The 53,430-nt window shown below is 36.9% G+C and overlaps 1 protein-coding gene, 1 long non-coding RNA gene and 1 pseudogene across 2 annotated transcripts; all 3 read right to left on the reverse strand.

Annotated features, from left to right (window-relative positions):
• Positions 1 to 4,230: 4,230 nt before the first annotated feature.
• Positions 4,231 to 39,316, reverse strand: LOC128205427 (uncharacterized; annotated as a pseudogene).
• Positions 34,007 to 38,011, reverse strand: LOC128221436 (uncharacterized). Its single transcript, XR_008258987.1, has 3 exons — positions 37,923 to 38,011; positions 34,561 to 34,671; positions 34,007 to 34,364 (listed from the first exon to the last, which is right to left on the reverse strand). It is a non-coding gene; the product is annotated as an uncharacterized LOC128221436 (long non-coding RNA).
• A 1,168-nt stretch (positions 39,317 to 40,484) lies between the features above and the next one.
• On the reverse strand, positions 40,485 to 40,979 carry LOC128205432 (anaphase-promoting complex subunit cdh1-like). Its single transcript, XM_052907047.1, has one exon. It carries the CDS (start codon positions 40,977 to 40,979, stop codon positions 40,485 to 40,487), a length of 495 nt encoding a protein of 164 aa, XP_052763007.1.
• Between the last annotated feature and the right edge of the window lie 12,451 nt (positions 40,980 to 53,430).

Consider the following 53,430-nt stretch of genomic DNA (forward strand, 5'->3'; position numbering starts at 1 on the left):
CCTCAAGTATGAAGGTTCATAAATGTTCATGAGAGGTCGGATTTTCCACAAAGTATCATACTTCGGATTTTCCACAAAGTATCATACTTCGGACTGCTGTGTTCTGGTCTTTCATCCACATTGTTGGAGTAGAGGAAAAATTATGTGAGGAGTTCATACCTGTTCCTTGACATGATATCTGAGAATAACAGATGTGTTGGTCTATATTCTGACCAGTAGTCCTCAATTTCATTTTTTGACATAATCCCATAAGTATTTGTAGAGCTATGTAAGCCTGGATTTCATCTACATCTGTTTCAACCTAATTATTGAAGTGGGAATGTCCAGACAGTTCTGTAGGGTTATCAAAAAATTAAAAGGAATACTGATTTGTTTTTTTCATAATCAGTTCTATTAATGACGGACGGACAACTTCAAAACAATAGCCCCCAACCCCCACCACCCGAAATCCTTTGGCAAGGGATAAAGTTGTTGCGCATTGTGATCGACTGTCTTTAAACTATTTGAGCGTTGCTATTAAGTTATTATTGTTAATTTCCAAAACAATTTTGTACAAAAAAGTACTTTTTAAATTGTTCGTTAGAAACATGCAAAAATTGCGAAAGTTAAAACATATGATGTTTACAGATTGTTTATCATATATTTAATTCTGCTCATTTGCAACAAATTATATGTAAGCCTTTTTATGACATATAATTGCAGATATGTACAATTTTGATAATCAAAACCCTAAAATGCAATTCACACCCTTCAAGCCAGCAGAAATGCATATTTATTATGCCCCCTTTTGAAAAAAGTGGGGTATATTGTTTTGCACATGTCGGTCGGTCTGTCTGTCTGTCTGTCTGTCTGTCGGTCGGTCGGAATACCAAATGGTTTCCGATCAATAACTTGAGAACGCTTTGACCGAGGGACCTCATACTTGGTATGTGTATTGGTCATCACCAGCAGATGAACCCTATTGATTTTGAGGTCAGTGGGTCAAAGGTCAAGGTCAGTGTGACCTTTACATGAAAAACGGTTTCCGATCAATAACTTGAGAACGCTTTGACCCAGGAACCTCATACTTGGTAGGTGTATTGGTCATGACCAGCAGATGAACCCTATTGATTTTGAGGTCAGTGGGTCAAAGGTCAAGGTCAGTGTGACCTTAACATGAAAAACGGTTTCCGATCAATAACTTGAGAACGCTTTGACCCAGGGACCTCATACTAGGTAGGCTTATTGGTCATGACCAGCAGATGAACCCTATTGATTTTGAGGTCAGTGGGTCAAAGGTCAAGGTCAGTGTGACCTTTACATGAAAAACGGTTTCCGATCAATAACTTGAGAACGCTTTGACCCAGGGACCTCATACTTGGTAGGTGTATTGGTCATGACCAGCAGATGAACCCTATTGATTTTGAGGTCAGTGGGTCAAAGGTCAAGGTCAGTGTGACCTTAACATGAAAAACGGTTTCCGATCAATAACTTGAGAACGCTTTGACCCAGGGACCTCATACTAGGTAGGCTTATTGGTCATGACCAGCAGATGAACCCTATTGATTTTGAGGTCAGTGGGTCAAAGGTCAAGGTCAGTGTGACTGTAAGCTGAAAAAAGGTTTTCTGATTGTCCATATTTTTTTAATGCATGCACAGATGATTGGGATTGATGTATAAATGTTTGTATAGAAATGATTTTCTTTTATGTTACTATTTTAGTTGGGCATTTATTTGCCTTCTTAAGTTATCATAAGTAAAGTGCATCTTATGCAATTTTGGAGAAAATTTGCCTCAAGCTCCTCTATCCACTAAGTGCCATGTTTGTTTCAAACTAAGATAGATGATCATCAAGGATATATTTTCTTCAGTAAAGTTTTAAAGTAAGAGTATTGTTCTGATATTTGTCTTATATAGTAGACAGTAGAAATTTATATGTCACTAAATGCATGAGTTGAAGTATCAGTTTTCAGTGAACATCTAGTTTAATTATGCCCCCCTTCGAAGCAGAGGGGTTATATAATTGCTTTGCACATGTCGGTCGGTCTGTTGGAAGACCAAAGCTTGTCCGAGTGATAACTCAACAATTCCCGGACCTATGGTCATCAAACTTGACATGAAGATTAGGTATGACCAGTAGATGACCTGCCTCATATGCATCCAATGACAAATCAGCTGTCATTTCAGTCCATGCATATTTCATTCAATTGTCCAAATATTTCTGGCAACTTGGCGCTCAGGGGGCATAATGTTTCACAAACATCTCTTGTTGTAAGATGGTTGATGAAAATTACCTTCAGTGTTGATCTGTTTGTGGTGGAAAGGGATGTTTCCCCCTTAAAGTGGTTAGTCACCACATCTGTGATTGTCACATAGTCACCCGGCCTCACATCAGATGTTACGGACTCTCTCCCTTAAGGGTCACCTTGGCCCTTTGAGAATCCGCTTCCAGAGTGATGACCTTTATGGCCACATCTTTATCACGGACTTTAACGGTGCAGACGGCCTCCTCCTGCAATGTTAAGGAAATACGTTTTTTTTTTTTAGATTTTAGTGCAGTAAGATTTTAGTCCAGTAAAACGTTCACTGTAAATGTTTAATGATGTCACATAATCATGGGTATATTCGTCGGAATTATATCACACTAAATACAATGATATGAGTGTTAGATATTTTTAATAGTCCATGGAATTTTTTTTTTTTCAAAATCTGATTCTCATTTAAACAGTTTGCATATTAATTACTGCATGCTATGATAACAATTGGGACTCAGGTTGCAATTTTGGCACCAAATCTGGTGGTTCGGTTTCCGGATCATGACCAGGTTTAATGGACTGGTTAATGGTTCACACTACACACATAACATATATGAATAGTACATGATGCAAATATGGCAGATTTTGAGTAGGTCATGTCAACTCACCCCCTATGCCCTCGCCCGTCCACGGCCCTGACAGGCACTCCCCAAACCTCTTCCCTGACAACAATGCGCGCAGGTGTAGCCAGCGGTAGTGGTAGTAATAGTGGTGATGGTGGAACCAATGGATCCATGATCAATAGAATAAAATACCTGGAATAAATGGAAATCAAAGTAGCAATGAAAAATCTGAGACGAATCGTAACGTAAATATAAAAACTGCGATATATTGAAATAAGGCAGATTTCGAGTATAGGTCATGTCCACTCATCTCCTATGTCCTCGCCTGTCCATGGCTGTGACAGGCACTCCCTGAACCTCTTCTCTAACAAAAGCCAGCGGTGGTGGTAGTAGTAGCAGTGTTGGTGGAACCAATGGATCCATGGTCAATGGAATAGAATACGTGGAAATCAAAGTAGCAATGAAAAATCTGAGACAAACCTAACGGGAATATAAAAACTGCAATATATATATGCAAATATGGCAGATTTCGAGTATAGGTCATGTCCACTCACCTCCTATGTCCTCGCCCGTCCACAGCCGTGACAGCACTCCCCGAACCTCTTCCCTGACAACAATGCACGCAGGTGCAGCCAGTTGGTGGTAGACGTGGTGGTGGTGGAACCAAGGGATCCATGGTCAATGCAAGAGTAGGCATATGTGGAAAGCAGCGATGACAAATGTGAGACGAATCTAACTTAAAATATAAAAACTGCGATATATATAGCCGCATTTGAAGTGGGTGGAGTTAGGGAGAACTAGTCTGTTTTATAGGCGATTATTAAAAATATGAGTATTTGATTACTTGTTGACAGGTAGTAGGCCATTGTATTTAAGGGTGTGCTCTTAACTAAGGTGTATTCCGCTATCAACGGTGACCTATCCGGTAGGGTTCGGGCACAGTCACCAATAAACACTCATTCTAAAGCTTGCCGAAGATGGCCAAGCAGTTCTGGACAACGTGGACTGTTAAGGGAGCTTCGCGCGTATAGCCTTTTGATAAATATTTATACCAGTCTATAGAATGTCTTTATTTAGAAAGGGAAAAACCATTTCCCACTGTATGGTTTGTTTTAATCGTCAGACATGTGAACCTCTGCTATTGTCAGCTAGGTAGATTTGGGTTCAAAACTCAAAGCAGGTGGTCCTAATTTAATTATGGTATACTTACTTGTTTAAGTAAGATATTTTAACAAGTAAAAGTAAAACACCACACTTATTTCATTTCACTTCTTATTGATTGATTATTTACAACACATTAAAAGTGGATTGTCTGTGAATTCCCTATTCGCATGGCCAGTTCCTTTGGCGTATTATTTTTAGTCGGTCTCGCATCACATTTCTGATGACGGTTGTTGTAGCACAGAACCTTTTGCGCACCACACCTGAAAACGTATGAAAATCATTTTTAACTTGATAATTTCTGATAAGTTGGTCAAGCACTATAGTGAGAAGGGTTATGGTTTGATTCTTTGTTTAAATTTCATTTGATTCAAATTATATAAGGCAGATAAATAAAAGGTGATATGAGCTCCTCGGTGTCGAAGAGGATGGCTAGTAGTCTCTTCACGGCTTCTCTGACTGGCCGTGCCCCTTCAACTTCTTTTAACAAGGACCACTTGGTTAAACAGCGTAAAAATATGCTTACATAATTTGATATTTTTGCAACACAATTTGATTTTTTTAAATGCTGCCCACCCTGTTTAAGTATGCACAATATCTTGACCATGTTATAATTAATCTATTCACTTCCCAAAAAATGAGATTTGTTCACTTGTGAGTTATCTTAAATATCTGATTCTGACACCAAAAAATCAAACGAAAATAGGTCAATACCATCAATATGTGAGAGTGCAGCTTTAAGTTGTTAAAAAATAGTTCAAAACACTCATAATTTATAAAAGTACTTTTCAAGATTTGCTGCTCTGAAATGTGATGTATTAAACTTTTTCCAGCTTGCATGTGTGCAATATAGTTTTCATTCCAGTGAATTCTAGTGAACAAAATATTGCTTAAGGTGTCACAAAATTGTCTTTCAGCACAAAACAGCTGACCCTGAATTTGATAATAATATGGATGCTTAGTACTCAGAGAAAGATTTCCATCTGTCTTTTTCAAGTATGGCACAACACCTTCGGGTGATGTCCCTAAAAATGGAAGGCTTTTTGAAACGAATATGCCACATGGTTTAACTTTGACATAACTATTACTTTCATATTGATGAATGGCTTCCTTTTCATACTGGATTCCATGGTGCATAGCTTCTGTTGGTATTAAACCTTCCCCCGAACAAAAGAATTTGCCAAGTCATTTAAGTCGGTTCTTTCTGTCGCGGTACACACACAGTGAAAATGAGATGATTGTATTATTTTTTTCCCTTCTTCAAACCATCGGTCGTTCTTGTTCTGTCCCCTAGTGTACATTTCAATGTCATCCCTGTCCTTTTCACTTAGTTTGGTAAGCTTGCTTAATTTAAGGAAATTGTCTTCATGAGATAATTCAAAATAATCATGGTCATTGGAAATGGCCTGCATATTGGCTTGGCTGAATGTCTGAAAAATCGGTGTCTCGGATATGCCCCTAAATTCATACAGGTATTGTAAAAGTAGTCTTTATAACCAGCAACTTGATGATAATTTTGTGACCAAGGGTCAAAATCTTTAATGTCACAAATATCTGCACCACCCAAGTTTAAATCTCTAGCCTTAAGAGGGGTAACCTGTGTGCTTCTTGGCTTTGTGAAAAGACTGCAATTTTTTCTGTGCAGGTTGTTTCAACTTTAAATACTCCATCTTTAATATAATGGCAAATGGTTCCTTAATTACTTACACATAAATGCATGTTCCATTACCAGCATAATCCAAGCTTGTGGCAGTCAGAGGTTGTGTGGATGAGGCTAGCTGTGCGTTTATCTGGTAGGTTGTCAACTCCATTGGCGGTGGTGTCATATGAGAGCTGGCCAACAAAGCTGGTGGGGGGGGGGGGGGGAGGTCTCATGGATGGCTGGGACTGCTGACAGGGCTGTCATCTGAGGTATGGTAGATGCTGCTGGTGGGAGTGTAGGCATGATTGTTGGAAGGAGTGTAGTATGTCGGAGAGGCATGACTGAAGGTGGGGCGGTCATAACTGCTGGCGGGGCTCTCACCTGAGGGATTGAAGCGAATGTTGGTGGAGATGTTGGCTGTTGGAAGACCATGGCTGTTTGCAGATCTGTCATTGGATGGTTGGTTGAGGCTGCTGGTGGGGCTGTCAACTGTGTGGTTGCCTCAACCACTGGCGGGGGGATTGATGATTTGGGGGTCTTCTCTTCTGAAGAATCTTTAGGGCTTGTTCAACTAAAATTTAATATGTAAGCCATACCAGTACTTGATAATATATGTATGAAAATTTATGACCGTGGTTATTGAGGTTATTAGGAACTATAAAAGTGCACAATATGCTTCTGGTTATGAATCTTTAGACAGAAATTACAGGGTAGTATTCAACATTAGAACTTTACAATGCAGAGGTATATCTTATTATGAGAAACAAGTTTCAGTCTCAGTTATCAATAAGGATAGGAACATCTATTTTGTTCACAAGCAGACAGAAAATGGATACATATTATAAGAAAAAATATAGATACCGAGACAGTCTTTCGACTCTTCAGGAGTTCCTTGATTTTCAGATTCTCTTATTGAGACTGTCACCTCGGCTGACTTTCAACGTTTTCTTTCGTCTTTCTTAGGCAAATCTGAAGGTTCAGTCATAAAAATGCCAAAATAAAAACAGTGTCTTTCTAGACCTTAAACAAAGCCGAATTTCGGTCCCATTAACACAATTACAAAAATAATTTTCTTACACAGAAGTAAAACCAATTTCTACAAATTGGACAAAAAATATAATATATGCCACTTTTATTACTTGTTCAATTTGGGAAATCAAGTTATTTGAATGACTTGCGTCATTGTTCGGGCAGGCCGTTAGAAGGGCAGCATCAAAGTCACCTTATGTATCAAATATTTTTAGTAAGGTTTGACATAAAGAGACCAAACTTGGTAATATTACATTGTTATTGTATTCACTTCTAAGTCAAAGCAGCGTAGTTGAGCGAGCTGTCATAAGACAGCTCTTGTTAACTTGATAATTTCTTTATTAAGGACAGGCACTAGTGGAGAAGGGTTATGGTTTGATTCTTTGTATAAATTCAGGTGTTTCAAATTATATAAAGCAGATAAATAAAAGGTGATATGAGCTCCTCATGTCGAAGAGGATAGCTAGTAGTCTCTTCACGGCTTCTCAGACTGTCAGTCTCCCTTCAACTTCTTTTAACAAGGACCTTTGGTTAAACAGTGCAAAAATATGCTTACATAATTTGATATTTTTGCAACACAATTTAATTTCTTTAAATGCTGCCCACCCTGTTTCAGATTAGTATGCACTTCAATATCTTGACCATGTTATTATTAATCTTTTCACTGCCCAACAAATAGATTTGTTCTCTTGTGAGTTATCTTAAATGACTGATTTTGAGGTAAAAAAAAATGAAATTAGGTCAATACCATCAATATGTGAGAGTGCAGCTTTAAGTTATTAAAAAACAGTTCAAAACACTCAATGTTTATAAAAGTACTTGTCAAGAATTGCTGCTCTGAAATGTGATGTATTAAACTTTTCCAGCTTGCATATCATGTGTGCAATCAAGTTGCATTCAGGTGACTTCTAGTGAACAAAATATCACTTAAGGTGTATATTACCAAGTCAGAAAATTGTCTTTCAGCATGTGTGCAATTAAGTTCTCATTCAGGTGAATTCTAGTGAACAAAATATCACTTAAGGTGTATATTACCAAGTCAGAAAATTGTCTTTCAGCATGTGTGCAATAAAGTTCTCATTCCGGTGAATTCTAGTGATCAAAATACCACTTAAGGTGTATATTATCAAGTCACAATATTGTCTTTAGCACAAAACAGCTGACCCTGAATTTGATAATAATTTGGATGCTTAGTACTCAGAGAAAGATTTCAACTTGTCTGTTTCAAGTGGATGGCACAGTGACTAGTGATATTTTTTTGTTTTGGGCACTGAAGGGGCACTTTAATTCAATCAGTAGTTTTTAGCTCACCTGTCACGTAGTGACAAGGTGAGCTTTTGTGATCACTCTTCGTCCGTCGTCCGTCCGTCCGTCCGTCCGTCCGTCCGTCCGTCCGTTCACAATTGCTTGTGAACACAATAGAGGTCACAATTTTGACCTAATCTTTATGAAACTTGGTCAAACTGATCATCTCTATGAAATCTAGGTCAAGTTCGATATTGGGTCATCTGGGGTCAAAAACTAGGTCACTAGGTCAATTAGTAGAAAAACCTTGTGAACACAATAGAGGTCACAATTTTAGCCTAATCTCAATGCAACTTGGTCAGAATGGTCATCTCTATAAAATCTAGGTCAAGTTCGATATTGGGTCATCCGCGGTCAATAATTAGGTCACTAGGTCAATTAGTAGAAAAACCTTGTGAACACAATAGAGGTCACAATTTTAGCCTAATCTCAATGCAACTTGGTCAGAATGATCATCTCTATAAAATGTAGGTCAAGTTCGATATTGGGTCATCCGCGGTCAACAACTAGGTCACTAGGTCAATTAGTACAAAAACCTTGTGAACACAATAGAGGTCACAATTTTAGCCTAATCTCAATGCAAGTTGGTCAGAATAATCATCTCTATAAAATCTAGGTCAAGTTCGATATTGGGTCATCCGCAGTCAATAACTAGGTCACTAGGTCAATTATTAGAAAAACCTTGTGAACACAACAGAGGTCACAATTTTGACCTAATCTTTATGAAACTTGGTCAGACTGATCATCTCTATGAAATCTAGGTCATGTTCGATATTGGGTCATCCGCGGTCAACAACTAGGTCACTAGGTCAATTAGTACAAAAACCTTGTGAACACAATAGAGGTCACAATTTTAGCCTAATCTCAATGCAAGTTGGTCAGAATAATCATCTCTATAAAATCTAGGTCAAGTTCGATATTGGGTCATCCGCAGTCAATAACTAGGTCACTAGGTCAATTATTAGAAAAACCTTGTGAACACAACAGAGGTCACAATTTTGACCTAATCTTTATGAAACTTGGTCAGACTGATCATCTCTATGAAATCTAGGTCAAGTTCGATATTGGGTCATCTGGGGTCAAAAACTAGGTCAGTAGGTCAATTAGTAGAAATACCTTGTGAACACATTAGAGGTCACAATTTTAGCCTAATCTCAATGCAACTTGGTCAGAATGATCATCTCTATAAAATCTAGGTCAAGTTCGATATTGTGTCATCCGCGGTCAATAACTAGGTCACTAGGTCAATTAGTAGAAAAACCTTGTGAACACAATAGAGGTCACAATTTTAGCCTAATCTCAATGCAAATTGCTCAGAATGATCATCGCTGTAAAATGTAGGTCAAGTTTGATATTGGGTCATTCACGGTCAATAACTAGGTCACTAGGTCAATTAGTACAAAAACCTTGTGAACACAATAGAGGTCACAATTTTAGCCTAATCTCAATGCAACTTGGTCAGAATGATCATCCTTATAAAATCTAGGTCAAGTTCGATATTGGGTCATCCGCGGTCAATAACTAGGTCACTAGGTCAATTAGTACAAAAACCTTGTGAACACAATAGAGGTCACAATTTTAGGCTAATCTTAATGCAACTTGGTCAGAATGATCATCTCTATAAAATCTGGGTCAATTTCGATATTGGGTCATACGCAGTCAATAACTAGGTCACTAGGTCAATTATTAGAAAAACCTTGTGAACAAAATAGAGGTCACAATTTTAGCCTTATCTTAATGAAACTTGGTCAGAATGATCATCTAAACATAAGCTAGGTCAAGTTCCATATTGGGTCAACCCAGGTCAAAAACTAGGTCACTAGGTCAATTAGTAGAAACACCTTGTGAACACAACAGAGGTCACAATTTTGACCTAATCTTTATGAAACTTGGTCAGACTGATCATCTCTATGAAATCTAGGTCAAGTTCGATATTGGGTCATCTGGGGTCAAAAACTAGGTCAGTAGGTCAATTAGTAGAAATACCTTGTGAACACATTAGAGGTCACAATTTTAGCCTAATCTCAATGCAACTTGGTCAGAATGATCATCTCTATAAAATCTAGGTCAAGTTCGATATTGTGTCATCCGCGGTCAATAACTAGGTCACTAGGTCAATTAGTAGAAAAACCTTGTGAACACAATAGAGGTCACAATTTTAGCCTAATCTCAATGCAAATTGCTCAGAATGATCATCGCTGTAAAATGTAGGTCAAGTTTGATATTGGGTCATTCACGGTCAATAACTAGGTCACTAGGTCAATTAGTACAAAAACCTTGTGAACACAATAGAGGTCACAATTTTAGCCTAATCTCAATGCAAGTTGGTCAGAATAATCATCTCTATAAAATCTAGGTCAAGTTCGATATTGGGTCATCCGCAGTCAATAACTAGGTCACTAGGTCAATTATTAGAAAAACCTTGTGAACACAACAGAGGTCACAATTTTGACCTAATCTTTATGAAACTTGGTCAGACTGATCATCTCTATGAAATCTAGGTCAAGTTCGATATTGGGTCATCTGGGGTCAAAAACTAGGTCACTAGGTCAATTAGTAGAAATACATTGTGAACACATTAGAGGTCACAATTTTAGCCTAATCTCAATGCAACTTGGTCAGAATGATCATCTCTATAAAATTTAGGTCAAGTTCGATATTGGGTCATCCGCGGTCAATAACTAGGTCACTAGGTCAATTAGTAGAAAAACCTTGTGAACACAATAGAGGTCACAATTTTAGCCTAATCTCAATGCAACTTGGTCAGAATGATCATCGCTATAAAATGTAGGTCAAGTTTGATATTGGGTCATTCACGGTCAATAACTAGGTCACTAGGTCAATTATTACAAAAACCTTGTGAACACAATAGAGGTCACAATTTTAGCCTAATCTCAATGCAACTTGGTCAGAATGATCATCGCTATAAAATCTAGGTCAAGTTCGATATTGGGTCATTCACGGTCAATAACTAGGTCACTAGGTCAATTATTACAAAAACCTTGTGAACACAATAGAGATCACAATTTTAGCCTAATCTCAATGCAACTTGGTCAGAATGATCATCTCTATAAAATCTAGGTCAAGTTTGATATTGGGTCATTCACGGTCAATAACTAGGTCACTAGGTCAATTAGTACAAAAACCTTGTGAACACAATAGAGGTCACAATTTTAGGCTAATCTTAATGCAACTTGGTCAGAATGATCATCTCTATAAAATCTGGGTCAAGTTCGATATTGGGTCATACGCAGTCAATAACTAGGTCACTAGGTCAATTATTAGAAAAACCTTGTGAACAAAATAGAGGTCACAATTTTAGCCTTATCTTAATGAAACTTGGTCAGAATGATCATCTTAACATAAGCTAGGTCAAGTTCCATATTGGGTCAACCCAGGTCAAAAACTAGGTCACTAGGTCAATTATTTTTATTTACCGGTGATATTTGAACATAAATGTCTATGTTTGAGAACTTTCAGCTGTTTCATATATCTGATAAATATGATTATCATTTTGCAAGTGCAACTACTGACTCTTAAATAATGTCTATTTGGATTTTCTTGTATCATTCTATTTATGGCAGATATTAATTGTTCTTATTAAGACTTACAATCACATTATATAAATATTTTTGGATTTATTATTGATTTACATAACCATACGTAATTCTACTAAATTTTATTTCCAATTTATAATAATATCTTTTTAGATTTTTTTTTATGAAATTGCCTTTTTAGCTCACCTGTCACTTTGTGACATGGTGAGCTTTTGTGATCGCCTTTTGTCCGTCGTGCGGCGTGCGTCGTCCGTCAACAATTTACTTAAAAGACATCTCCTCCTTAACCGCTAGGCCAATATTAATAAAACTTCATAGGTTCCTTGGGTTGTCTTCTATCAAAGTTGTTCAAAGAATTCAATTCCATACAGAACTCTGGTTGCCATGGCAACCAAAAGGAAAAACTTTAAAAATCTTCTTCTCCCAAACCACAAGGCTTAGGCCGTTGATATATGGTAGGTAGGATCACCAAATGGTCCTCTACCAAGATTGTTCAAATTATGGCTCTGGGGTCAAAATTGGCCACGTCCCGGGGGTCATGGGTTTTCTCTATATGTTTATAGTGAAAACTTAAAAAATCTTCTCCTCTGAACTTACTTGGCCTAGAGCTTAGATATTTGGCATGATTCATCGTCTAGTGGACCTCTACAAAGTTTGTTCAAATTATGGCCCTGGGGTCAAAATTGGCCCCGCCCCGGGGGTCATGGGTATACTTGATATGTTTATAGTTAAAACTTCAAAAATCTTCTCCTCTTAACTTACTTGGACTAGAGCTTAGATATTTGGCATGATTCATCGTCTAGTGGACCTCTACAAAGTTTGTTCAAATTATGGCCCTGGGGTCAAAATTGGCGCTGCCCCGAGGGGTCATGGGTTTTCTCTATATGTTTATAGTGAAAACCTTAAAAAATCTTCTCCTCTGCACTTACTTGGCCTAGAGCTTAGATATTTGGCATGATTCATCGTCTAGTGGACCTCTACAAAGTTTGTTCAAATTATGGCCCTTGGGTCAAAATTGGCCCCGCCCCGGGGGTCATGGATTTTCTCTCTATGTTTATAGTGAAAACTTCAAAAATCTTCTCCTCTGAACTTACTTGGCCTAGAGCTTAGATATTTGGCATGATTCATCGTCTAGTGGACCTCTACAAAGTTTGTTCAAATTATGGCCCTTGGGTCAAAATTGGCCCCGCCCCGGGGGTCATGGATTTTCTCTCTATGTTTATAGTGAAAACTTCAAAAATCTTCTCCTCTGAACTTACTTGGCCTAGAGCTTAGATATTTGGCATGATTCATCGTCTAGTGGACCTCTACAAAGTTTGTTCAAATTATGGCCCTGGGGTCAAAATTGGCCCCGCCCCGGGGGGTCATGGGTATTCTCTATATGTTTATAGTTAAAACTTCAAAAATCTTCTCCTCTGAACTTACTTGGACTAGAGCTTAGATATTTGGCATGATTCATCGTCTAGTGGACCTTTACAAAGATTGTTCAAATTATGGCCTTGGATTCAAAATTGGCCCCGCCCCGGGGGTAATGGGTTTTCTCTATATGTTTATAGTGAAAACTTCAAAAATCTTCTCCTTTGAACTTACTTGGACTAGAGCTTAGATATTTGGCATGGTTCATCGTCTAGTTGACCTCTACAAAGATTGTTCAAATTATGGCCTTGGGGTCAAAATTGACCCCGCCCTGGGGGGTCATGGGTATACTTGATATGTTTATAGTTAAAACTTCAAAAATCTTCTCCTCTTAACTTACTTGGACTAGAGCTTAGATATTTGGCATGATTCATCGTCTAGTGGACCTCTACAAAGATTGTTCAAATTATGGCCTTTGGGTCAAAATTGGCCCCGCCCCGGGGGGTCATGGGTTTTCTCTATATGTTTATAGTAAATAAAATAAAAAATCTCTTCTGAACTTACGTTGCTTAGAGCTTAGATATTTAGCATGATTCATCGTCTAGTGGACCTCTACAAAGATTGTTCAAAATTGGCCCCGCCCCGGGGGGTCATGGGTTTTTTCTATATGTTTATAGTTAAAACTTCAAAAATCTTCTCCTCTGAACTTACTTGGACTAGAGCTTAGATATTTGGCATGATTCATCATCTAGTGGACCTCTACAAAGATTGTTCAAATTATGGCCTTGGGGTCAAAATTGGCCCCGCCCCCTTGGGGGGTCATGGGTTTTCTCTATATGTTTATAGTGAAAACTTCAAAAATCATCTCTGAACTTACGTGGCTTAGAGCTTAGATATTTGGCATGATTCATCGTCTAGTGGACCTCTACAAAGTTTGTTCAAATTAACCCCGGGGCTAATGGTTTTTCTCTATATGGGTTATAGTGAAAACTTAAAAAATCTTCTTCGAACTCACAAAGACAAATAACGTCTTAATTTAAACTGGATAACATATTTAGTACACATACCAATTTTCAATATGGGCCACATACAACAATTAATTACAAATATACATATATAGATACACACGTAAAATCAAGTAGTGACAAGAGCTTAGATATTTGGCATGATATACCATCTAGTTGACTTGTACCAATATTGTTCAATCTTTGGCTCTGGGGTCAAAAAATGGCCCCACCCGGGCGGTCATGGGTTTCCTTATATATGTATATGATGAAAACTTAAGTAATCTTCTTCTCCGAAACCAAAAGGCGAAGGCCTTAGATATTTGGTATGAAGCATCGTTTATCGGACCACTATTAAGATTGTTCAAACTTTAGCCCTGGGGTCAAAATTGGCCACACCCCGTGTTCATAGGCTTAGGTTTTCAATATTTGTATATAATGGAAGAATGTGCAATATATGACAGGTGAGCGATTCAGGGCCATTTGGCCCTCTTGTTGTATATTCCCTCAAACTTGACTTGGCCGGTGTGGGTGCAGTATCTACTACTAAACACACCTTTTTGTATTTTCCCTTAAACCTTACTTAGGTGTGGGTGCAGTATCTACTACTAAACACACCTTTTTGTATTTTCCCTTAAACCTTACTTAGGTGTGGGTGCAGTATCTACTACTAAACACACCTTTTTGTATTTTCCCTTAAACCCTATTCAGGATGTTGGGGCAGTATCTTTTATTAAGAACTCCTTTTTGTATTTATTCAAACAAACAGTTGCAACTTAATACACTTTGGCGTTTCAATCAATAAGTACCACAGGTAAAATGACGATGAATGAGTGATTGAAAAAGCGAATATTTTGAAAAGTACTGCCAACCCATTGGTTCAAAAATAATTTTTATCATTATTTAAAATAATATAGGTAAAATTATGTTTGATTTCACTAGCTCATGCTATACAGTAATATAATACTATTTGAGAAGATTTTATTTCGCCTTCTAACATGAATTTATTTTCACCCGATCCCTGGAGGTGTCTTATACAATGCACTCATTCCTTTAAACATTTTAATAAGAATAAAACGAACCTCCTCTCTATGTTCAGTAAGTTTTACCGATACGCCTGTTCGAATAGCTTCAATGGCTTGTATATGTTGCCGGATGTCGGCCTCAATAACTTCGCCATTCCGAATATTCTTCTGAAATAATTTTTTAAAAATGCTTTTAATATATTGAAAGGTTTTATGAGGATCCTTATTATATCGTCCATCAATTTTAGTTAGTGATCCAAATAATAGTTTTGATATTTCATCGAACGAATAAATCTCAAGAACTGTATCAGGCGCTTTCAGTACAGCACCTCAATGTTAGTCGACGACATGCTTTCTCATAATGCTCTCTCTCTCGGGAATATGCTATGAAATGTTTTTGAACTTTGTAAGGAAGCGCTTGCGTTACGAGTATAAATGCAAATAGCTACTCCTATTGCGTATACATTTTATTCAATGCATTCATAAATCACGGAAAGGAACACTTTTGGAATACTATTGCTTATATAGAACTAACACTCATGATTGGTCAAGTGACGTATCATTAAATGTTTGCGTGGCGTCAATACAAAAAATACCGCACTGTGCTGCCGCTGTCCGAACAGCCAAATAACCTTCGTCTCGAATCAATAAGTGATACGTGGCATTTCAGTATCTGTATTGACCCAATCGTGACAATACAAGACTGCGCATCTTCAAAAGATATAGGAGAAATATGATCACATACCTTACACGTCTTGATATATTCACGAAGATCTTGTTGTTCTTCTTCATGGTTCGTTTCAAGAAATGCCCAGGCATTTGCAAGAGGACAGTTCTGAAAAAAAAAATATATAAGTTTCAAAGATGGTACAAATTTGTATCAGTCTATTCAAAATTTTATCGTTCAAAGAGTTGTTTCATACTGTATGTACCATCTATATGAAAAAATGACCAAACTAGTTGGATTACCGATTAAAAATCAATGAAATTAGCTTCATCAGAACAAATTATAACATTTTTCTATACATTATCTTTGCTGGAGTGATACCAAGAGGGATTTAGTATATAAAATATTGTGAAAACTTTAATTTCTGTACCAATTCACAGTGATTCTGCATGTTTTTGTTGTTTCTGAAAATGAAAATAAAACATCATCATCATCATCATCATCATCTCCATCAGGAAATGGCGTTCCTATATCAGAGTTATGATGCAAGACATTAAAGAGGCGACGGACTAGGTTAAGATGTGAAAAAATATTTTAATCATAATTCGAATGTAGTTTAAAAGTTTTAAGAAATTATAGAAATAAGCGACAATTGAGGAGACATGTGGAGAATGTTATATACACATAAGGTTGATATCAGGTCGTTCTCCTCTTATGTCTGATTTTAACAATCTGAGTTAGGCTGAACATTATGTTATGTGGAACATATTCATATTAAACGATCGCCAATCTTACAGGAGCGGCTATGGTAGATGCTTTTTCTCCCACCTCAGTTAAACAATATTAAGTTAACATGTATTTTTTGCTGGAATTCTTGTGTGCTTAGTAAAAGTTATTTCGCATGGATATCCGATTAGTCGTGGTTGTCATGGATGCGCAGTGATTCAGATGATGTAAGTAGTCAAACCGGTCTTTAAATAGTTCTAAGGAGAACGAAGCATTATTTCTTGAAAGGTGCATGAAAACTGTTTAATGGTGACATTTGAAGCGAGAAATAATTAATTAGCGTTCCAAGTATTGCCAAAAGAAAAAAAATGTTTCCATGGTGCTACAGACGCCAGTCTTTAACAAGGGAAATAATTACAATGTGGTGACCATTAAAAAGAAGTTCCATACAGGCATTTTATCTTCGCCCTAGGGCAAGATAAGAATTTCTAGCATGGTTAAATTATTGGATCTACTTATCTGAGATGGGAGAAAGCTTTTATTATCTCGACCATTTGACTAAGCTTTTTAGCATTCAAATCAAATGTGTAAACAAGCTATCCCTTTTGTACAGATTACCTCAATGCTACCAAGTTTCGCACATCGCCTATGACGAAACATGTATTTTGAAAGCTTGTATCCAAAATAATATCTAATAGATTACATATGGCTGCAAAATCAGAACAGCAAATTCCCTCTTTAATGTGTCGTGACTGGAGAGCCCGTAATGGGATCTGACCGATTACGCCAATACAAGTTGTGCATTTCTGTTTGCAAAATGTGGTCTCTTTCAAACTCACTCCAGGTATATACAAACAATTATGAACGAACGACGGACGGACAGGCAATGGATGATCACAATGCAAAAAGGTACCGCCACTACAGTTCAGCTTTACGATGGCTTGTTTCCTTGCCTATTAAAGGGACGAGACACAAAATTATCTCGAAATTTACATGATAAAAAGAAGTTTACCAGTTAAAAATAGCGAAGTATTGTTTTCCAGTTCATTGTGTGTATTTTTAGTATTTGAAAGTCATGTGATTAATACAGAAGCACATACCGACGCTATTTTTTATTTACCGGTAAGTACGTGGTAGACAAACCTAGTATTTTTTTAAAATCTGATCTGTGGAACATCAGTTAGTAAGATGTAATGTGCTGTACACAATAGTATCAATTCCGTTTAAGTTTTTGGAAATTTTCTCTTTATTTTTGCAACAGTACCATCTGGTATCTAGTACCTTTAAATATTGTAGCCAGTTTTCACTTGATAAAGCTAGAAATCGCAAAAGAAATTTTCCAATCTTTTTCGATTAAAAGTAGAAATCGTGTCCCGATATTGATTATATGAACATCTTTTTTTATACCTTTCACGGCGTCAATTATGTGTTTTTGGTGGGTGGTGGGAGTTCGACATGTTTGTGATTCTTTAGTTTATTGGGGCTAAGGAATGAAGGTGGAGTGACCAAACTCATGCAAAGAGACAAAACAAGATCAAATCCTCGATTTATTTGGAAAAAAAAACAACAATCATGTAAAACTGAGCTGTTAACTCCTTCAGACATATCAAAAATTTGAAAAACATTCATGATTATTAACATGTAAATCATAAACTAAACTTTGAAATCATAGTTGTATACGTCCAGTGTGTCTATATGGGAAAGTTAACAGTAACTGCACTTTAAAAGATTGAAATTATAGCCAGTGATTAGCAAAGTCCTCTTCGTCGCATCATGCTTTCTTGTCACGCTAACTGGCGGTGTTTGGTGTCTTGTCACGCTGACTATCCGTGCCGGTATCTGTTACGATGACTGACGGTGTTTCGTGTCTTGTCACGCTGACTGTCCGTGCCGGTATCTTGTCACGCTGACTGACGGTGTTTGGTGTCCTGTCACGCTGACTGTCCGTGTCGGTATCTTGTCACGCTGATTGACAGTGTTTGGTGTCTTGTCACGCTGACTGTCCGTGCCGGTATCTTGTCACGCTGACTGACGGTGTTTGGTGTCTTGTCACGCTGACTGTCCGTGCCGGTATCTTGTCACGCTGACTGACGGTGTTTGGTGTCTTGTCACGCTGACTGTCCGTGCCGGTATCTTGTCACGCTGACTGACGGTGTTTGGTGTCTTGTCACGCTGACCGTCCGTGCCGGTATCTTGTCACGCTGACTGACGGTGTTTGGTGTCTTGTCACGCTGACTGTCCGAGCCGGTATCTTGTCACGCTAACTGACGGTGTTTGGTGTCCTGTCACGCTGACTGTTCAAGCCGGTATCTTGTCACGCTGACTGGCGGTGTTGGGTGTCTTGTCTGTGCAGTTTCTTAGTATAATCACAGAACACTTTTTGTTCACTCCCTTTACCCTAACTCGACTGATGTGGGTTGTTTCTATCACAAACCCCACCTTTTTGTTTACTCCCATTAACATAACTCGACTGGTGTGGGTTGTTTCTATCACAAACCCCACCTTTTTGTTTACTCCCTTTAACCTAACTTGTCCTAAATTAGGTTTTTTTGTGAAAAATGGTGTTCCAACATTTCCAAAGTTTATTTTAGTAGATATACAAAGAAATGTTTATTCTTTAAAGCAATCATTTACATTACATAATAAACATATACACATGAATGAATAATTATAAAAGCATATACTAGTATATAAAAAGTGATATATATATATATATATATATATATTAATTTTCAAGAAATTTATCAAAGAAAATATCAGCTTACATGTAGTATGATACTTGCCACTGATGGATGGTTAGGGTTTATTATGCCCTTATGCACAATCCATAGTTAAGAATCTCTTAGCACACGTAATCCTTGTAACGAATTGGCGGTTTGTTCTCGTGTTGTGGTCGTTGATACTGCTGTTGTTGTAGCTTTTGATTTGTTAGTGTCTGTGTTTGTTCCACTGCTTTTGAAGTATAGGCGATGCAGTTGACGAATACTGCACTTATGGCATACTCTTCGATTGTATCCTGCTTCATAAAACACTTCTAACAAACAAGGTAGGGAACATCAGTTCATGCCAAATACTTAAAAAACATAGACTAAGCAATGCAACACATCGTAATAAACAATGATTAAGCATATCATAGTGTATACTATACTATAGTCTATACCAGCAGCTCCGCCTTCGGACCTTACTAGGCTGGTTTGGGTGTCTACTTCTAAACACATCTTTTTGTATATTCCCTTCAAACATCATAATTCCTTCAACCTTACTCGGCCGGTAAAAATATAAAATATTGTGAAAACTTAAAAATTTCTGTACCAATTCACAGTGATTCTGCATGTTTTTGTTGTTTCTGAAAATGAAAATAAAACATCATCATCATCATCATCATCATCTCCATCAGGAAATGGCGTTCCTATATCAGAGTTATGATGCAAGACATTAAAGAGGCGACGGACTAGGTTAAGATGTGAAAAAATATTTTAATCATAATTCGAATGTAGTTTAAAAGTTTTAAGAAATTATAGAAATAAGCGACAATTGAGGAGACATGTGGAGAATGTTATATACACATAAGGTTGATATCAGGTCGTTCTCCTCTTATGTCTGATTTTAACAATCTGAGTTAGGCTGAACATTATGTTATGTGGAACATATTCATATTAAACGATCGCCAATCTTACAGGAGCGGCTATGGTAGATGCTTTTTCTCCCACCTCAGTTAAACAATATTAAGTTAACATGTATTTTTTGCTGGAATTCTTGTGTGCTTAGTAAAAGTTATTTCGCATGGATATCCGATTAGTCGTGGTTGTCATGGATGCGCAGTGATTCAGATGATGTAAGTAGTCAAACCGGTCTTTAAATAGTTCTAAGGAGAACGAAGCATTATTTCTTGAAAGGTGCATGAAAACTGTTTAATGGTGACATTTGAAGCGAGAAATAATTAATTAGCGTTCCAAGTATTGCCAAAAGAAAAAAAATGTTTCCATGGTGCTACAGACGCCAGTCTTTAACAAGGGAAATAATTACAATGTGGTGACCATTAAAAAGAAGTTCCATACGGGCATTTTATCTTCGCCCTAGGGCAAGATAAGAATTTCTAGCATGGTTAAATTATTGGATCTACTTATCTGAGATGGGAGAAAGCTTTTATTATCTCGACCATTTGACTAAGCTTTTTAGCATTCAAATCAAATGTGTAAACAAGCTATCCCTTTTGTACAGATTACCTCAATGCTACCAAGTTTCGCACATCGCCTATGACGAAACATGTATTTTGAAAGCTTGTATCCAAAATAATATCTAATAGATTACATATGGCTGCAAAATCAGAACAGCAAATTCCCTCTTTAATGTGTCGTGACTGGAGAGCCCGTAATGGGATCTGACCGATTACGCCAATACAAGTTGTGCATTTCTGTTTGCAAAATGTGGTCTCTTTCAAACTCACTCCAGGTATATACAAACAATTATGAACGAACGACGGACGGACAGGCAATGGATGATCACAATGCAAAAAGGTACCGCCACTACAGTTCAGCTTTACGATGGCTTGTTTCCTTGCCTATTAAAGGGACGAGACACAAAATTATCTCGAAATTTACATGATAAAAAGAAGTTTACCAGTTAAAAATAGCGAAGTATTGTTTTCCAGTTCATTGTGTGTATTTTTAGTATTTGAAAGTCATGTGATTAATACAGAAGCACATACCGACGCTATTTTTTATTTACCGGTAAGTACGTGGTAGACAAACCTAGTATTTTTTTAAAATCTGATCTGTGGAACATCAGTTAGTAAGATGTAATGTGCTGTACACAATAGTATCAATTCCGTTTAAGTTTTTGGAAATTTTCTCTTTATTTTTGCAACAGTACCATCTGGTATCTAGTACCTTTAAATATTGTAGCCAGTTTTCACTTGATAAAGCTAGAAATCGCAAAAGAAATTTTCCAATCTTTTTCGATTAAAAGTAGAAATCGTGTCCCGATATTGATTATATGAACATCTTTTTTTATACCTTTCACGGCGTCAATTATGTGTTTTTGGTGGGTGGTGGGAGTTCGACATGTTTGTGATTCTTTAGTTTATTGGGGCTAAGGAATGAAGGTGGAGTGACCAAACTCATGCAAAGAGACAAAACAAGATCAAATCCTCGATTTATTTGGAAAAAAAAAACAACAATCATGTAAAACTGAGCTGTTAACTCCTTCAGACATATCAAAAATTTGAAAAACATTCATGATTATTAACATGTAAATCATAAACTAAACTTTGAAATCATAGTTGTATACGTCCAGTGTGTCTATATGGGAAAGTTAACAGTAACTGCACTTTAAAAGATTGAAATTATAGCCAGTGATTAGCAAAGTCCTCTTCGTCGCATCATGCTTTCTTGTCACGCTAACTGGCGGTGTTTGGTGTCTTGTCACGCTGACTATCCGTGCCGGTATCTGTTACGATGACTGACGGTGTTTCGTGTCTTGTCACGCTGACTGTCCGTGCCGGTATCTTGTCACGCTGACTGACGGTGTTTGGTGTCCTGTCACGCTGACTGTCCGTGTCGGTATCTTGTCACGCTGATTGACAGTGTTTGGTGTCTTGTCACGCTGACTGTCCGTGCCGGTATCTTGTCACGCTGACTGACGGTGTTTGGTGTCTTGTCACGCTGACTGTCCGTGCCGGTATCTTGTCACGCTGACTGACGGTGTTTGGTGTCTTGTCACGCTGACTGTCCGTGCCGGTATCTTGTCACGCTGACTGACGGTGTTTGGTGTCTTGTCACGCTGACCGTCCGTGCCGGTATCTTGTCACGCTGACTGACGGTGTTTGGTGTCTTGTCACGCTGACTGTCCGAGCCGGTATCTTGTCACGCTAACTGACGGTGTTTGGTGTCCTGTCACGCTGACTGTTCAAGCCGGTATCTTGTCACGCTGACTGGCGGTGTTGGGTGTCTTGTCTGTGCAGTTTCTTAGTATAATCACAGAACACTTTTTGTTCACTCCCTTTACCCTAACTCGACTGATGTGGGTTGTTTCTATCACAAACCCCACCTTTTTGTTTACTCCCATTAACATAACTCGACTGGTGTGGGTTGTTTCTATCACAAACCCCACCTTTTTGTTTACTCCCTTTAACCTAACTTGTCCTAAATTAGGTTTTTTTGTGAAAAATGGTGTTCCAACATTTCCAAAGTTTATTTTAGTAGATATACAAAGAAATGTTTATTCTTTAAAGCAATCATTTACATTACATAATAAACATATACACATGAATGAATAATTATAAAAGCATATACTAGTATATAAAAAGTGATATATATATATATATATATATATATTAATTTTCAAGAAATTTATCAAAGAAAATATCAGCTTACATGTAGTATGATACTTGCCACTGATGGATGGTTAGGGTTTATTATGCCCTTATGCACAATCCATAGTTAAGAATCTCTTAGCACACGTAATCCTTGTAACGAATTGGCGGTTTGTTCTCGTGTTGTGGTCGTTGATACTGCTGTTGTTGTAGCTTTTGATTTGTTAGTGTCTGTGTTTGTTCCACTGCTTTTGAAGTATAGGCGATGCAGTTGACGAATACTGCACTTATGGCATACTCTTCGATTGTATCCTGCTTCATAAAACACTTCTAACAAACAAGGTAGGGAACATCAGTTCATGCCAAATACTTAAAAAACATAGACTAAGCAATGCAACACATCGTAATAAACAATGATTAAGCATATCATAGTGTATACTATACTATAGTCTATACCAGCAGCTCCGCCTTCGGACCTTACTAGGCTGGTTTGGGTGTCTACTTCTAAACACATCTTTTTGTATATTCCCTTCAAACATCATAATTCCTTCAACCTTACTCGGCCGGTAAAAATATAAAATATTGTGAAAACTTAAAAATTTCTGTACCAATTCACAGTGATTCTGCATGTTTTTGTTGTTTCTGAAAATGAAAGTAAAACATCATCATCATCATCATCATCATCTCCATCAGGAAATGGCGTTCCTATATCAGAGTTATGATGCAAGACATTAAAGAGGCGACGGACTAGGTTAAGATGTGAAAAAATATTTTAATCATAATTCGAATGTAGTTTAAAAGTTTTAAGAAATTATAGAAATAAGCGACAATTGAGGAGACATGTGGAGAATGTTATATACACATAAGGTTGATATCAGGTCGTTCTCCTCTTATGTCTGATTTTAACAATCTGAGTTAGGCTGAACATTATGTTATGTGGAACATATTCATATTAAACGATCGCCAATCTTACAGGAGCGGCTATGGTAGATGCTTTTTCTCCCACCTCAGTTAAACAATATTAAGTTAACATGTATTTTTTGCTGGAATTCTTGTGTGCTTAGTAAAAGTTATTTCGCATGGATATCCGATTAGTCGTGGTTGTCATGGATGCGCAGTGATTCAGATGATGTAAGTAGTCAAACCGGTCTTTAAATAGTTCTAAGGAGAACGAAGCATTATTTCTTGAAAGGTGCATGAAAACTGTTTAATGGTGACATTTGAAGCGAGAAATAATTAATTAGCGTTCCAAGTATTGCCAAAAGAAAAAAAATGTTTCCATGGTGCTACAGACGCCAGTCTTTAACAAGGGAAATAATTACAATGTGGTGACCATTAAAAAGAAGTTCCATACGGGCATTTTATCTTCGCCCTAGGGCAAGATAAGAATTTCTAGCATGGTTAAATTATTGGATCTACTTATCTGAGATGGGAGAAAGCTTTTATTATCTCGACCATTTGACTAAGCTTTTTAGCATTCAAATCAAATGTGTAAACAAGCTATCCCTTTTGTACAGATTACCTCAATGCTACCAAGTTTCGCACATCGCCTATGACGAAACATGTATTTTGAAAGCTTGTATCCAAAATAATATCTAATAGATTACATATGGCTGCAAAATCAGAACAGCAAATTCCCTCTTTAATGTGTCGTGACTGGAGAGCCCGTAATGGGATCTGACCGATTACGCCAATACAAGTTGTGCATTTCTGTTTGCAAAATGTGGTCTCTTTCAAACTCACTCCAGGTATATACAAACAATTATGAACGAACGACGGACGGACAGGCAATGGATGATCACAATGCAAAAAGGTACCGCCACTACAGTTCAGCTTTACGATGGCTTGTTTCCTTGCCTATTAAAGGGACGAGACACAAAATTATCTCGAAATTTACATGATAAAAAGAAGTTTACCAGTTAAAAATAGCGAAGTATTGTTTTCCAGTTCATTGTGTGTATTTTTAGTATTTGAAAGTCATGTGATTAATACAGAAGCACATACCGACGCTATTTTTTATTTACCGGTAAGTACGTGGTAGACAAACCTAGTATTTTTTTAAAATCTGATCTGTGGAACATCAGTTAGTAAGATGTAATGTGCTGTACACAATAGTATCAATTCCGTTTAAGTTTTTGGAAATTTTCTCTTTATTTTTGCAACAGTACCATCTGGTATCTAGTACCTTTAAATATTGTAGCCAGTTTTCACTTGATAAAGCTAGAAATCGCAAAAGAAATTTTCCAATCTTTTTCGATTAAAAGTAGAAATCGTGTCCCGATATTGATTATATGAACATCTTTTTTTATACCTTTCACGGCGTCAATTATGTGTTTTTGGTGGGTGGTGGGAGTTCGACATGTTTGTGATTCTTTAGTTTATTGGGGCTAAGGAATGAAGGTGGAGTGACCAAACTCATGCAAAGAGACAAAACAAGATCAAATCCTCGATTTATTTGGAAAAAAAAACAACAATCATGTAAAACTGAGCTGTTAACTCCTTCAGACATATCAAAAATTTGAAAAACATTCATGATTATTAACATGTAAATCATAAACTAAACTTTGAAATCATAGTTGTATACGTCCAGTGTGTCTATATGGGAAAGTTAACAGTAACTGCACTTTAAAAGATTGAAATTATAGCCAGTGATTAGCAAAGTCCTCTTCGTCGCATCATGCTTTCTTGTCACGCTAACTGGCGGTGTTTGGTGTCTTGTCACGCTGACTATCCGTGCCGGTATCTGTTACGATGACTGACGGTGTTTCGTGTCTTGTCACGCTGACTGTCCGTGCCGGTATCTTGTCACGCTGACTGACGGTGTTTGGTGTCCTGTCACGCTGACTGTCCGTGTCGGTATCTTGTCACGCTGATTGACAGTGTTTGGTGTCTTGTCACGCTGACTGTCCGTGCCGGTATCTTGTCACGCTGACTGACGGTGTTTGGTGTCTTGTCACGCTGACTGTCCGTGCCGGTATCTTGTCACGCTGACTGACGGTGTTTGGTGTCTTGTCACGCTGACTGTCCGTGCCGGTATCTTGTCACGCTGACTGACGGTGTTTGGTGTCTTGTCACGCTGACCGTCCGTGCCGGTATCTTGTCACGCTGACTGACGGTGTTTGGTGTCTTGTCACGCTGACTGTCCGAGCCGGTATCTTGTCACGCTAACTGACGGTGTTTGGTGTCCTGTCACGCTGACTGTTCAAGCCGGTATCTTGTCACGCTGACTGGCGGTGTTGGGTGTCTTGTCTGTGCAGTTTCTTAGTATAATCACAGAACACTTTTTGTTCACTCCCTTTACCCTAACTCGACTGATGTGGGTTGTTTCTATCACAAACCCCACCTTTTTGTTTACTCCCATTAACATAACTCGACTGGTGTGGGTTGTTTCTATCACAAACCCCACCTTTTTGTTTACTCCCTTTAACCTAACTTGTCCTAAATTAGGTTTTTTTGTGAAAAATGGTGTTCCAACATTTCCAAAGTTTATTTTAGTAGATATACAAAGAAATGTTTATTCTTTAAAGCAATCATTTACATTACATAATAAACATATACACATGAATGAATAATTATAAAAGCATATACTAGTATATAAAAAGTGATATATATATATATATATATATTAATTTTCAAGAAATTTATCAAAGAAAATATCAGCTTACATGTAGTATGATACTTGCCACTGATGGATGGTTAGGGTTTATTATGCCCTTATGCACAATCCATAGTTAAGAATCTCTTAGCACACGTAATCCTTGTAACGAATTGGCGGTTTGTTCTCGTGTTGTGGTCGTTGATACTGCTGTTGTTGTAGCTTTTGATTTGTTAGTGTCTGTGTTTGTTCCACTGCTTTTGAAGTATAGGCGATGCAGTTGACGAATACTGCACTTATGGCATACTCTTCGATTGTATCCTGCTTCATAAAACACTTCTAACAAACAAGGTAGGGAACATCAGTTCATGCCAAATACTTAAAAAACATAGACTAAGCAATGCAACACATCGTAATAAACAATGATTAAGCATATCATAGTGTATACTATACTATAGTCTATACCAGCAGCTCCGCCTTCGGACCTTACTAGGCTGGTTTGGGTGTCTACTTCTAAACACATCTTTTTGTATATTCCCTTCAAACATCATAATTCCTTCAACCTTACTCGGCCGGTGTGGGTGCGACCTTACTAGGTCGATGTGTATGCAGTATCTACTACTTAAACACACCTTTTTGTTTATTCCTGCTCATTTTAACTGTTACTTGATATGTTATGTATGTTTGTTATATGTCAGAAAATAGCTCATTGAACTAATGTTGCTTGTTAACAAATACCCGACTTCTAAAAATTCTTGTATCTTGTGTCTTATATATATATATACAATATACAAAAAGGTGTGTTTAGAAGTAGACACTGCACCCACACCTTTTTGTATATTCCCTTAAACCTTACTCAGGTGCGGATGCAATATCTACTACTAAACACATCTTATGTTTATGTCCTTAAACCTTACTCGGCCGGTGTGGATGCAGTATCTACTTCCAAACACATCTGTTTGTATATTCCCTTAAACCTTACTCGGCCGGTGTGGGTGCAGTATCTATTACAAAGCACGTCTTTTTGTATATTCCCTTCAACCTTACTAGGCCGGTGTGGGTGAAATATCTACTTCCAAACACATCTGTTTGTATATTCCCTTAAACCTTACTCGGCCGGTGTGGGTGCAGTATCTATTACAAAGCACGTCTTTTTGTATATTCCCTTAAACCTTACTGGGCCGGTGTGGGTGCAGTAACTACTACCAAACACACCTTTTTGTATATTCCCTTAAACCTTACTCAGGTGTGGGTGCAGTATCTACTACTAAACACACCTTTTTGTATATTCCCTTAAACCTTACTGGGCCGGTGTGGGTGCAGTAACTACTACCAAACACACCTTTTTGTATATTCCCTTAAACCTTACTCAGGTGTGGGTGCAGTATCTACTTCTAAACACATCTTTTGTATATTCCCTTAAACCTTACTCAGGTGTGGGTGCAGTATCTACTACTAAACACACCTTTTTGTATTTTCCCTTAAACCCTATTCAGGATGTTGGTGCAGTATCTTTTATTTAGCACACCTTTTTGTATTATACCTCAAACAAACAGTTGCTTTACAGTCAAGATGGGAAATCGTACAAATAGTTACTTCACCCTCTACCCATATTTTCGAAAATTTACATTTTGGACAAAACAGTTTGTGGAATTCCTTTCTCATAATGCTCTCTCTCTCGGGAATATGCAATGAAATGTTTTTGAACTTTGTAAGGAAGCGCTTGCGTTACGAGTATAAATGCAAATAGCTACTCCTATTGCGTATACATTTTATTCAATGCATTCATAAATCGCGGAAAGGAACACTTTTGGAATACTATTGCTTATATAGAATTAACACTCATGATTGGTCAAGTGACGTATCATTAAATGTTTGCGTGGCGTCAATACAAAAAATACCGCACTGTGCTGCCGCTGTCCGAACAGCCAAATAACCTTCGTCTCGAATCAATAAGTGATACGTGGCATTTCCGTATCTGTATTGACCCAATGGTGACAATACAAGACTGCGCATCTTCAAAAGATAGAGGAGAAATGTGATCACATACCTTACACGTCTTAATGTATACACGAAGATCTTGCTCTATGTCTTGGTCGGTTTCCAGAAACGCCCAGGCATTTGCAAGGACAGTTCTGTAAAAAATATATAAGTTTCAAAGATGGTACAAATTTGTATCAGTCTATTCAAAATTTTATCGTTCAAAGAGTTGTTTCATACTGTATGTACCATCTATATGAATAAATGACCAAACTAGTTGGATTACCGATTAAAAATCAATGAAATTAACTTCATCAGAACAAATTATAATCTTCTAACATTTTTCTATACATTATCTTTGCTGGAGTGATACCAGGAGGGATTTAGTATATAAAATATTGTGAAAACTTTAATTTCTGTACCACTTCATTTGGGTTCTCCATGGTTTTGTTGTATCTGAAAATGAAAATAAAACATCATCATCATCACCACCACCACAAACACTACTATCATTATCCTCATTCTGTCTTAATTTAATAGGATTTGTCCCTTTTTGATATTGAGGCAGTCATATTGATAAGATAAAATCTAATACATGTACGTCAATTGTTTGAATTTTAAATAATAAAGTGTCTTTTTAACGTTTTCACAGATTCGAAATCCATTTAGCATGTTTATACCTGTCACAAAACATTGTCAAGGCGGTGCTTTTTAAATCTATTTCAATAGCATTATACCTTTCCCAACTTGCTAAATTGATAGATTTCGACCGTAGCAATGATAAGGATGGCTATATGTGGCACCAATGCTCGACTTATATGATTATATTTGGAAACATCGTTCTAGTACAGCTGAAGGTGAACGTGACATCGCATCAATGTGTCACATTTCGACCACGCCGTTTCTGATCCTTATGTCTATTGAATTTAGGTCGTTCGTCACGTTGTGTCACGTTGTAGTATTATGTTGTACTATAATATACTATTGAAGACCAAGTGTGGTACCGTATATGTATCACATGGTTTACCTTATTTCCTGTATAATATAACCATTGTGAATTTTTTTCTGTATTGCACATGTGTAATCTTACATTATACTTGCATATTTGCAAATATTTTAATTGAAAACAACAATTGTTTAATTGGTTATATATCCCAGCAAGTTATATATACGCGTATTTCTTACTTTGTTCTTAGTATGATAAAGATTTATTATACAAGGGCTTGTTCACTACGATTACTCTGACCATTCTTAATCATTAAGATTTTACGTCATCACTTTTAACTATAACATAGAATATAAATTACATTTTCTGGCAATCTAATTGCAGATAGGCGATTAAGTACATGGCTTAATCAGTAACAATTTCTATTTTAAAGGTCCGCCCACTGCCACTCATCCGATACACACTCCCTGTGTCACATTTTTCAGCCAATGAGGTTGTATTCGAATTTGACGTTCATTATGCACATTCTTAATTATTAAGATTTAACTTAACTCATCTTACTATAAAGCAATGAATGCTCGGGAAATGGCGTTCCTATATCAGAATTACGATGCAAAGAAAAAGATTATGTGGACTTTGAAAATATTTGAGGTGGTACATAAACTTTAACATAAGTGGTTACGCCGATGCTGACCCTCGGATGACTAGGATAGCTCTCCTTATTAGCTCACCTGTCACTTTGTGACAAGGTGAGCTTTTGTGATCGCCTTTTGTCCGGCGTCCGTCGTGCGTCGACCGTCAACAATTTACTTAAAAGACATCTCCTCCTTAACCACTGGGCCAATATTAATAAAACTTCGTAGGGATGTTCCTTGGGTGGTCTTCTATCAAAGTTGTTCAAAGAATTCAATTCCATGCGGAACTCTGGTTGCTATGGCAACCAAAAGGAAAAACTTTAAAAATCTTCTTCTCCCAAACCACAAGGCTTAGGTCGTTGATATATGGTAGGTAGGATCACCAAATGGTCCTCTACCAAGATTGTTCAAATTATGGCCCTTGGGTCAAAATTGGGCCCGCCCCGGGGGGTCATGGGTTTTCTCTATATGTTTATAGTGAAAACTTCAAAAATCTTCTCTGAACTTACTTGGCCTAGAGCTTAGATATTTGGCATGATTCATGGTCTAGTGGACCTCTACAAAGATTGTTCAATTTATAGCCCTGGGGTCAAAATTGGCCCCGCCCCGGGGGTCATGGGTTTTCTCTATATGTTTATAGTGAAAACTTCAAAAATCTTCTCCTCTGAACTTACTTGGCCTTGAGCTTATATATTTGGCATGATTCATGGTCTAGTGGACCTCTACAAAGATTGTTCAAATTATGGCCCTGGGGTCAAAATTGGCCACGCCCCGGGGGGTCATGGGTTTTCTCTATATATTTATAGTGAAAACTTAAAAAATCTTCTCCTCTGAACTTACTTGGCCTAGAGCTTATATATTTGGCATGATTCATCGTCTAGTGGACCTTTACAAAGATTGTTCAAATTATGGCCTTGGGGTCAAAATTTGCCCCGCCCCGGGGGGGGTCATGGGTATTCTCTATATGTTTATAGTTAAAACTTCAAAAATCTTCTCCTCTGAACTTACTTGGACTAGAGCTTAGATATTTGGCATGATTTATCGTCTAGTGGACCTCTACAAAGATTGTTCAAATTATGGCCTTGGGGTCTAAATTGGCCCCGCCCCGGGGGGTCATGGGTATACTTGATAAGTTTATAGTTTAAACTTAAAAAATCTTCTCCTCTGAACTTACTTGGACTAGAGCTTAGATATTTGGCATGATTCATCGTCTAGTGGACCTTTACAAAGATTGTTCAAACTATGGCCTTGGGGTCAAAATTGGCCCCGCCCCGGGGGTCATGGGTTTTCTCTATATGTTTATAGTGAAAACTTCAAAAATCTTCTCTTTTGAACTTACTTGGCCTAGAGCTTAGATATTTGGCATGATTCATCGTCTAGTGGACCTCTACAAAGTTTGTTCAAATTATGGCCCTGGGGTCAAAATTGGCCCCGCCCCGGGGGGGTCATGGGTATTCTCTATATGTTTATAGTTAAAACTTCAAAAATCTTCTCCTTTGAAATTACTTGGACTAGAGCTTAGATATTTGGCATGATTCATCGTCTAGTGGACCTTTACAAAGATTGTCCAAATTATGGCCTTGGGGTCAAAATTGGCCCTGCCCCGAGGGTCATGGGTTTTCTCTATATGTTTATAGTGAAAACTTCAAAAATCTTCTCCTTTGAACTTACTTGGACTAGAGCTTAGATATTCGGCATGATTCATCGTCTAGTGGACTTCTACAAAGATTGTTCAAATTATGTGCTTGGGGTCAAAATTGGCCCCGCCCCGGGGGGTCATGGGTATACTTGATATGTTTATAGTTAAAACTTCAAAAATCTTCTCCTCTAAACTTACTTGGACTAGAGCTTAGATATTTGGCATGATTCATCGTCAAGTGGACCTTTACAAAGATTGTTCAAATTATGGCCTTGGGGTCAAAATTGGTTCCGCCCCGGGGGGGTTCATTGGTATTCTCTATATGTTTATAGTTAAAACTTCAAAAATCTTCTCCTCTGAACTTACTTGGACTAGAGCTTAGATATTTGGCATGATTCATCGTCTAGTGGACCTCTACAAAGATTGTTCAAATTATGGCCTTGGGGTCAAAATTGGCCCCGCCCCGGGGGATTAGGGTATTCTCTATATGTTTATAGTTAAAACTTCAAAAATCATCTCCTCTGAACTTACGTGGCTTAGAGCTTAGATATTTGGCATGATTCATCGTCTAGTAGACCTCAACAAAATTTGTTCAAATTATGGCCCTGGGGTCAAAATTGGCCATGCACCCCGGGGCTGATGGGTTTTCTCTATATGTGTGTCTTCTCCGAACTCACAAAGACAAGTAACGTCTTAATTTAAACTGGATAACATATTTAGTACACATACCAATTTTCAATATGGGCCACATACAACAATTAATAACAAATATACATATATAGATACACACGTAAAATCAAGTAGTGACAAGAGCTTAGATATTTGGCATGATATATCATCTAGTTGACTTGTACCAAGATTGTTCAATCTTTGGCCCTGGGGTCAAAAAATGGCCCCACCCAGGCGGTCATGGGTTTCCTTATATATGTATATGATGAAAACTTAAAAAATCTTCTTCTCCGAAACCAAAAGGCGAAGGCCTTAGATATTTGGTATGAAGCATCGTTTATTGGACCACTATTAAGATTGTTCAAACTTAAGCCCTGGGGTCAAAATTGGCCACGCCCCGTGTTCATAGGCTTAGGTTTTCAATATTTGTATATAATAGAAGCATAAAAAAAAAATTATCTCCGAATTCACAAGGACTAGAGCTATTTGGCATAATGCATCATTAAGTGGACCTCTACCTTTATTGTCCAAACTTTGGCATTGGGGTAAAAAATGACCCAGACTTCTAAAAAAATTTTAACTACTTTGAACCATCCAGATTTCTTATCAAACCAATGTGCAATATATGACAGGTGAGCGATTCAGGGCCATTTGGCCCTCTTGTTCATCTACAATGCCATCGGGTGATGCCCCTAAAAATGGAAGGCTTAATTTTGAAACGAATATGCCACATGGTTTAACTTTGACATAACTATTACTTTCATATTGATGAATGGCCTCCTTTTCGGACTGGATTCCATTTTTTTTCAATGGTTCCCACCCTGTTTAAGTATGCACAATATCTTGGCCAAGTCATTTAAGTCGGTTCTTTCTGTCGCGGTACACACACAGTGAAAATGAGATGATTGAAATATTTTTTTCCCTTCTTCAAACCATCGGTCGTTCTTGTTCTGTCCCCTAGTGTACATTTCAATGTCATCCCTGTCCTTTTTCACTTAGTTTGGTAAGCTTGCTTAATTTAAGGAAATTGTCTTCATGAGATAATTCAAAATAATCATGGTCATTGGAAATGGCCTGAATATTGGCTTGGCTGAATGTCTGAAAAATAGGTGTCTCGGATATGCCCCTAAATTCATACAGGTAAATGTAAAAGTAGTCATCATAACCAGCAACTTTACGAAATTGTTGGCCGAGGGTCAAAATCTTTAATGTCACAAATATCTGCACCACCCAAGTTTAAATCTCTAGCCTTAAGAGGGGTAACCTGTGTGCTTCTTCGCTTTGTGAAAAGACTGCATTTTTTTCTGTGCAGGTTGTTTCAACTTTAAATACTCCATCTTTAATAAATTACAACATGCATATATCATAGTTCTTATATGCTTGCAATGTCCAAATGGGCCTTCTCCTGCACCACATTCCCACTGTGCCTGTACGAAATTTCCAACTGTAAAAGACCTGTAAAGGACCTGTGATTTTTCATGATTTTACATCTGTAATTCTTAGAATTACAGCTGGAATTCACTTTAATCAAAGTACATTTACAGGTATAAAAGACCTGTAATACAGGTGTAAACGACCTGTAAATTTGCGCGAAATATTTAAATTAGGCGTAATTCTCAGCAATATTTTACAGTTTTACAATTTCCAATTTACAGGTCTAGAATTTATAGGCGTAATTTTAGATTTACAGGTGTAGAATTTACAGGCGTAATTTCAGATTTACAGGTGTAGAAGTTACAGGCGTAATTTCAGATTTACAGGTGTAGAATTAACAGGGCTACAATAATGCAGTTAAAACATTTATTCTTGTCTATAATTTAAAAAAAACAAACAAATAAAATAACAACAGTACAGTCATAATTTTTTGCATGCATTTAACAAGAGTATCAGTCTTTATTGAATTACAAAACTTAAAAAGGTAAAGGAGCTCACACAATGAAATTAAAATCCTATATTTGTACAAGCAAACAAAATCAATGGCATTTCTTATAGTCACTTTTTATAATTGACACTACACGTTTAAACGTTTTTCTGAAATCTATGTATTCCCCTAGCACAGGGGATTGAGGCATAACTCATTGGATAATGAAAATGCCAGACGAGATCATTATCAAACAGAATGCATAAATGTTAAAAAATGTTGGTCCACTTTTCAGTTGAATGCACTGTCCTTGCTGCAGAGCAAGCCTCTCTTTTAAGATGGCCTTTCTTTTAAGATCTCTGTCTATCAGAATATGACTGTGTTCCAGGAGTTTGACCTGCAATCACAAACAACAACTGCATCATTCCTCATCACTACTCATTAACTGCCATGATATATAGCTAAGTATATAAATTAAAAATGTTACTGTTATAAAAACATTTATATTTCAACTTCATGCCTTCATGGGTTTATAAAAATATAAAGTTTCAAAGTTGAAACTCAATGATATAACAGATGATTTAGCAACCCACCATGTAGCAGGGACTGCCTTTCATGTTCTTAAGCTTTCCAATTTTCCCACCATATCTTGTCTGGTCACACGGGATCCTAATCGTTGTCACACTGGGCACAACATTGGTCATCTATAGTAATAAAATAAAATCATAAGGCATATTCATACACACCCACATGATCACCAATGATAAATAAAGATTGCTTAGTCTGAAAATTATATCAATAAAAGTACATATAAAGTTAAATGCAGCTTATGCACCTATCAATATTTTGCCCCAGGGGGGGGGGGGGGCGGGCAGACCCAGGGGAATTAGACAAGTTTTCCTTTTGGGTGTCTAATTCCCCACCCTGGAGCCAATACTTTTGTCTAAATCCCCATAGTGGGAGATGCTTTGTGTATCTAATGTCCCGGGGATAGATGGATGAAGGCAAACCTAGTGCCAATATTGCCAGATAAGCATTTTTTTCACCCGACATGAAAGAGCTAGAAGTCAGCCAGCCAGAAATGTCATCCAGATGACAGTTGTTTTATTCATTCCAACCAATGCTTTTTAAATATATGGAGAAAAAAGTTGCACCATTTTATCTATTCTGATGGAAAGCACATCAAAACGTTTCCCTACCTACTTCCTAGGTTTAATAAAACAAAACTTTATAAAATAAATGACTTCAGCATTACTGTTTTTATATTCAAAGGGATGACTACCCTTTGCTATATTTTGGAACTTAAAAAAGAATGTCAGAAAGTATATAAAAGTATATATTTTTAGAAGGTCTCTTCAGTTATTATCTCTGTCATGCAATGACAAAGTCAATAAAATTATTTGGATGTGAAGAGATAAAGTACACATTGAATGCGCCGTTTAAAAAAAAAAAAATTGTCCTACAGAAAGGGGCAACCCCAACACATATTTGTTTGTCGCATTTCATACCTTGATACTTTTGCAATTTGCCTTTAAATGAATTTTATAACATATATTTGGAAATCACAGGGGATATAAATACCACATTTGGAGTAATAATGAAACTAAACCTCTTTTTAAAAAAATCAGTAACATGGTTCCCTCAAGCAAGAATAAATGTATAAAATGCACTAACAGTTTGGTGTATAAAAATGCACTAACTTTTTGTTGTTAGCTGGTTAACCCTTTTCTGTAGGCTTTTTTTTGTTTTAAATGTTTTAAATGTTACAAATAGTTTGCATTCATTTTCTTATTTCTCTGTTCAGGAGCAAAAAACACCACTGTATTTGATATTAAATGAAAGAGCTTGAAGAAAATGTTTGTTTTGTTGTGTTTGTTTTTAATATTGTTGTGTTTTTTTGAGGAGTGTGGGGTGAGTGTTACGCCATTTTCAACATTATTTCAGTTATATCACGGCAACAGATTACTTTTTCATGATCCCTGGTATTTAAAACAAACCAGTACCAGGCCTGTCTTCCACAAAGCGACTTGAGTCGAGATCGTGCTCAAACTCAAAATTTCAATATCAAATAATGACCTCAATATTATTGCTAATAATTTTGTCTGCCTGTGAAACATGGGAGTTTCACAAGCAGACACAAATTTAGTGCAGTGGCAATACAATTGAATGAGATATCCAATGTTGAAATTTTAGTTTTAGCAAGATATCGACTCCAGATGCTTTGTGAAAGCCGTGCCAGGCCAGTACATTTTTGAAAGAGGTCCATCAAATCTGCACACAGGTAATTGTGGCTAGTTTACAAAATTTTGTGTAGATGGTTTCAATTCATTTTCTCTTGAGACTCATTGAGTTGGACAGGTAAAAGTATCATGATTTTTTATTTCTGTCAATTCTATCTGATGTGATGAGGCCCTTTTAATGAGATCTCATCACCCTTTTGTCACCAAAAACATGCATATTTTTTATTTTTGACCTGTAACCTCTTAGTGTGTGTGTGACAAAGTACAAAGGAGACGACAGTTAACGTCTCAGGGTGACCTTGTCAAACCTTTTAGGTAGGGATCTGGGTGGTGTCTTCATTTTGGAAACATAAATGAGTTGTGCCACATTATTTGAAAATTTTCACAATGCATGACTAATTTGCAGTCCATAAAATAAACAGATGGATGTATATACACGTTCAATTGTATTATTAAGTGCCTCCCCCTATATATTTGTAAAAGCTTTAGGAGTCCTGGACATTTTCATTAATAAGAAAGTATATAAGGTCAGGTTGCTCGAAACACAGAATACTTTGCACTACTTTTATCACACCATCACCATAGCATACAGTACTGAAATATTTTGCTAGTATTATACCATTTGTGAGTTCACATTTAATTACCTTTTTTGTTAATATATAGTTGTTGCAGCATAACAAAAAATCTGAAAAAAGATATCCAAAGAAGCGATTTATTCTTCTTATGGGCATAAATGCATAAATATTATAATTACGGGGCTATTAAGATTAATACCCTGCTACAGACGTATATTTAGGGCGGAATATCGAAAACACTGCACAAACAAGTGTATTAAACATCGAAAATTGCAATAATATTCTATGATATAGCCAATTACAAGGGCAGGTAATCCAAATATGAATGAGGTCAATGAGTGGGTCTATAATGATAATCATGTTAATTATTTTCAATGAAAAAATGACCGTTTGTCATATTATAACATGAAAATTTCATGTTATAATATGACAAACGGTCATTTTTTTAAAAACCCTCTCCCTCATATAGACGCTTTTTTGACGAGACTGCAGCAGAGGGCATTTGAAAACATAGTGACAAAAGAAGAAATTGATCAAAACGGACTTTATGTCAAAATCGTAAAGGACAGCGCGCGCAAAAACACATGGCAATAGAATGGAACTTTAATACGATATGCCAAAATAAATTATAGTAATGATGAACATTTCCTGTTTATATTTAATACTGTACCTTTAAATATGGTTGTGAGATCTTTTGAGATGCTATCCACCCATTCACACATCTCTTTAACTGAGAAGGATGAAACGTGTGAAAGTTTGTCCGCCATTTTTTTAGTGCGACAGTACAGTTGTCTAAACTCCGGGTACCGGGATACGAAATACGGTTGTCTATACAACTCCGGGTACCGAGATGTAAAATCCGTCTTATGTCTAAACCCGGGACCCGGAATTATTCGGCGTGTCAAATTCCCGCCTGTCGGGAATTGTCTTCTGTCTAAAGTCCCGTGTATACCCGCCGCCCCCCCCTGGGGCAAAATATTGATAGGTGCATTAGTTTACTGATAAGTTATAGAACTGGTGCATGTATTCATATAATTACACACCTGTAATACAATCACGAGGCTTCAAAGCATCCCAGTGAGACATTGTGTTAATGGAGGTTCAGAGAGCATAACACAGACACTGTTTAAATGTTCTTACCTTAGGAAAAAGGTTTATCCATTCAAAATATGAAAGCTTAAGAAACCACCATGTTTACATGAATCTTCTCCATTTCTTCTACATTTGAATTTCCTACACAGATGAATGTTAACCTGATGCTGATTGGCTTAGACTCTCCAGGAAGCTATATTGCCTGGCCTTTGAATGAACTGATAAGCCCAGGGTGTGATATACCTGGACTCATGGAGAGAAAATTTTGTTTAACATGTAACAATGGTAAACTTTTCAGCACTTTACCTATTGTTCATTAAGATATAGATGTACATTGCTATAAAATTAGGATTTTCTACTATTGATATAACAAATTAAATCATGATTATATTTAGAAATATTACCAAGAAATTACATTTAGTAGAAATATAACAAAATTGATTTGTTGTATGCAATCATTTATTAAAGCACCAACAGTTTAATTTGAAATTAAACAGATTTTTTTTTCTCAATCTAAGTCATATTAAAAAGAGTTTGAATTGCAGAATATTTTAAATTTAAATGTTAACTTTACAATGAAATAATTAGTTTTTAAAAGATATTCTAATGCACTAGCTGCTACTATAAAGATAAAAGTATTTTTAAACTCATTTTTCACTTTCATCTTTTATTCTCTACAAAAACACCTACGTTTAAATTAACAGCAGTGTATGAAATAACTTTTTTTTCTACAATTAGGCTCAGAAAATTTCTATGTTCAATTTTACAGCTGTAATTTGTTTTACAGGTCCAAATAGCACCACTCTGATGTAAATTAAGTCATGAAAGTATTCGAAGTTGAAATTTACAGTCGTTTTTTTTTTTACACCTGTAAAATAAGAAATTTGGCCTGCACAATGAGAAATTACGCCTGTAAATATGAATGCTTTTCCTGCTCAAATTCATTTTCCAGGCGGTTTACACCTGTAAATGTGACTTTACTCCTCATTTACGGGTCTTTTACAGCTGTATTACAGTTGGAATTTTCGTACGGGTACTTCCTGAACATATCCATATTTGTGCAAAGAAATGTCTACAACATAGTTCACTTTCTTCCTCATTTCCGCTTTACATGCCCCACGAACAAAGTCCAAAGACGGTGACGAACACAGTCCCATGTAAAGAAGAAACTTGTCGTCATACAGGTCTTTTACCTTCTCATCAAACTCCACCCTATACTGGTCCATATATTCGATGGCCTTCTCAATTGTTATTGGTGCCATTTTAGCATCTGAATTCACATCTCTGTATCCACTTGTCTTGGGAAGGCTCATATTGAGTTCTGGCAGAAGATCATCTTCCCTATGGGAATTTTGGTTCCTGTCATATGCCTCCATTCTGGAATGCAATGATACGAAATTAACTTGTGATATATTGTACAGGGCGAGTGCTAAAAAATTCCCCACCAACCCACTGTACTCTGATGGTAAAATACATGTAAACACGAGCATAATTATAATCAGTTAAAAGTCATTGGAATCAAAAAACCCAAAAGTGTTCATCTTTCAAAGCTTTAACAATACTAAAATAATAAAATAATTTGTTTAACTACTTAAAATCTCAGGATATCGATATAAAATGTCAAAATTATTCAATTGCAATTTTTTTTAGAAAGCGAAAACTTATGGGCACTGTGATTACATAAAAGGATGTTCATAATATTTACAAGAATCTAAAAAAAATACCATGGAACTTTCTGATGACTCACTTGCTGCAGGCTGTTCTTTATTTTTCTGAAAATGCATAAATCATATGTGAAAAGATTTCGGAATTACTAATGCTCATTCAATGATACAAATGAGTTACAGGAGCTGTAAGAGTATAATACTGTGATATGCTTAAAAAGTATAACACTGCAGTATATTTGATGAAAATTTGATATACTGCTTTTTCATAAGTGCATGTTATTTCTTAAATAGTTCACACAAAAAATAGATACTGTTTACTTGATTTGCATATAGTAGGAATTGAGTATTGGTTATTTCATTGCTTTCTTCATTTTTATATGAAATACAATGGAACACACATATTCATACTATAGATTACTTAAAAAAACTTTCCAAAATGGCAGAACTAATTTAGCTCCATTTGAAAAGTATCATTTTTAAGCAAAGTATGTACATATAGTAATATATTCTTTATATTTAATACAATAAAAAAAATAACCAGGCTGATGTTTTTAAATACTTTTTAGCATAGTATATATAAGTCAAGGCTACCTCAATACTTTTTTTCTCAGAAGTTGGTCTACTGTTGATTCAAGGACAGCAATCTTCTTTTGTAAATCTGCCACTTCTTGGCAGCAGCTGTGGCAGGATTAGACGAGGTGGTTGTTGCTGCTGGGTGATATTGCCCTCCTTATAAAGTCTGGTAGGCACCACCAATTTAGTGTGATGCCTCTTGGTATCGTGGCTGAGGTTAAATAACTTGACTCCAGTGGGTTGAAATAGGGTAGAAGTCCTAAAGTGAAGTCATGTAGCCTGGTGTTGTCCATAATGGCTCATCAGGTGTCCAATGGTTCGTTGTTTGTTGATCTGAGGGATGCTGGACAGTGAGCTGCGTTCTGCGTGTTTAAGTGTTGCTAACTGAGTTGTCGGATGAGTTGTTTGTTGTGTTGCTGACGGTGATGTTGTCAGTGTTGTTAGAGGTGTTGGTAGTGAATTTGGCGGTGTTGTTTGAGGGGTTTCTGGTGATGCTTGAGGTGTCGTTGGCAGTGTTGTTGGAGGTGTTAGTGATGTTGTTGACAGTGTTGTTGGCAGTGTCAGTTACCATGTTGGAGGCAGTGGTGGTGGTCACGGTGTTGGTGGCAGTGGTGTTGGCAGCAGTGGTGTTAGTAGAAAAGATGTTAGTGCCAGTGATGTTGGTGGTGTTGTTGGCGATATAAGTAGTGTTGTTGGCATGGTCGGTTACCGTGTTGGAGGCAGTGGTGGTTGTCATGGTGTTGGTGGTCGCGGTGTTGGTGGCGGTGTCGGTAGCAGTGGTGTTAGTAGAAAAGAAGTTGGTGGCAGTGGTGTTGGTTGTGTTGTTGGTGTTATAAGTAGTGTTGTTGGCATTGTTGTTTACCATGTTAGTGGCTGTGGTGTTGGTCACTGTTGATGGCAGTGTTGTTGGTGGCTATGTTAGTGTTGGTGTTGTTGGCTGCATTGATGTAGCCGTGGCAGTGATATTGGCGGCAGTGGTGTTGGATGTGTTGGTGCCTGTGTTGGAGTTGGTGCTGTTGCTGTTAAGAATTGTGTCAAGGGCCTTTGATTTTCGGGCTTCTGAATCATAAAAAAACAATAAGACTGAAGTTTATGTATCTAAGGCGTCTTTTTGTGTCGCCTGAAAAGACGCCATATAGGGGTTACTTTTGTCGGCGGCGGCTGCGGCGGCGTCCGCGTCCCATTTTAGCTTGTCCGGGGTATATCTCCTAAACTATAAGTGGTATCAACTTGAAACTTCATATGTAAATAGATATAATTGAGGGCAAGTGCAGTGCACAAGAACTGTTACTCTTGCTTCCATATTTTTAAAGTTATTGCCCTTTGTTTTTTTCATGCTTAAAGTTTTGTCCGGGGCATATCTTGTAGAATATAAGAGGTATCAACTTGAAACTTCATAGCTAGATAGATCTCATTGAGGGCAAGTGCAGTGCACAATAACAGTAACTCTTGCTTTCTTAGTTTTAAAGTTATTGCCCTTTGTTAATTTTCATGCTTAAAGTTTTGTCCGGGGCATATCTTGAAGAATATAAGAGGTATCAACTTGAAACTTCATAGCTAGATATATCTCATTGAGGGCAAGTGCAGTGCACAATAACAGTAACTCTTGCTTTCTTAGTTTTAAAGTTATTGCCCTTTGTTAATTTTCATGCTTAAAGTTTTGTCCGGGGCATATCTTGAAGAATATAAGAGGTATCAACTTGAAACTTCATAGCTAGATAGATCTCATTGAGGGCAAGTGCAGTGCACAATAACAGTAACTCTTGCTTTCTTAGTTTTAAAGTTATTGCCCTTTGTTAATTTTCATGCTTAAAGTTTTGTCCGGGGCATATCTTGAAGAATATAAGAGGTATCAACTTGAAACTTCATAGCTAGATAGATCTCATTGAGGGCAAGTGCAGTGCACAAGAACCGTTACTCTTGCTGCCATATTTTTAGAGTTATTGCCCTTTGTTAATTTTCTTGCTTAGGTTTTGTCCGTGGCATATCTCGTAAACTATAGGAGGTTTCAACCTGAAACTTATTCCGTAGGTATATCTGATTGAGGGTTCAAATGCCACCTACAATTGAAAGTTAAATGGCAACATCATTGTCTATAAATGAATAAAATGCCAATCTAACAGCTATAATGTCGACAGTAAATAATTCGTCAGGCGACACATCCGACTCGCGGAGTTCTAAGTTAGGTGAAACCTTTCCTGTGTATTTCCCTGAATTAATTGACACTTCTGCATTTAAAACAGTCAAAAAAAGGTCTGCAAGTTCCTAGCTTAAATTTTTATATTAAATCAGGCGTAAAATTCTTTAAAAATTCAGACCAACATAATATGAAAGGTTTAATATAATAACACAATACTATGAAACAAAGATCGAACAAAAACCATTACAAACAACAGAATGATGTAGTAAGAAGGAAAATAAAAGCATTTATAAAATCAAACTTCAAAATAACTCACCTAACACAGATTTAGCTTTTGTTTTACGTTGCTTTCCAGATTCTTGGTCACCTTGAACTCCATTATCGCTACTTCTTTTATTTTTTGTCTTTGATGCTGATTCGGTTCCTGAGACTTCTGCAAAATAAATAGTATAAATAATTAAAGCTAAAAACTAATAGAGCTGAAGAATTAGTTAACGTGCGCTAAACGGACAGAATCCAACCGTAAACATGGATGTTATGTTGAAATTAACCGGAATTTAAGCATCTCAATAGCATCTTGTAATGGAATTTCAAAATATTATGTCCTTAAAAAAATATTATGTCTTTAAAAAAAAACTGATTTTCTGTGCTAAACATTAGAATTGAATTAACATGTGCAAAACTGTGATTTTGTGAAAATTGAACATAAAATTTATTTTACCCAGGATTGGAAAACATGAATTTTGAAAAATTCTGTATGTAAAATAACTTCAGAATTTATGCATGCCAAATGGCCATATTCTGGCCGTATCTAGATGTTATACATGTATTTTTGTAACCGGACGAGGAATGTGAAGGCAAGACTGTGGTTGGTCCGATGTTTATTGTCGTAAAGCTTAAAATAGAAAAAAGGGCGCATTTACTATAATGCCCGATAACTTATTCAAGACACACAATCAGGGCGCATAATCCCAAATGCCCAATGCTTAATATTCAGTAATAATCCAATTAAAGTTTAATAAATTGTGCAAAAACATATAACATGACTAAATATGTCAAATACATAGAGGTATAGATCTATTGATAATGTGAAATACAATATCAATAGATCTATAGATCTGTTATCTGGACTAGAAAGTTACAAATTATAATCAATTTACATTAAATAGCCAAGTAACCCACTGTAATACACGTTTAACACAATAGTACGAAAGGCATCTAGGACGAATCGACAAAAAATGAATCCCGAACGAAAAGCCGGGGATGCGAATATTACATTCTGATTACGAAACATACTAGGACGAATCTAATTTCAAGCAAGCAGCAAAAATACAACAAGAACTGCAAATTTCCGTGTCTACCCATAAAGAAACATATAAATTTACATCATATTCATATATATTGGATTGAAAATCAAAGAAATGCTTACATTTATGGCCTTTTAAATTATCGCAAAAGTTTGGCGTGGTTGAATAACTCTAAATTTTACCTTCACAAAGAAGAGTATTTAAAAAGGATCAAACGTCCCATTCTGTTTCGTAACAATTTTGATTAACTAGAAATTGAAAACATGAATTATGTATGTAAATAAGAACAGAATTTATGTATCCTTAAAGGGACTATACACCAGATTGGCACATAAAAATGGTGTTATTGTCGTCCTAATCTTCTTCGGTAGATAGAGCGGCATCTGCGCTGGGTGCAACAATGATGTCTTGGAGTATGCTTCTGGTGAATACTTCTTCTGTTACTTGCAGGTTGTCGTCAATGCTGAGGTAGTCATTCATTGTGTTTCCAGGAATGAGAAGCATGGCGAATCATTTCTGTATTTTTTTAAGAACATTCTATTAAAAGTGTGTAATAGCTGTGACTTTTTAAAACTTGCAAGAATGGAAAAAAACAACATCCTTCAGGCAATGGAATGTTCAAACTGTTTTTTTATTTAATCACTTTTAAGCTTTATATTTTGCTTCCTAGCATTGGAAATCCTTTCCATTATTATTACAGTGTTCATTTCAGTCTCTGATGGAACTCACCGTTTTCCTCTTTGCACCAAGCACTCGCATAATCTGAAAAAGCCATAACCTCTTATTCAAAACATTCTCAAATACAACTGACATTGTGCTTCTTTTGCATTTAAGAAGTAGTTTATAAAACACACACTTAATAATATATATTTTTTAATCATCAAGTCGAAGTCATCCATCATTTTCGGATTTTGTTTTCCCGATCCCAAGACCTCTTGCGGTTGCCATCGCAGCTAGGATAAAATCTGCAAAGGTGAAGGGGCGGTATGTCAGCACACATCCCTCTTTCCCCATCTCAATTTTGGCAGCTGCCAGGGCCTTCCTTTTGAGTGTTCTTGGAACAAGAAGATCGTTGTTTTCCTTTTGAGTGTTCTTGGAACAAGATGATCGTTGTCTTCCTTTTGAGTGTTCTTGAAACAAGAAGATCGTTGTCTTCCTTTTGAGTGTTCTTGAAACAAGAAGGGTGTTGTCTTCCTTTGAGTGTTCTTGGAACAAGAAGATCGTTGTCTTCCTTTTTATAAGAACGTGGTCTTTTTGTGTATCTTTATTTAGATCAACAATGAACACAGTCTGAAATACATGAATGAGACATACTCAGATATTTACCAAATAATATGTTGTCCCGATAATTAACATTGGAAACGATACTAAAGAATAATTGGTAAAGTACATTAATGAATACAATAAGTAACATAATGAACTTAGTATCGATGATAACTTACAATAATAATATGCCAGAAACATGTTAGAGTTGGTGTTTCCTCAAATGACTCCTTTTAAATTACAAATGGTCAATTTACATCAAAGGGGAGTAACTCTGGCATGTCTAAGTATCAGTCTTAATATAAAGGGAAGTTACTATGCAAATACCAGTGTCAATAAACAATAATCATGTATCCCCCTTCGAGTCTTTTGTAATATAATGACATAAAGGCTGTTGTGAATTTTTTTTTTGTATCATATGCTATGAATAACAATGACTAGAGAATTGACTAGGCAGAAAACTGAAGCAAAAATATCAGCTAAACAATGCAAACAGATATAATTACGAAGTTTGAATCAAACTGCGGTCTATCAGACTCACAAGAAGTGTTTTATGATAAGACATCTACATATCAAAGTCATTATGCCACGCACCCTTTTTTGTTGGGCGATTGGATTTTCGCAGAGGTGTGGTATGTACAGACTGGCTCATTGATGGGTTATCTCGTTGTGTGGTAGATGTAAGTGGAGGTACAAGAGGGACTGGTGCGTCGTTAGTTGGCTCCACTGGCTCGCCGACTGTGGTAGTAGGTATATGTGGATCTGTATGTTAACGACTATTGATTCTGTGGATAAGAGGGGCGGTCGTCATAGGGTTTGATGACTTTCAATGCGATGCATCCGTTGTCGCAGGCAGTAATGTTGAGCTTGTTGTATTCCCTTGAATCTGTTCATGACCGGGGTCCAATGAGGGATTTATTGGCTGATTCGCCGGCCCGGTTGTGGGCTGTGTGGGGTATTGTCGACACATCGCTAGGTCTCTATCAATTGTCAGTCTAGACGGTGTAGGATTAACTGGGACAAAACGTCGCAGAAACTTCCTGTTACGGAGTGTGACCCGTCCTGATCCATCGATGCGGACCACGTACTGATCGAACTGGCGGACTTCAATGACTGTTCCAGTCTTATCCCATTTCAGGGGATGTTGGCCTATTTGATTCTGAATACGGACATGGTCTCCCATAGCTAATGGTGGTAAACGTTTTGTATGTTGTGATAATCTCTCTTTTTCTTTCATGTGGCGCTTCCTAAGTGCATCTTCCCGTAAAGTTAAGGTGTCGTGCCAAGTAGCAAAAACGCACATGGATGGAGAGTGTTTGGTGTCTCTATCTGGTGTGTTCCTGTATTGTAGAATCGCCTGTTGGAAAGAGTCTGTATCAAGACCCCCATCTGGTTTTGTGTTGTCCATTATGAGGCGTTTCACAGTTTTGACCCCAACTTCTGCACGACAGTTGCTATGAGGAAAAGCAACTGATGAGAGACGGTGGTGGACACCCCAATTCTTTAGAAACGTGCAGGTGGCGGTGGATGTAAATTCAGGTCCCCCGTCAGAGGCTAATTCATCAGGGATGCCAAATGTGACAAAGGTACGCCGAAGGCATTTTAATAAACCAGTCTAAAAATGGAGACCAACAAATGTCAGAAGAGAGAAAGAAAGGGAAGTTACTATGCAAATACCAGTGTCAATAAACAATAATCATGTACTTTTGAGTGTTCTTGGAACAAGAAGATCGTTGTCTTCTTTTGAGTATTCTTGGAACAAGAAGATCATTGTCTTCCTTTTGAGTGTTCTTGGAACAAGAAGATCGTTGTCTTCCTTTTGAGTGTCCTTGAAACAATCGTTGTCTTCCTTTTCAGTGTTTTTGGAGCAAGAAGATCGTTGTCTTCCTTTTGAGTGTTCTTGAAACAAGAAGATCGTTGTCTTCCTTTTGAGTGTTCTTGAAACAAGAAGATCGTTGTCTTCCTTTTGAGTGTTCTTGAAACAAGAAGATCGTTGTCTTCCTTTTGAGTGTTCTTGTAACAAGAAGATCGTTGTCTTCCTTTTGAGTGTTCTTGGAACAAGAAGATTGTTGTTCCCCAAAAGCTTAACTTGATTATTCATTTTCTAATACATTAAGGTATTTCAGTTACTAAAATAAATAAAAAAATAATAAAAGTTGAAGAGACTTTGAGTACAAAATTAAATGATCTACTACTATCAGGCAATGTCAAGCACAAACTAAAGACACAACAGCACTTTATATTATACCATTTCAATTGGTCACCCATGAGCTTGAAAAATCAAAGATCTAGTATTGTGAAATGAAGACCACGCCAAAAGAAAAAATAATGTATGTTTTAGCAAGAACGTTTCTGTTGTATAAATTAACATACCTGGAAGTGTAAATGGTATTGCCTTTGAACCATTGAGAGCATCTATTGCTTGTTGACATTCATGCCAAGTTTTGCTACTACTTGTCTGTTGTTCGACATCTGGGATGCCTTGCTCATGCTTTGCTAGAGGAGAAGTCCTAGTTTTGTATGCGATGTCATCTGCAGAGATCAGGGGAGATAAAGATTGTTTGACATTTCGTAAGTAAATACATTTATCCATTATTAACATCAGTATCAATAATACAGTAAACATAACAAGAAATATCATACATCAACATAGACAGATTGGGCTCACTTTGTTTGGAATTCTGAGTTTCTAGCTCTTCTCTGAGTTTTAGCTCTTCTCTGAGTTTCTAGCTCTACTTTGGTGTTCTGGTGTAAGGGTGATCGACAGTTTGTAGTACATAATGTGGTCTGAGTTTGAAGGTGTTTCGATGAATTTTCAATCATTGTGTTAACATAGCTGTTTATTTGTCTGTTGAGTCATCATGTTTATCAGGTAATTTGTATGACCGATTAAAGCAAGGGCATCATTGCAGCCTTCTATAATACCAGCAAGGTCGCAGTCTGTGTCATTTCCCGGCTCAGACAAACCTTTTTCAAGTTGAGCAGCTTGATCCATGGTTTTAGCTTGAAAACACATGGCTGTGAGAACAGACATTTCAATTTCTTGAAGCTTCTTATCATTAGTCCTAGCTTTACCATGAAGCGGAAGCGCAGTGATTGCATCTGCACAATTACATACTTGTTTTAGATCTCCTTTAATTTACAACTCATAGAATTCAAATTATACTTCAACCATTGCCAACAAAGCCTTTCAAATCATAAAGCTTTACTATTGCCTACTGAGCCTCAAGACATTAGAGCTTGACCATTGCCAACGAACCCTGTGACCATTGCCAACAAACCCTTTGAAATCATAAAGCTTTACTATTGCCAACTGAGCCTTAAGACATAGAGCTTTACTATTGCCAACTGAGCCTTAAGACATAGAGCTTTACTATTGCCAACTGAGCCTTAAGACATAAAGCTTTACTATTGCCAACTGAGCCTTAAGACATAGAGCTTAACTATTGCCAACTGAGCCTTAAGACATAGAGCTTTACTATTGCCAACTGAGCCTTAAGACATAGAGCTTAACTATTGCCAACTGAGCCTTAAGACATAGAGCTTAACTATTGCCAACTGAGCCTTAAGACATAGAGCTTTACTATTGCCAACTGAGCCTTAAGACATAGAGCTTTACTATTGCCAACTGAGCCTTAAGACATAAAGCTTTACTATTGCCAACTGAGCCATAAGACATAGAGCTTTACTATTGCCAACTGAGCCTTAAGACATAAAGCTTTACTATTGCCAACTGAGCCTTAAGACATAGAGCTTTATACTATTGCCAAAAAAAACCTCTTTCAAGTCATAAAGATTTCTATTGCCAACTGGGCCTTAAGATATGGAGCTTTAAGAAAAAATATGGAATTATGTGAAAAAGATGGATAAATGTGTTGTATTTTATTTGGAAATAACCATGTATATTTTGTAAACATTTGGTAAATATATGGAAATATTCTGTATATATTTTGTAAATAACTTTGAAGTTTATTTTGTAAATCTTTTGTATATAAGTGTGGATATCTTGTGAAAAACTGTGTGTATATTTTGTATATATTTTGTGTGTTGTTTAATTTGTATATAACTGTATATATTTTGTTCATAATTTATAAATAACAGTGTTGTATATTTTGTAAGCATTTGGTAAATAACTGTGTGGTAGATTTTGTGAACATTCACAATAAATTGGGTAGGGATTTGGTTAGATTAGGAATTTTTGTTCAAACTTGCTCACTGCATTTTAAAAGTGGGTCACATGGGTCAAAATGTATGTCACTAGGTCAAATCTTAGAAAAACAATTATTTGGTCCAATATTTATGTTCTACTAGGATTTTTCAGTCATAGGAACCATTTGGTCACATAAGATCATAGACTATGTCAAATATTAAGACTGGGGTCAGGGTTGGGACTCAATGAAATATTGGCTTAGTTTGAAACTAGGTCACATGGGTTAGGGTTAGGGTGTCCTTTATATATGTATATCTGGCGGGGGATATTAATTAGTAAATATAGTGCGCTAGCGCTTCTTGGAAAATTTGCCAAATCGTGGCTGAGCGTTCATACTGCATGAACACACAAAAAACAAGAATCAATCAGTATACTTACATGTTCCATTTTTATTTTTGTTAACCTAAGAGTTCAAGAATGGTGTAAATGGTAAGAGCCATTGTCGCCCTTGGTGAATAGAAAAATCCGACCCGAAGGCACATGTGTAAGCCGGTGGTGAGGCTTGCCGAGTTTCCAGCCATGCAGCGTGCTCGAGGGTCGGATTTTTCTATACATGCAAATTTTATTGTTCATGTATACTGCATCCATGTATTTTTGCTTTTATGTAGGCAGTATAATTTGAGAATTAAAGGTCATATTTTGGCTGGGATCACGAAGAATGTGTATTTGGTGGTCACTGGATTGTGTTTTATGCAGAAATAAAAAAACAAAAACATGTACATATGATTTTGTTCTTATATGCTGTGAGGTTCTTATTATTTCTTAGCATTTGACCTTAAGAAAACAAGTTGACACAATTGTACTCAAATTTAAATAAAAAAGTTTTGCGGGTCAGTAGGATAAAGAACAAACTAGAACTCCGCGAGTCGGATGTGTCGCCTGACGAATTATTTACTGTCGACATTATAGCTGTTGGATTGGCATTTGATTCATTTATAGACAATGATGTTGCCATTTTAATTTCTAGTGTAGGTGGCATTTGAACTGAAGGTAAAAACGTAAAGTTGGACAAATATCAACAACGAAAATTAATAAAGGGTTATAACTCTTAAAGATATGGCAGCAAGAGTAACAATTCTTGTACACTGCAATTGCTTTCAATTTGATCTATCTACCTATTAAGATTAAGGTTGATACCTCTTATAGTTAACGATATATGCCCCTGACAAAATTTAAGCTTGAAAGTTAACAAAGGGCAATAACTCTTAACATATAGATGCAAGAGTTACGGTTCTTGTACACTGTAGTTGCCCTCAATAAGATCTATCTAGCTATATGTATGAAGTTTTAAGTTGATACCTTTTATATTCTTCAAAATATGCCCCGGACAAAACTATAAGCATGAAAATGAACAAAGATCTATTTCTCTATAACTAAGAAAGCAAGAGTTACTGTTATTGTGCACTGCACTTGCCCTTCATGAGATCTTTCTACATATGAAGTTTCAAGTTGATACCTCTTATATTCTACAAGATATGCCCCAGACAAAACTTTAAGCATGAACATTAACAAAGGGAAATAACTCTGAAAATATGGAAGCAAGAGTAACAGTTCTTATGCTCTGTACTTGCCCTCAAGTATATCTTTCTCCATATGAAGTTTCAAGTTGATAACTCTTATATTCTACAAGATATGCCCCGGACAAGTGAAAACGGGACGCGACCACCGCCACCGACGCCGCTGCCAAAAGTAACCCCTATATGTCGCCTTTTCAGGCTACACAAAAACCAAGAATTGAAGTCGGCCCTTTTTATTTTGGTTGATCACAATAGATGTCCCCTGTTGTTTTGAGGTCATGGTCAATAGTTGCTTTTGAATTGTGTCCATACAGTAACTCAAGTTTGACACAAGATCTAGAAACACCAGTAGTCGACTGCCATTTACATGTGAGGAAATATTTGTTGGGAAATAGCTCTTACACGGTAGAGAGCTCATTTACTTTCGAAAACCAACAAGATCCGCACATGCATGAATTGATTATGGCCCTTGAAATGCTGCTGTATTTTGTAAGGGAGACAACTTTTTACAGAGAATTGTGTACTATTGTATAAAACTTCCCCTATGAGAATCATACAAGGTTCTGTAAATGTGATAAAAACATGCCCCAGTATGGGCCTCTTGAATTCATTTCCATATTCAGAGGTCTAACCTTTTTGTGAACGTAAACAATTTTATTAGCGCTCAACACGACTCGTATCCACCGTTAAGGGGACACAATATAGGTTAAAGCAAAATAAATATTAATGCATTATTATATTCATCTCATTTGACTTAAATGATCAATAAGCATGATTTATGTACAGTTAAAAAATACTAGGCTTTATAAATGTGTGTTTTAATTGATAGCTACGTGGCCACAATTTTCCCGTTAAAAGGCGCCAAAAAATCGGAAATATTTTTTAAAATGTACATAATTTATACATGTTTTTCGTTATGATTATTAAATTATATATAAATTATTAAAATAATGATGCCTACATGCATGTCGTGTCCCTTTAACATCTATAATGAGATTTCATTATTGTCGAAGGAGAAGGACTTGTGTAAAACAGTCAATCGGAACACCTCGGCCAGTATCCAACAGGAACTGATTAACTCGAAGCTTGCCGGAGATGGCCGAGTTTTTACGATTGTAAAACGGTGTATTATTGTATCGATTGTATTGTTTGTTTGGAGGGCAAGGACATTTTTTTTGTTCGTTCCTGTAGAATTGTCAATGATCTTGTAACACGTGAACATCGTTTCTTCCGAGTTAAATTACAATTGCACGTGTCATAGAAGGTCAAGGTCAGTGTTATGTTTGGTGTACAATATTGGGGTGAGCTGAGGTAAGCGTTTTCACTAGTTTCTAAAAGTGTTCCTTCTTACTCAATCTATAAGTGAATCAAGCAGTTATCATGGTAAATTTTAAATACCTTAGAAGTTTCGTTATCAGTTTGGTCTGCTTCTTTCATGTAAGATACTATTCTTACACGTACATTTTCCGATACACGTGTTACAAGTACCTGTTTAACATGTACATAGTATATAACATGTACATAGTATATAATAGCACTAACGGCTCCAGGGATGGGGTGTGTTTGTGTGTGTGTGTGGGGGGGGGGGAGTCGCACCCGCCGTCCCATCCCATAAAATCACTCGAGTTCACTATCTATTTTAATATAGGAGAACAAGATTAAAGAAATGCACCATAACGGACTAGAAATTGTAAAAAAATCTTGGGGGAGGACCACCAAACCTAATTAATTTTGGTTTTGAGGGAGGGGCGCAAGTCAAAAGGTTACGCCCCCTCTAACATCAAATCCTGGAACCGCCCCTGTTTAATTAACTTGACATATAAAAGCTATTTTTGTATAACCCTGAATTGATACAAAACAAAATAATGCATATATGTTTGTTTGTTTATATTCAGCAAGGTTGCTTTTTTCAATTTCGAAATTTTGCTTGTTTTAAATATATACATATATTTTATATACATGTCAATACGATGTTTGTTCGCAATTAAGATTTACTGCATGATTGTTATATAACAGTTTTCTCCGTTCGTGTGTAAGAACGACCCATTTTGGCATCAAGCTCAAGACACACACCAAGGCGGGGTTGAAGGTAGTCATGGTAATAAAGCCGCAGGCCACGCCGAGAGTTCCGCCACCGCCAGGTGATTCTATTTCTTTATCATGGCAGGCATCATTTGACCCCTTGACTCGCACCTCCCCGCCAGTGCTGTTTTCCAGTAGACAATAGAAATCTTTTTAGTTTCGGTCCTTTGTTATACAAGTTAAACAACGCCCCGACATGAAATGTTTAACACACCTGTGTTTTCAATCGTAGCAACTCGGCCATCGTCCGTTGTGTTCCGATGGCTGTGATGTGTCGGTCGTAACAACTCATGTCCTTCTCCGTCAACCTCGGAAGAGTTTCGTAAATAGCCGAGCGCGATACGAGTGGTATTATTTCACACCCATTGTGTTACTCGGATCAATGCCTTCCAGGTATTTTCTTCAGGTGTAATGCATATCTGATGAGATCTGGTCACCAAATCGTTACTGCGCATGTAAAAACGATATCTTGGGAGTTTCCGGTCACCTGTGTTTGGCGTTTTTGACTTAGGAAAGTTTATACATGTACGTAAGTAAAAAGTATAAACCTGTTTCTATTTCTCGTTAATAATTATGCTGTCTCAATAAACTTGCTTGGTTATGTTCTTGTTGAAATCTCATGGTGGGAATCGGACCATCACCTGTGATCACTGATTCATAATATCTACATGTTATGTGTTTCCTATTCGGAAAGAACAATCCGACCCGAGGGCTAATGTGTACGCCAGTAACGAGACTTGGCGTTTTAAAAATAATTGTCGATATAATACGAAAATCCCGATTTTTTTCCAGATAAT

The sequence above is a fragment of the Mya arenaria genome, chromosome 2, assembly GCF_026914265.1.
Source record: "Mya arenaria isolate MELC-2E11 chromosome 2, ASM2691426v1".
Lineage (NCBI taxonomy): Eukaryota > Metazoa > Mollusca > Bivalvia > Myida > Myidae > Mya > Mya arenaria.

Coding starts and splice junctions, on each gene's coding strand:
- LOC128205432 (XM_052907047.1), bottom strand. CDS start 40,979: ATGGTAAACAACAATGCCAACAACACTACTTATAACACCAACAACACA.